The following is a 59,429-nucleotide window of genomic DNA, read 5'->3' as shown; positions in this document are numbered from 1 at the left end:
CGAAGAATTGGCTCTTACTAAGGTACTGAGCGAAAACCCAGCCTACCGAGCGCTTTAAGAGGGTAAACAGACCAGAACTCACTTCCGGGATTCTTCCGGCTTTCGCCGCCGGTGGTTAATCCCGGGCTCTCAATCTCGCCCTCAAGGCATCTTGGGAAATGTAGTCCCAGTTTCCTCCAGACGTCAGGTGGCGGCCGTCTTGGAACTGCATTTCCCAGCAAGCAGTGCTCGCCGGCTCGGTAACCGGGCTACGGGCGGGTGGGGCGAACGCCTCCGGCCAGGGCTTTGGAAATTCTCAGGGAGGATGAGCGTCGGTGGCCAGAGGCCTTGGGCGGCGCTGTCCACAGGCCGCCTGGCCTGGCAAAGGTTGGAGCAGAGGCCGTGGAGCCGGCCCTACAGCTCTGCTTCCGGTAGGGGAGCAAATAGCCGAGGCGCCGCGTCTCCTTTAACCGCGGTGGGCGGGGCGAAGGGACGCGACCGGCGTTGCTATTGGCGGCGGTTGGGGGCGCGGAAACTGAACGCGCCGCAACGGCTGCGGCTGCCTCCTCGGGCTCCTGCGGCGCCTCGGGCGCCCTGGGCCCCGCCATGGCCGCGCCCTGTGCGGTAAGTGCTTGCTGGCGGCAGCCGCCGGGCCTTCGTCTCCGCGCACGGACCATGGGTACCTGGCCGGGGCACTGGCTGCGGGGGACGGGGGTCTCCAGGCTCCGAGCCCGTCTCCACGGCCCCGGTTTCCCGCCTGCAGGGCGCGCTGGGTCGGGGCGCCTCCTGCGCGCCAGGCCCTGTGCGGGCGGTCGGGCGAACGTTCCCGCGGAGGCCAGAGGGGTTGTTTCGAACTTGCTGGCCCCCCCGGCTGGGTCGAGAGTCCGGGAGGCTGGGTGGTGGCCTGTTGGTCCCCGTAGGCACCTGGGGACTTACTTGAGCCGAGGGCCCAGGCATTTTGATCCCTAATCTAGTGCTCTCCCCGCAAGACCCCGCCCCGTTCCCAGTGTATACAAACAACCTTCGGGGGGATGGACCACAGAGTCATGGGGGTGGGGAGAGGGTGTTGGAGATGCCAGGGGCCCCGGGTCAGGGTGAGCCTGAACTTGTCTCTGCCCGCGGAGCCTAGAGGTGGGCACTGCCTTACTCTGGTTCTTCCTAGAGTCGGGTAGGGCAGTTGCGCTGTTGGGGGCCCTCCCCCAGCTGCCACTCCCTCTGTTGTTGAAAGGGGGACGCGGGCAGGTGTGTTGGGGGCGGAGCTGGGCCCCGGGCCGTGGGGACCTTCGTTCTGGTTACAGCTCTGTCGGGTGTCGGGTGGCGGTGGCCTTGCTGGGCTCCCGGGTGGTACTTGGGGGCGGGGAGGTGTTTACCTGCTGGGAGCGACCTCAGTGCCGAGATGGGAGCTGCCCGGGAGGGAGAGGCTCCCACGTGGGCCTGCTCCACGCTCCTGGTCGGATGATGCTCTGGGAGCATTATCGTCCCGGGGTCCTGAGCAGGTCCTGACCGGGGGCCTGGCGCTGGGTGGGGTGGGGATGGTGGCGATGCCACCAGGGGCCTCCCCGGGGCTGACCTTTGGGTTCACAGGCCGCTGCGCAGTGGGATTGAGCGCAAGGGGTGCGATTCCTGGGATGCGGGGCTGCTGAAAGGCACCCGTTTTCTCTCTTTCGGTCTCAAAAAAGATAACCATGAGACATTATTCACATACCATGAAATTCACCCTTCTAAAGTATAAAACTCAGGGGTTTTTAGTGACTTCACAGCGTTTATTATGCAACCATCATCACTGTCTCATTCCAGAACTTTTTTGTCAGCTCAGAAACCCCCATACCCAGTAAGCCGTCACCCCCTTCCTGTTTCGCGCTCTCCCCCAGCGCCTGGTAAACGCTAACCTATTTTCTGTCTCTATTCTGCACATTGTGTATAAATGGAATCAGACAAAACGTGGCCTGTGTGTCTGGCTCTTTTACTAGGAATATGTTTTCTGGGTTCACCCGTGTTGTAGCGTGTAGCGTGTGTCAGTGCTTCGTGCCTCCCATGGCTGAGTGACCTCCCGTCATGTGGGCAGACCCCATGTTGTTGACCCATTCATCCAGCGAGGCATCCTGCCAGCGGTTCTCAACCTGTGGGTCGCGATCCCTTTGGCGGTCGAACGACCCTTTCACAGGGGTCGCCTAAGACCATCCTGCATCTCAGATATTTACATGACGATTCATAACAGTAGCAACATTACAGTTATGAAGTAGCAACGAAAATAATTTTATGGTTGGGGGTCACCACAACATGAGGAACTGTATTTAAAGGGCCAGAAGGTTGAGAACCACGGTGTTAGGCTAAAATGCTCAGAGCATTTGTGTGCCGGTTTTTGTGTGGGCAGGTTCTCAATTCTTTCAGGTGTTTACCTTGAATTGCTGGGTGATTTGATAAATAACTCTTTAATTTTTTGAGGAACTGCCAAACTGCTGCTTACAGGGGCTCATTTTCCTTGTTCTTTTTTTAAAGACTTAAAAAAAGATTTTGTCTATTCTGGCTGTCTCACATTTTCATATGAATTTTAGGTCAACTTGCCAAATTCTGTAAAAAAAAAAAAGCCACCTGGGATTTTCATCGGAATTATGTCCAATCCGTAGAACAATTTGGGGGATATTACACCTTAAAAATATCAGGTTTCCCAAACTGTGGACATGGGATATCTTTCTATTTACCTAATTGGTTTTTTCCTAAATTTCTTTCAATAGTATTTTATACTTTTCACTGGATACGTCTTATACTTCTTTTGTTAAATTATTCCCATTTTACATTTTTAAAGTGTATCATAAATAGAATTGTTAGCTGACTTTTTCAGATTGTCCACTGTTGGCATACAAAAATACAATTGATTTTTATATGTTGATTTTGTATCCTACAACCTTACTGAACTTATTTATTAGTTCTAATGGCCTTTTAGTGGGTTCCTTAGGGTTTTCTTTATACAGGGTCCTGCTGTGAGTATTGTAACACCCCCGCCCCCGCCCGCCCAGAAAGCCTCTTCCTCCTCCAGCTGTCCCATGTTTGACCCTGGTCTCCCCCAGGAGGACCCCTCGCTGGAGAGGCATTTTAAGGGCCACCGAGATGCAGTTACCTGTGTGGACTTCAGTCTCAACACGAAGCATCTGGGTAAGAGGAGGCATCTTGTCCTGGGCACGAGCTCAGAAGGCCAGGCGTCCCCCGGGAGGTGTGGCCTGGGGAGCAGGGCACTGTGAGGACCCACATGCTCCCTCTGGACCTGCATCGCCTTCGGGCAGCCCGCTCTCTGGGTGCTCGGCTTCGAGGGGTGAGGCTCAGAGAGGCTGGGCGCCTTCCAAAGAGTGAACACGGCCTTTGAGGGTGGACTGGGATCTGTAGTCCCCCCCTTGGATCTGGCCTGTGGAGTAGGCCCTGCACAGCCGCTCCTTTTCCTCAGGCCTCCATTGAGTGTTGTCCACAGTGATGTGGGCGCGCCTAGGAGAGGCCACCAGAGGGAAGGATGTGGAGCAGGCCCAGCACCCCCCCCCCCCCCCCGCCCCGCCCCGCCCTGTGCTGCAGCGGTGCCCACGCGGGGCTTCATGCACAGCTGGCGTGGCTGTGTCTTGCTTGTTTCTTTGGGCGAGATTCGCTCTTCATCTCAGGGGCAAGGTCCCCGCCAGAGGCTGCTGGTCTTGGAAACTAAAATCGTTTTTGGTCCATTTTGGGGACCTCCCCTGGCTTCTGAGTGGTCAAGGCCATTGGGTTGGACCTGCTCTCTAGTGCCCTCAGGGGGTGTCTGGGAGACCTGCAGCCAGGGCTGGTGCAGGAAGGCGTCTCTGGTCCGGTTCCCATGCGGGCCTGCTTCACTGGCCTGGTCCCGTGGGGCCAGGGGAGCTGCTGCTCTCCTGTCCCTGTCACCCAAAGCCCTGCCGGAGACTCGAGGCCCAGCAGAGCCGAGGGTCAGGTGTCCCGCTCTCCTCAGCCAGCGGCTCCATGGACTCCTGCCTCATGGTCTGGCACATGAAGCCCCAGTCACGTGCCTACCGCTTCGCGGGCCACAAGGACGCCGTCACCTCTGTGAACTTCTCCCCTTCCGGACACCTGCTGGCCTCGGGCTCCCGAGACAAGACTGTGCGCCTCTGGGTACCCAATGTGTGAGTTCCGGACTTTGTGGTCCTTGTCTGAGCCTGGGGCCCTGGGGCCAGCACTTTCCCCACCCAGGTCCCCATCCTGGTCTGGACGGTCACCGTGGGACATCTCCCCAATCCCGAGGAGGTGCCATCAGAAGCTGAGGCTTCATGGGGGCCCTCCCATCAGGGTCGGGAGAGGAATTGGGGGCTGAGCCTGGCCATTGGGGAAACGGCATGCCTGCTGCTGCTGCTGCACGTGGGTGACGTGGGGGCTCTGGACACTCAGGCCTGGGTGGACTTAGGGAAGGGCTCCCAAGGGTAGGGCCAGCTTTGATGCCAGAGGCCCTCACGTCGCTGATTTTGGATGCCTGTCCTCGCAGCAAAGGTGAGTCAACGGTGTTTCGTGCCCACACGGCCACAGTGAGGAGCGTCCATTTCTGCAGCGATGGCCAGTCCCTCGTGACAGCCTCCGACGACAAGACAGTCAAGGTGTGGTCGACCCATCGCCAGAAGTTCCTGTTCTCCCTGAGCCAGCACATCAACTGGGTCCGCTGTGCCAAGTGAGCGTCCTGCCCGAGACTCGGAGGCACCGGGGGTGGGGGCACAGAGGGCCTGCCAGGTGCCAGCATCATGACCTTGGGCACATTAGCCACTCCATAATCTTCCTGAACCTCAGCTTCCTTATCTAGGAGATGGAAACTATAGTACCTCTTCCATTGTAAGTTGTTGAACAGCTTCTCTGAGCTGATGGGTGACAAGTGAGTTATCCGGTTGTCATGGTGACCGACATCAGGGCTTAAACAGCCCAGGGCAAGATAACAGCGATAAGATGTCAGCACTGCCACTCTCCGCTTCCTCTGACTCCTCCTGGCAGCCCTGTGGGGGGTGGGGTCTGTGGGGTGTCACTCCGGTTGTGGATGAGGAAACTGAGGCTCAGAACAGGGCAGTGTCTTGCCCCAGGGCACAGGGTGGGTGCGTGCAGAGCTGGGTCCAGCCCGTCCCTGGCACTGAGGTTGCCTCCTTTCCCAGGGGGGTCTGTCCAGATCTGTGGGACGGGGCCAGGCTTCTTACTGGCCTTCTCTTTGGTGTGGGGAGCGGTGCTGAGGGGGTGGGGTGACCCTAAGGGCCTTTCAGAGGCCAAGGATTGCCAACACAAATGTGTCTGCTTCCAGCTTTTTCTTTCATCAGAGGTCTCCCTGTCAGGTCTCTGATCCAGAGGAGGAGGCTGGGGGTGTCTGGGGACACTGGGAACCATGGGAGTCAGAGGTCAGGGACTGGCTGTGTTCTGGGGACCCCATGCAAGTTACATGTTCTCCAGGGCACCCGTTCCCTGTGCTGGGAGGTCCCTGAGGCTCTGAGGCCTCACCATCAGGCTCCTGAGAGAGGAGGGGCCAGGCTAGCAGACAAGTGGCGGCGCCCCAGAACCCCCACATTGTTGCTGGCAGCTGTGTGTTGCTGACCCACTCAGAGTCACAGAGACTCGGGACCTGGAACACTGCAGGCTTTAGGCCACCTTAACACTAATAGCACCAGCAGTCAGTGTGCACATCGCCCCCTCCCCGCCATGCGCGGGTCTGCCCTCCCGTGCCTGCCCCATCTCACAGAGGGGCAGCCACGGCCCAGGGGCACTCGGGTCAGCGAGGCATGTAGCCTGCTGGTTCCTGGGGTCAGGTAGTGGGCAGGGCAGGAGGGTGGCTGTGGGAGGTTGCGTGTGGCGCCCGTGACGTCTGTCAACCTGTGGTGTGCCTTGCCTTGCCTGATTCAGGTTCTCCCCCGACGGGCGGCTCATCGTGTCCGCCAGTGATGACAAGACTGTCAAGCTGTGGGACAAGACCAGCCGGGAGTGTGTGCACTCGTACTGCGAGCACGGCGGGTGAGTCCCCGCCGCCTCCGCCCGCGGTGCTTCAGAAAAGCAGGGGCCCCGGGCAGCCATCTCTGCCACCCCCTGGCTCCAGCTTTCCTAGTGGCTGGCAGGTTCAGACCCATTCCTACGAATAAGGGGGAAGCTTAACCCCTTGGGTGGGCTCTACCCCAAGGCACGTCATTTTTGGGGCCCCTCTTCACTCTCTGCTTCTCAGAATCGTGACGTCTCTCTGAAAGCAGCTGAACCCACCCCCACCCCCCAAAAGCACGTAGGTGTGATGCCTGTGCGGTGGTGGCTTTATAAGTGAACGGATCTCGACCTTGTGGTGGGCGGTGGCTCTTCACACTGCATGTCATCGGGAGCGGGAGGGGCCTGCAGCTCAGCAGGACTCCCCTGTTCTGGGTTCCTAAATGCACCCGAGCTTCGGCCCCCTCAGTGAGAGCCCCGCTGAGAGCTGGCCATGCCACCCACCTGGGGTCCCGCCCGGGCACATTGAGGGCCCCAGGCCCTGCTGGCCTTCGCAGGCTGCCTCCAGCCCCGGCGAGGGCGCCCTCTCTGCCTCGGAGCCCCGAGCAGTCGGCTGACCTCCGGTCTGAAGGCTGCTTTCTTCCTCGTATTTAGAAGTTGGTGCTGGGCCTTGTTCAGGTCGTTTCTGTCACCGCTCCTCCTCGCTCTCCTTGGCCACCTGCTACAGAGACGGTGGGGGGAGGGTTCTGGGACAGCATGAGCAGATGAGGGGTGGGACGGTGCCAGCACAGGCCTCTGACGTGACAGCTCTGTCTCTCCAGCTTCGTCACCTACGTGGACTTCCACCCCAGTGGCACGTGCATTGCGGCCGCCGGCATGGACAACACGGTGAAGCTGTGGGACGTGCGGACCCACCGGCTCCTGCAGCACTATCAGCGTGAGTGTCCTGCGCCTGGGGGCCTGCGGACAGCCCTGTCGGTGGGAGGAGCCCGGTCCATCAGGATCTCCAGGGGCGGCAGCCTTGGCCAGGAGATGGAGCATGGCGCGGCCTGGTGTCCACCAAGCCCTTTGTCCCACTTATGAGTGTCAGAGGCGCATGCTCACTGCAGGGCCGGATGGGGAACCCTTGCTGGGTCAGGGCTCCCCTCCAGGGGCACCTCAGGCGCTGCCGGTACCACTGCCTCCCCCTGTAGTAGAGGCTCTGCCCCCCAGGGCCACACTGGCAGCCCTGGACCTGCGCAGGGGACTAAGTTTAAAGTTCATGGGTTCACTTCCCAAATTCACACCTGAACACGGGAAGGACACATCTGGACAAGGTGTGGGCCTGGGGTTCAGAGCAACACCCCACAAGCCTTCCTAGCTTATTCTCAGATGCTTGAGGACAGCACTTTCTTGGGGTCATCAAAGTGACAGGCCTCCAAGAAGGGGGAGCAGGTGGTCTTGAGAAGCACGTGGTGGAGGGGGCTCTGCACCCATGTCAGTGTCTTAGCTGCGTGACTTGGGTGGGTTGTGTTCCCCCTGGGCTTCCTGGGCAACAATGGGGCCTCTCGCAGGTGGTGCTGGGAGGATAGAGTGGGTCCATGGAAGAGCTTGGAAAGTGCCAGGCCTGAAGCGGGAGCCAGGGAAGTCCGAGTGACCATGACAGTGATGCTGCTGATGCTGGGTCTCAGTCTGGAGTTAGGAGGTCTGGTGTCCTTGCAGGCCAGCCTCCGTGGTCAAGACCTGCAGTACCCTGCACGACCACCAGGTGGCAGGGCCAGCCACAGGAATCGATTATTTCTCCACAGAGCCCTGGGGTTTGTCACCGATGATGCCCATTTCAGAGGCTTCTAGAGTGGAGCTGCAGTGGGGGTCTGCCCTCTACTTGGAGGCCACGCCTCTCCCCCCTCCAGGCTTAGAGGCCTTTCTTCTGCTCCAGGCCACGTTGGGGAAGGTGGGCAGGCACAGAGGAGCCCTGGGCGTCAGCGGAAGGGCTTGGACAGGGAGAGAGGGGAGGTGTGGGTTGCGCAGGCTGCCCCCTGTCTGTGAAGGGGTGGCCACAGTGCCCTCGGTACGGGGTCCTGAGATGGTCATGCAGTGCTGGCAGCATGGCTGGGGAGGCCGGGCCCACCTCTGATGGGTCGGGAGCCTGGTGGTAGGGGCAGCAGTGGGCATCCATTGGGGAAGGCCTTGAATGCCATCCACTGGCCCAGTTCCAAAGGTGCAGGCTGGCTGCAGCGCTGGGACCCCCGTCCCTGGAGTGAGGGATGAGAGGCACGTGAGGACCAGTGCCGAGAGCTGCGTGGCAGGAAGCAGTGAGCCTGGGTGGCAGGCGGGTGGGCTGCCCGTGCCCGATGTCCGAGTGGGGGCCGAGCATCAGCAGAGCAGTGTCAGGCCGGGATGGGTTTGGAGCAGAGGTAGGAGCCAGTCCTGTGGGTGGAGGGGCCAGCGGGGCCCGGGGATCTAGCGTGAAGAGGGCTGAGGCCCCATTCTGGGCCCCTGCGATTGCGGGGCCACGGAAGAAAAAGGCCCACAAAGCACCCAGAGGAAGGGGTGCGAGCCCCTCTCCCAGCAGGAGGACTGAGGAGGCAGAGCCAGGGGGTCAGGAGGGGTGGCGCAGAGCAGTCGGGGAAAGTGCTGTGGAGAGGTTCCTGGGTCCTAGGGAGCGGGCTGGGTGGTGGGGGTGGGGGGAGGTCGACTGGCAGGGCTGGGGACTCGGGTGGCCTCAGGGGCCCAGGCCCGAGGGACCCTGTGGGGAGGTTTCAGCCGGGCTCTGCTGCTGCCCTTCCCTCTTGTACCAGCGCCACTCGGGGAGCCCAGCATCGTGTTCCCTGCCGCCTACTGTAGGTCAGAGGCTCCGGGGAGCTTGGGGTACCCCGCAAACAACTGAATTCCCTCGGAGCTTTGGGCAGGGTACGTGGTGGTGTTCATGGGGCAGCAAGCCCATCCCCCCACCCTAAGCTCCAGGAGAGCCTGGTGGTTGGGGGGCCACCCTCTTTGTTGCTGGAGGGACCTGGCCAGGTCTGCTCTGGACAAGCGGCTCCCAGACAGCTCCGTGGCAGCACCTTCTCCCGAGAGGCTCTCCCCTGCCCAGAGGGAGGCTGATTCCCCAAGAGGGACTCCGGCGCCTGGCAGCAGCCATCTGCGCGGTGCTGTCCCTGATGCCTAGGAAACCCTGGGGGAGGTTTTAAGGACACAGTGACAGCCAGGGCACCCCGGTGATGGGGGAACACCAGGCACTCCTGAGTGGGCTTTGGGCACGTGAGGATGTTGGCTCTATTGGGAGAATTCCGTTCACAACACTGTGTGGCCAGCTGCCCCATGGTCCTGCTCCCCGCAGGGTGGCCTGGCCGCCGGGTGGATGGCCCTTGGGCTGGAGGAGGGAGCTGGTATGTTTGTCTCGGGCGAGGGGCTGTTGGCTGCGGCCGCTCTGGTTCCCCAGCTCAGCAGGGAGTCGGCAGGTGCCGGGCCTGGGAGCGCCCGTCCCTCGGAGGTGGGCGAGGCCCATATGTGCAGCCCACACTAGCTGTTCAGACACGTGGCCAGCAGTCCCCGCCCCAGAGCCACAGTGTGCTTTGTGGCTTCCAGGCCCGTGCAGGTCCGTCACCCCGTGACAGGCTTGGGGGTCAGCAGAGCAGGGCTGCTCCCCGTCTCACAGAGAGGCAGTTTGAGGCTTGCCCACGGTCAAGCAGCGCAAAGCTGTGAATCTGGGTCTGCGACTCAGGGCCCCGAATCTGGCTTCTGTCCACCATCCCACGCTGGGCTCGTGGCACCAAGTTGATTCTAGTCATTGGCTTGCCCAGGCCCCTGAGGGCTTGGCCTGCCCTCATTGGAAGCGTGAGCTAGAGCTCTGAGTCCCCGTTCTCTGTCCCCTAGGCCTCAGCCCCGCCCCCCCCCCAGGTGTGGTCACGGGGTTTTACCGCAGCTGTGCAGCCAGCTGTGCCCCTTGGCTTGGCCTCTGAGACCGAAAGGGCTGGTCAGAGGCAGTGCGGTCTCCTCGCTCTGGCCAGCTCGTGGGCCCTTCCCCACCAGTCCTGCGAGGCGTCCACGGGACATTCACGGGTCAAGCAGCTGTCCTGGAAGGCCGATGGGGCTCCCCAGAGCTCCTCTGAGTGGGGCCACCCCGGCCCAGCCTCCGGTGGCCCTGATGGCCCGTCCTCAAGCCTCAGCAGGGCCCCGGGGCCTCCCAGCCACGCCTAACGAGTGGCCCTTCCCCAGTGCACAGCGCTGCTGTGAACGCCCTCTCCTTCCACCCGTCGGGAAACTACCTGATCACAGCCTCCAGCGACTCGACCCTGAAGATCCTGGACCTCATGGAGGGCCGGCTGCTCTACACGCTCCATGGGCACCAGGTGAGGGTCAGCCTGCGCAGCGTGGAGTGGGGCCGATTGAGGCGGCAGTTTCTGTGGTCCCCTGGCTGCCTGGGCAGTGGGGTGAGACGCAGGAACGGGTTTGCCCCCATCAGACCTATGACCCCCATCAGAGTGCTGGGCCTGGCCTGCAGCTGAGTAGGGACTCGACTCGGGAGTCAGTGGGGTGGGAGGGACAGGTGGCATCTGGACGTGGTTGTCAGACTCCCCCTGGGCTGGCTGAGTGCCACTGTCCCCTCGGGACCTCAGGCATCTCTGTCCTGCTGGAGTGGAGCCTGGAGCCACTGCCCTGCTGGCCTCGGGGTCTCCAGGCTCTGCAGGCACGGCTGCCCTGGGAGACTCAAACAATGAGCAGGAGGGAGACCTGCACATCCGTGCGGGAGCGCCTGGGCTCGGGGGCGGCTGTGCGGGAACTTCTGGGCTCCAGGGTGGCTATGTGGGGCGACTGTGTGGGGTGGCTGTGCAGGAACTCCTGAGCTCCAGGGTGGCTATGTGGGGCGACTGTGTGGGGTGGCTGTGTGGGCGGCTGTGCAGGAACTCCTGGGCTCCAGGGTGGCTGTGCGGGTGACTGTGTGGGAACTCCTGGGCTCCTGGGTGGCTGTGCGGGGCGGCTCCACACCTGAGTGGGGCTTTGCCCAGGGTCTGCAGGTCTGCTTGTAGGGCCCCTAGTGGCCCCGCCCATCAGGCCTCCTTCCCCAGGGCCTGAGTCTCGGAGGCCAGGCCTGGTATTCGAGGGCCCTGGGCTGGCTGCGGGTGCAGTGCCCTCTCTGAGCTCTGCAATCTTCTTGTGCCACCTGCCGGGCCCTGCCAGAGAACAGGAGGAAAGGGAGTCCCTGCTACTTGCTTTGTGCAGGACAGATGTGGGGTCAGGACTGCCCAGGAGCCTCCTCCCCCAGCTCTCCTCGCTGTAGCAGGAAAAGCCCGAAAGGGAGGGCTCCCACCAACCGCGCTGCCCTCCGAAGCTGTGTGCCCGAGCCAGGCCCCGTAGCCGTGTGGCACGCGGGGAGGCAGTGCCCTCGAAATCGAGGCTTATTTTTCTGTATTTTCTGAAGCATCTCAGGCCCTGCTCATTTGGTTTAGGTCCCAGAGCTATTTGGGAGAGGGTGGTGGGCGGGGTGTGGGTGGAGTTAAATCTGGTGTTTGTGGCTGTGCAGTTGGTGTTCGCGTCGCTGTGGAGTGACTGAGTGGCACAGGGACCAGTGGCATATGGTTCCACGCGCCCCAGTTGGCCCACGGTGTGGGCAGGCAGCCATCGCTGAGCCTGGACCCCACCCAGGGCTGCTGTCTGTGCTCGGAAGCTTGGTCATGGTGCAATCACAGGCTCAGATACAGACCCACCGATGTTCCTGCAGCTTGTGCACACGGGGCCTCGCTGGGCTGGGACAGTGGCCACCAGGGGCCTGGCCTGTGGGAGGTGAGGCAGCAGTGTGACTGGCCTGGGGCATGCGGGCCACCTGGGCTGCTCCAGTGGGAGGGGAGGCCATACCTCCTGGCTTGGATAATCGAGGGGGAACAGCCCTGGCTGGTTTGCCTACAGACCCAAGGGTTGCAGGTTCAGTCCCTGGCCCCGGTCGGGGCAAGTGTGGGAGACAACCAGTCAATATGGGTCTCTCACCTCTCTCTGTCTCCCTCTCTCCCTCCCTCCCTCCCTTCCCTCCCTCCTTCTCTTCTCCCCCCATCCCCCGCCCCCCGTCTCTCCCTTCTACTCTCTTTAAAAATCAATGGAAAAAATATGCTCTTGGTGAGGATTAAAAAGGGGGGGGGGGACGGGGACAGCTCATTAGTTTCAACGTAACCCAGCCGTCGGCCTGGCCTCTGTCCCTGGCCTGCAGCCCACGGTTGAGGCTGGGAGCGGATGTCTTGCCATGGCCAGGAGAGAGCCTCGGCGTTCCAGGGCCGCTGCTCCGCCCGGAGGTCCTCCTTGCTGACGGGGCCACCCCGGGACACACAGCCGCTAAGCAGACGCTGGCGAGCGAGTGCCGGAGCCTCCCGGGGGGTTGGGAGGAGATGGTCTGAGTGCGGGTCAGAGGCCAGAGCACCCGCCGCCCAGGCCAGGATCGCTCGCTGCCTCTCGGGCTGCTGGCCTCTCCGCGGGAAGTGGGGACAGTGGTGCCAGCCCAGCGTGGCTGCCAGGGTGGGCTATCCTGCTCCTTCCACAGCCCGTGACCTGCCTTTGTCCTGGCAGAGGTCTTAGGGTGGCGCTCATGCCCGGGGTGGGGACCGAGGCCGAATGAGGCCCTCAGCCCTTGGTTCCGCCGCTGCGGTCGCTAAGCTCCGGGTTTCTTGCGGTGCTTCTGGAATCTAGGGTGACAGTTGTGTGTGTGCTTTCTCGCTTGTTCGCAGGGTCCGGCCACCACTGTCGCCTTCTCCAGGACGGGGGAGTACTTCGCTTCTGGCGGCTCCGACGAGCAGGTGCGTAAGGAGTGGCCTGGATCTCGCCGGTGCTGACCCACAGCGGCTGAGGCGGCTCGGGGAGGCGGGGCCAGCGTTCCTGGTGGCTTTCAGTGGCCACCAAGGCCGGAGCTGGGGGCGGGTGCTCAGACCCAGGGCCCTCACCTCCCCAGAGCAGTGCCGGCCCCTTGGCAGGGTCTCGGAACGCTCACCGCTCACCGCTCATACCAGCCTGGGGGCCTGGCTGCTGCCACGGAAGAGCTAAAACAAAGCTTTAAACCACTTCTTTTTCCTGATCGTGTGTGAATACTGAGGTCATGAGTGGGTGCTCACTGCGAGCCGGGAGCGGAGGCCATGTGGCCGGAGCTCGGCCTCACTTAGTCCACACGGCAGCCTCTGGGCGGCCCTCTCATCCCCCATCCTGTGTGTGGCGAGGAAACAGTTTCAGCAGAGCTGGGGTGCCCTGGGGCCCCCACTCCGTGGTCAGCGCCCTTGCCTCCTGGCCCTCCTGCGTGCTGTTGGCAGGGGTAGGGGAGGTGTCAGCATTTTCAGACTCCAAGGCTGCAGAGGGCACGTGTGAGGAGGGCCTGGCCTGCTTGTCACCCTGTGAGCTGAGGCCCTGGGGTCCGGCCCAGGCCTGGCACCTGGGAGCCTCGGGGGCATTGATAACTCCGCCCGTGGGAAACCCCTCCAGGTTCCCGAGTGGCTGGCTGTCCAGGGAGGAAGGCGGCCATTCTGAGCCACTCCTCACCTGGTGGGTTGCCCAGGAGGCCTCTCTGATGCCGGGCCTCAGCTCTGACCGTCCAGCCACCCTCCCAGGGAGCCCAGCTCCAGTCCCGTGGTCCGGTGTTGGTTGTGTCTCTGCCAGGAAATCGGGGTTGGGGGCAGGGGGACTTCCAGCACAGCTCAGGTAAGGGGCGGCAGGCGTCTTCCCAGACCTGCACTGGCGCCTGTGCGAACCACGAGGGAGGAGGAAAGCAGAGGGGACCCCGAACCTTCCCTGGGCGGGGAGGCCTGGCTCGTTGCATGGGAGGCAGGAAACCAGGCTAGTAAATTCACGGCACACGGCAAGTCCTGGTGCGGACGGCACCCGGTCCAGGAGGCAGCCGGTAGCACGCAGGGCTTCTGTCCTCACTGGCCCATTCCCGGGCAGCTGCTGCCTCCCTGGTCGGTTCTGAGAGCCTCAGGGTGACCTCTGCCAGCATCCCTTCCTGTCCTGGTGGCCCTTCTGCTGCTGGAATTGGCTCAGCAGTGGGTTGCCCAGGGCACGTTGAGTTTGCATCTTATGTGGATACCATGGCCGCTGTCCTGGAAGTGGGCCTACCCGAGGGCAGCCACACGAGGCTGACACCCTCCAGCAGGGGGCGCTCTTGCTGCCCAGGAGCCTCTAGTCATGAAGGTCCTCGCAGTGGGAGGTGAGCTAGAGCGGGTGTTACCGGCTTCTCCCTGGTGCCAGTGTCTGTGCCGAGCTGGGAGCCTCCCTGCAGCCCTTGAGGTGGGAACTAGGATCGTGCCCTTTTCACAGATGAGGAAACGGAGGCACAGAGGGTTGAGTCCCTTGCCTAGAGTTGGGTGGAACCGGGTTCTTCACTCCCTGTGGTCTGGGCTGGAGTCCACATGCCCACCACTTCTCATGGCCGCAGGCCAGGCCACCGCCCTTGGAACCCCTGTTTTAGTGGGGAGACATGATGAGGAAAAAGGGCAGTTTAAGCAGCGACCCTGGTGCTCTGAAGGAAGTCGGGGCCCTGGTGAGAATTAGCAGCGGCCAGGATGCCCAGCAAGTGCAGAGGCCTGGTGGTGGCCTGTCCAGGTCCCCTCCAGGCCTGTCCAAAAGGCCTGCTCTCTGCGGAGGTGGGGCAGGTCCCAGAGTTGAGTTGGGGTGTCAGGTGGGGATCACTGTCCTGCCTCTGGCCCAGAGCTATGGGGGTGGCCTGTGGGCCCATCTTCTCCAGGAAGGAGTGGCGAGGGTGTCTCCCCTAATTCTGTGCTTGTCTCGGCAGGTGATGGTCTGGAAGAGCAACTTTGATGTTGTTGATTATGGAGACGTCACGAAAGGGCAGAGGCCTCCGGCCGCGCTGGCCAGCTCCTCCAGGAATCTGGTAAGTGGCCTGCAGGCGGGTTTGAGCCTGGCGGCCTGGGTCACGGTGAACTGCATTGGGCTCAGAGACGGTGGGGGTCAGAGGCTGGTCACGGACAGGACTAGTAAGACCTTGTCATTTAGCGAATACACTTCGGTCTCGTGGTGTTGCTTTGTTTCAGATCTGGGGTGAGCAGCCAAGGCGGGAGGGCCGCAGAGCAGGCAGGCTGCCGGGGCCTGGGCCCGGGCAGCCCACTTGGCAGGGTGTTGCCACGGCACCCACTCCTGCGGGGGTGAGGCCCGAGGCACGAGGCCACGGCACCCCCGGTTCCTGGAGGGTGCGGGCTGAAGCCACAGCTGGGCCCTGTGGCTCTCACTTCCTTTTGTTTAAACCACGGAAAGGAAGTTCCTCAGCTACAAGCCATTTCAGCACCGTGGTTGGTAAGAGGGCATTCCGTGTTCCTGAGTTAAAGTAGGCAATGCTATTTGGGGGGAAACTGATAGCTGATAGGCCTCACTGAGTAAGGGCGCATTCAGCTTTAGCTGAAACCCACACTGAAGCCGAGGTTGCGAGCCGGAGGGTCTCGGGCCCCAGTGGCCGCAGGCCGGGAGCTCCTCCTGGCCCTGGAGGCAGCGTGGCCTCTCCCACCCCCGGAAACTGGCCTGGACAACAGGAAGCGGCTTGTCCAAGGCCCCAGCGAGCCAAGGCTGCCCAGAATAGAACCGGGAGGCCTGGTCCCTCCAGCCTTGGGCTCTGCTAGGGACCCCTCTTCCCCACACTCCTGCCCTTCCCCTCCCCAGCAAGGGGAGAACCCCACACCCCTCTCGGACAAGCTGCGGGGCCTCTCGTCCTTCAGCCCTAGCTCAGAGATGAGGTGGGCTCCCTTGCTTCCCAGAATGGTGGGGCCTGGTCATCTGGGAAGAGGCCTGTGGGCACGGAGCCAGCAGGACACGGCAGGGTGGGCATCCCCACGGGGGGCTCAAGTGGAGGGAAGCACGTGGGCTCTGGGGTCTGAACCCTGCAGTGTGGTTCCAGGCAAAGCCCCCCCTTCCCTGGCCTGGGTTTGCAGTGACTAGCAAACAGGACCTCTAGGAACTGTTTGTTTTCAGTGAAGATCTCGCTCCAGCCCACAGACCAGATTGTCCTTGCCCTTCCCGACTGTGGGCTCGGCTGCACGGGGTCAGGCCTAGTGAGTGGTGTGGTGGCTGCCGGGGGCTTGGCTTCTCGGGAGCCCATGAGCACCATCGCTGTGCCCCCCTCCCCCTCCCTGCCCCCCAGCTCTCGAATCTGTGACCCCGCCCCCAGCTCTGCGTACTCCAGGCCTTGGCCCTGAAGCCGCATGAGTCACGCCCGGGCATTTGAGGACTGTAGGAAGCCCATCGGGCCAGGTGCTGGGTCTTGGCTTCCTGACGGTGGGCTTGTTAGCGTGTGGCAGTTAGAAGCCAGGGAGGCAGACAGGGCGGGCAGCCCCCCGGCCTGGACCCCCGCCCAGGACCTGGCTCTGAGGTGCTCAGCTCCTGTTGGAACGAAGGCCGTCCCTGAGCCTGCTCTGAACGGGGCCCTGTTCACTGTGGAGCTATTTTCAACCTCGGGGGAAATTCACAGCTTATTTTTAGGCGCTTTCCATGTTGAAAAGCAAAAGCCATTTCCCAGCCCTTCAGAATGTGAATAATGGGTCCCACTTTCTCCCTTTTCTTGGTCGAGTTGTGGTGAGGGTTTCTTTGCTGTGGTTGGGGAGCTCTCTCTGCTTGGGGGGCTGCAGAGGAAGGGCTGAGGGTGGGCAGGAAGCTGTGAGGCTGGAGCGAGGTTGGAGGGTTCCGAGCAGGAGGCCTCCGGAGGGGCTGTGGGGCCCGCGAGCATCCGTGCAGCCGGTCCTCGCCGCTCACTCCCTCCTGCTGTCTGCTTTGGGGCCTGTCCCTGAGGCCTAAGGACCACGTGTCTTGGCTGACCGTGGCTTTGGCACCTGCCCCTAAAGTCCCAGCTGCCACAGGACTGATTCTGCCTCAACCACGGAAGCATTTAAAAATCACTTCGAGTAGCAAAGACTCGTCTATTCCGATTTGTTCTCGCCCTCCCTCCACACATCTCTGAGCCCATTATGCAACTGGGAAGGAAGGCTGTGGGCGGGGGGAGTACGGGATTCTGGGTAATTCAGGAAAACTGAACACCCACTCGGAAAGTTCTTGGGGCTGGCTGTCCTCCAGTGCAGACAGCAACCTCAACTTCTAGGGCAAGGCCCTGTCTCCTCACCTCACGTGGGGGAGGCCAGGCCTCCCTGCTGACCTCCCACCCGGTGGCACATGCCAGCAGCCTTGGCCCTGTGCCTGGCACCTGGCGAGTGCTCAGCATTAGCTTTTTTTAAAACGTTCCTTTTCCTTCCTCCATCCGATCAAGAGCTGGGTGACTCCTACCCCAGTCAGGGTGATAGTGTGTTCAAACCCAGGGGAGACCCACAGGCCACCGTAGCCAGCCCTCAAGGGGGTGGAAACAGACCACTGCTCCTGCCCAGGACGTCCCGGGCAGGGTGCTGAGGACCCGGGCCTCAGGGCGGAGCCAGCCCTGGAGGAGGAGGCCTCCGCCTCCCTGAGGATGGTCTGTTTCTGCTTTGGGCTCCTCTGGTTCTGAGGGTGGAGGCTCAGCCACGCCTGCACCCTCACTTCAGCTCCCACGCTTTATTTTGGGGTGCTGCACAGGGCCGGGCCTGACATAGGGGTTCTTGGGCCCGGACCTGCCTGTGCCGAGGCTCTGGGGTCCGAGGAGTTGGCGTCGAGGTGAGGGAAAGGCCCGCTTCCTGCTGCCGCGTAGAACTGCTCCCTCCGGGAACGTGGCGGACGTGGGTCCCTTACTGACAACGGAGGTTTCTGGCTGGGTTTGCTGTCCATGGAGAGAAGTGGGTTTGAGGGAGCGCTTGGCAGGGAGGGGCGGTGGGTGTTGGAGCAGGAATGAACCCCCGGTTTACATGTCTTAGAGGAGCCTCTCCTTCCTCCCCGAACTCCTGTTCTCCGCGTTTCTCAGACTGTTCAAGGGGCTCTTGGCAGCAGGTGCGTCAGAGGAAGCCACGCGCGGGCATCTTGGAAAAGTGTTGGTGTCACGGGCCCAGGCTCCAGCACAGCGCCTGCCTCTGCGCCTGGGCTCGGCCTCTGGGGCTGAGATGGGCTTCTTACGTGCTGAGCGGCCCGCCAGTGCCCTGGTCCCTGGGAACGCGAGCCTGGTGAGAAGCAGTGGCCCCGCGCTTCAGCGCAGGTCTCCCTGGCGGCTTGTTAGAGCCCAGTCAGCTCAGTGAGGAGTCTGCGTCTCTAACAGGCGTCCACTGCCAGCCACGGCTGCTAGAAGGCAGCCTGCCCACAGTGACGCCGGCATCCAGGGCTGCGGTGGGGAGGAGAATCTGTCCATCGTAAGAAGTTTCCAGGCTCCAGGGCCACAGCAAGGAGAGGCGCCTGGGAGCTGTAGGCGGCCTCTCCCCAGAGGAGGGATGTGCTGGGTCTACTCTCCACACCGTGCCCAGTGCCCAGTGCCTGCAGTGCCCGTGCCTGCAGTGCCCAGTGCCTGCAGTGCCCAGTGCCTGCAGTGCCCGTGCCTGCAGTGCCAGTGCCTGCAGTGCCAGTGCCTGCAGTGCTAGTGCTGCTGCGGGCTCTAAGCCCAGAGGCCCATGGGCTCTGTACAGCCGGCGGGAGAGTGCAGCTTTACTTCCCGCCAAGGATGTCAGAGGGAGGGTGGGTCAGCGCAGCCCTCCTGGGCCTGCGGGCCTCTTCCGTCCTATCCCTTAGTGCTGCTGCATCTGTCCAGCCACCTGTTCTTCTTTCATTAAAAAATGTTTTTATTGATTTCAGAGAGGAAGGGAGAGGGAGAGAGAAAAACATCAGTGATGAGAGAGAATCATTGCTCGGCTGCCTCCTACACACCCCCTACTGGGGATCGAGCCCACAACCCAGGCATGTGCCCTGACAAGGAATTGAACCATGACCTCCTGGTTCATAGGTCGTTGCATAGCCACCTGTTCTTGAATCCACAGGCCACCTTCCTCCTGCCCTTTGCCCTCTGCCCAGCAGATGTGGTGCCTGGGTCGGCTCCCCTCCTCCAGAGCCTGTGGGCCTTTAGGGGAGCAGGCAGGTGACAGTGTCTGATACCTGAGCTTGAGGCGACCTGAGTGCCGACAGTGATGACAGCCTGATCGGGCCACGCTGACAAGTCCCCTCCAGGGAGAGCCAGCAGAGGTCATAGGTGTGATGCAGGGACAGAGGGTGGGCAAGACCTGAGGCCACTGGCACCTGAGTCTCCTTCCTTCCGCCCTCCCTCCCTGCCCCCTCCCTCCTTCCTTCCATCCTCCTCCATGCTACTTTTTCAAACCCAGAAACCTGAAAATGGAAGAACGGATCCACAAGTGGAAGAGCCCCGGTTGCTTAAGTCTCACTGATTCTTTGGGCCATCTTCCTGTTCCCCAGCCGAGCTACACTCATCCTTTCCAGGTGGCACCTCCTCCGTGCAGTCTTCCCAGAACGGCCAGCAGCTGGGAATCCACCCCACCCCACCCCCAGGCACTCTGCTCGCTGGGGCGGCCTCTCTCTGGAGGCAGTTACTCACAAGCCTCCCTCGTGTCCTAGGGGCCGGGGGCTTGCTCTCCCGTGGTGCCCAGCACGTGTCTGGAACAGGATGCTCAGGACGTCAGTTCAGTGGGCACGTGCCTGTGGGCAGCGTGGGGGAGTGTGAGGCTAGAGGCAGCTCTGGCTCTATCCTTTGGCATTTTGAGGGTCCCCTGACTGAAGGAACTTTCTTGCCCGGTTTGTTGGGGAGGGGGTGGCATGGGGTGGTCTGGGCAGTGACTGGGCAGTGGAGGGTGGTGGAATCTGCGTTTCTGGACGAGAAGTTTCCGTCCTTTTCGTTGTCAGTGGGGATAAGCCCTTTGCAGCTTCTGTCTTCCAGATTGGATGGCAGCCTGGCCCATGTGGTGTAGGGTGCTGGGTAATTCTCGTGTTTATGTTCTCATTGGTTACCATGGAAAAATCAGAATAGACAGTTTCCATGGAGATTATCGTTAACTTAGTTTCTTTGAAGGTGCAGACATTGCTGCGGGTTCACAGGATGCTCAGGTGCCCTCGGGGCTTTCTCTGTGGCAGTGCCTGGGCTGCTCTGAACACACGTGGATTCGGGCAGATCTGCCTCCTGTGCTTGAAGAGGCCAGGACGAGCGGGGGTGACCCTGTGCCTCAGCTTCCTCTTGGGGTCCCACTGCGCCAGCTCAGCTCTGCAACCATTCAGATTGCCCGGGAGCCTTTTTAATTTTTATCAAAACAAAGCAAAAAACCACATTGTGGAGATTCCTGAGCGAGCACAGTGGAGAGAGCAGTATTAGGAACCCCATGCACCCATCTCTAGCTGCAGCACTTCACCATGCATTTCGTCACCTCCCGTGTTTTAGGAGAGTTGGAGTATTTTCATTTGGTCCCAGATATATTATTTTACCCCAAATAAAGGCATTTCTTGGTTATATAACTGCAGTGCTCTTATCACCTCCAACAAAATTACTAATTCCTTAGGACCAGTGCCTAGTCCATATTCACATTTTCACATTGTGTCACATAGGAGGTGGGAGACCTCGAGAACACCCGCTCCCTCCCCACCGAGGTCCTGGTGGTCAGAGATGTGCTGTCCTGGCTTAGGGCGTGGTTGGGCTGGGGGCTGGGGGAGCTTCAGGCCTCCCCCGCCACGCCCCCCCCCCCCCCCCGCCCCCCGCATCCTCCAGGACAGTTGTGACTGAGCCCCAGGAGCCCTTGTTCTAGCGAAGATGTGCCCGCAGGTGGCCAGCTCCTGCCAGCTGTCCACGGGGGCGGCATCCGCTGGGGGCGCTGTTTCTCTTCGCTGCCTGTGGGGGAGGATGGAGAGGTGATGTAACCTGAGTTCACCCAGCTTCATGCTGCTTTATTTTCTAGGACAGGGAAGCTGTGAGACCGGGGGATGCCCTCGGGCAGCGGGGACGAGGCTCTGGCTCCTCTACGGCCCACGTCTCTGCAGGGGAGGCAGGGCCAGTGGGTTATCTGTCTTGGCAGGCTTTGCTCGAGTCCTGAGATGCTGCACAAAATAGGAATTGCCAAGCTTGGGAGCAATGCCCGGTGCGGTCAGTGCCTCTATCGCTCTCCATTGAACTAAGTGCAAGGAGAGTTTAAAATAGCCAGCCTTTGTTCCCGAGGTTTTAACAGTTCAACTCCAGCAGTTCCACTGAGCTGCCTTCAAGTGGGTCTATAAATAAACGCCACCGCTCCTCTCTGTCCCCGAGCTCCCTTCGGCGTCTCCCAGAGAGGCCGCTCTGCCGCTCATCTTCGCGAGACGCCTCCTCTGCGGGGCAGCCGCACACTCCCGTCCAGAGCCACAGTCCCTGAATGAACCACACGGGGCGTGTGACCCAGCAGGGGACACCGCAGAGGTCGGCCCACTGTCAGGTCAGCGCCGCGCAGAGCCAGTCCTGTTGGCACGAGCCGCTCTGTGGTGTCCCTGGCAACCACGCGTGACCTCACCCCACTTGTGAGAAAACACCAGGCAGACCCAAATGAAGGGACATCGGCCATACAACTGATCAGTACTCTCCCAAAGCGCCAAGGTCACAGAGGACAAGGTCACGGAGGAACTGACAGATTGCAGCAGGCGGAGGAGGGCCTGGTCGGGTTCTGGGCCAGCGGGATCCAAGGGCGTTTGTAGGAAAGCTGGGGGAGTCCGGTGGGGCCCTCGGTTTGGCTGATGCCATTGACCCGGTGTTGATTTCCTAGGTGACCATTGTCCTGATGGTTATATGAGATGTTAATCCTGGGGACACCTGCCCAGCCAGCGTGGCTCAGTGGCTGAGCGTCAGCCTATGAACCAGGAGGTCACGGTTCTATTCCTGGTCAGAACACATGCCGGAGTTGTGGGCTCGATCCCCAGTAGGGTGCGTGCAGGAGGCAACCGATCAATGATTCTCTCTCATTGTTGACTTCTATCTCTTTCTCCTTCTCCCTCCCTCTGAAATTGATAAAAATATATTTTTTTTAAAAACTGGGGGAACCTGCAAGAAGAATAGATGACAATTCTTTACCACTTTTTGCAGCTTTTTTCTAAGCCTAACATTAGTTAAAAGTGGTTTAATTTTTTAGAAAACCTAGTCAACACATGGGCCTGATCAGAAGCCTTGAGCTCCTAGTGTGGCAGCCTCAGCCTCGATGGGGAACCGAGGTGTGTCTGTCTCAGGCAGGAGTGGGGGACCGAGGTGCTTAGCGCCAGTGGCAGTGCCCTCGGGCATGTGTGTAACTGAGCCGGGCAAGGGCCGCCCTCACGGAACAGGTGGTGGTCCGCGGGAAGCACCCTGCACATCTGTGCACTCACTCAGCCAGCAGGCTGGCTCCGGAGGACACAGGCAAGGTCGCCAAACAAGTTGAAGGTTTAAAGAAACCAGAATCCGTCTTGGGTTCAGGGCTATGTTTAGAACCAGAAGTTTCCTCTTGTTGGACTCCAGGCCGGAACCCTAAATTATAGGGCAAACAAGGCTGCCGTGAATCTAGTCCACAAGTCTGTGGGGCTACAGCACCAGTGTTCCTTGGAGCTCGGAGTTGAGGAAAGAGCCGTGTGTTTTCCCGTGAGACGCTGGAGGTGAGGGGGAGCCCAAGTGAGTGCTCTGCACCCTGCTCCCTCGCCAGGGCCCGAGGAGCGAGCAGGGAGGTGGCCAGACGGGCGCCGTTAACTTTCCGTGAGGGCGATTGCCAAGGGTGCGGGCCCGGGGTGCCAACTGGGAAAGGCCTGGCCTCGAGCCTCTGCGCCCTCACTTAGACTGACGGGTCGAAAGACTCCGTGGAAAAGGTCTCATCATGGGAGGGGTGTGTGTGTGTGTGTGTGTGTGTGTGTGTGTGTGTGTCCACGTCTTCCTGTTCTGCTTTGGAAAGAATGACCTGCTTTGGTGTTCTAAGTGGGCAGTGGCCAGGCTCTCCCCGCCTGGTCTCTGAAGGAGGTGGCACCAGTGAGACGGCCCAGATCTCGGGCCTGGGCCCCTCCCTGTCCTCTCCGTGTCCCACACTCAAGCCGTGGACCCGTGCCTGGTACAGAGCTTATTTCTGGAGCGGCGGGCAGGGCAAGGTCCAGGGTGAGGGATTAAGAGAAGAGCCGTTCCTGCCTGGGGCGGGTGTTAATCACCACCCACCCACCAGAGGGGTTCTGTCGGGTCAGCTCATGGCATCTCCGTGGGAAGCTCCGGCCGCTCCTGGCTGCTGGCCAGGTGTGTGTGGCCCCTAAGTGGCTGAGGCCTGACGTCCACAGACCGGACAGCCCCTGCTGGGACATCCTGCCCGGGACACCTCCCCTGACGACTGGGGAGGCGAGGCTTTGGGAACCAAAAGCTCTGAAGTGTGACGCTGGCTCTGCTTTGGGATCCTGTGCCCCAGGCCCGTGTGGACCTCACGGCTCCCCTCGGCTCTTCAGCGTGGGCCTTGCCCACTGGTGCTGGCGTGTGAAGAGGTCATGGGCACTCGGTACAGAGTGGCAGCGGGTGGTGTCGTGTACTGTCATGTGGCCGGCAGATCCGGCTCCCAGGGGCATTTCAGTTGTAACTGCATTTTTTAAAAAGCCAGGCTTAATAACATGTGAAGAGTCACATCCACCATGTTAAAAAGTGAGCACATAGGCATGTGATCACCACATGTTGGGCGTAGAGTGACTCCATCCCCAAAGTTCCCTCGTGCCTCCCGTGGCCCATCCGCTGCCCCCCTGCAGCTGCGGCAGCTCCTGCTGTCACAGGCCAGCGTGCGTTCCCAGCGTGGCGTGCACAGGCCACACGGTAGGCCTCTGGGTCTGCTCCTCTCCCTTCTGAGACTCACCTGTGTTGTTACAGTATCGGCCACTCCTCTCTCTGGCGGAGTAGCACGCCCTCGCCTCCTCTGCCTGTCGCTGCAGCTCCACAGGTGTGTACACCTGGGTTCGTGTGATTTCAGTCGCGACAGGCGCCACCGGGCAAGGCCCCTCCTACCCCGTGACGTTCAGCAGGGCGCTGATGCAGTTTCCCCGATAGGGGTGTCTTCCCGCTCTTGCCCGCCCTCTCATCTCTGCTTTATCGCCTGTTTGCTAAGCTCTTGGGGAAATGCCACTCTCGGTGCTGGAGTGCAGGTGCGAGGCCACGCGCCGGGCGGGGCTGCGGGCCCTTGGCCTGGGAGGTGTCCCTGCACAGGCGTGCCGCTGGGGGGCTTGGCTGTCTGAAGTGTGAGTGTTTGTGGGGGGCCTGTGCTGTGCTCAGCCCTGTGCCGGGCTGGCATTCTAGGGGGCAGGGGGGGGAGTGACCCAGAGTGTTAGACCCAGGGGCTGGGTGTGAGAGCAGCTGGGCCCATGGAAGCAAAACTGCCTGGTGTTCAGGAACTGCCTGTATTTGGGGTTCGGACCCCAGCTCTGTCATTTCCTGGGTGACTTAGAGCAAGTTATTCACCCTCCCTGAGCGTGCTTCCCCACCTGAAAAATACGGTCCCGATGCCTGCTGTGAGGGGCCCTCGTACAGGTGGAATGAAGTGACGTGTGTGCAAGTTCACAGCAGCGAGTGCCTTTTCCCGTGCAGGCGGCCTGCGCTCAGGCTGTGATGTCTGCTGAGCGTGGACGGGAAGCAGAGACAGGCCGAGTCCCGCTTAAGGGGAGACGGGGACGGGGTAGCGTGGTCAGAGGAGAAGCCAGCTGCAGGACCTGGGACTTGGGAGTGAGGCTTGAGGCTGGTGCCTCCCCACAGCCATGTCCTGTCTGAGCCTCACTTTCCTTTGTTGTGAAAGCTCGGAGTAGATGGGAACATGGTTCCCGCAAGCTGTCCCCCCACCCCACCCGCTCCCATCGTCCCCCCACTGTGCCTCCAGCAGCCAGTGCGGAGGGTTCTGGGCCATTCTGCAGAAACACTCAGAGCTTCACTCCCTCCTCCCCATGCAGCGGAGTGCCGCCTGAGCACTCCTCGAAGACACCAGCTGTCGGTACAGGGGGACGGCTCCCACTCTTCCTCTCCTGGCCCTTCCTGAGGGAGCCACGGGCCTCGTGACGGGACTTGGGCCCCGGGCATGGTGCCCCAGGCCTGTTGTGCCTGAAGATGAGCACTGCTCACAACCCAGCCCTGGAGGCAGGGTCCCCCCCATTTCACAGACAGAAGGTGGGGGCCCCGAGGCCTGTCAGTATGAGCTCGCGTGTCGCCAGGCTCTTCCTGGAAAACCGCCTGGGTCTGAGGGCCGTGGCTGAGGTGAAGGCCCGTCGAGGCTTCTGGGATGACGCCTGGCGTTCAGGTCTGAGTGCACCGACCCCTGGAGACGGGAACGGCCCAGCCCCGTGGGCTGAGGTCTCACTGCGTGGCACGGCACCCTAGTGAACGTGCAGGTCGCGGGTGTTGGACACGGTGCCCCTCTGTTTTCAAGAATCCCTCTGGCTTGTGTCTCACATTAAGTTCTCTTGAACCACCAGGGCCTGCATTTTCCAAGTTCAAATCCATATGCTCTCAAGAGTTTGTTATCTATGAGGTTAGGAGGTGTTCCTAATAAAGGAAAACACGCAGGTCGCCGGGGCTCCATGGTGCGTGGGCAGTTGGCCAGCTTGGAGCCCAGGGCTGTGCTGGGTTAGCGGGCAGAGGAGTGACGAGAGCTGGCAGGAGACGGAGAGGACACAGACATGGTGGGTGACAGGCCGTGGGCAGGCTGGCATCGCTGTGTACTGCTCCATGTCCTGGCCCTGAGAGGTAGTGGGAGGGGGAGGGCGCTGGGGGGCGGCCCAGGTGTGCGGGAGCTCAGAGGGCTTCTGATCCGGAGTGCGGGGCTGCAAAGGGATGGAGGGGGGCTGCTCAGAGCAGGGGAGTGGGAGGGGGAGTGGGCCCTCCCCACGCAGAGGCCCTCAGAGCTGGGTGTGAGGGTGCAGAGGCAGAGGGGAGCTGAGGGAGGAGGCAGGCCCGCGCAGGGCGCCTTGTCAGGGGCTGGAGTTTGCTTCCTAAGGTGGCGGAGCCCTGGAGGACTGGCGAAGCGGCCTGACATGGTAGCATGTGGATGCCCCGCGCCCAGCATGGCTGCCTTAGTGGGTTGCTGGGGCAGCCGAGAGGGTGAGCCTCATCGAGCACGCCCCTCCCACAGGGGGCAAGTCCACAGAGGGATTGTGGGTTCCCAGACCAAACGGGACCTACTGCAGTGTCCGCGGGACAGTGGCTCGGGGGCCACCCCGTGGACCGGCACGAGTCTCCTGAAGCCACTTGCCCGAGTGTGTGGGGTTGGGGAATGACGTCTTCTGCATTTGGGGTCTGAAGGTTCTTCGGCAGAAAACCCAGCCCCGTCAGGAGCAGCCCAGGGCCTCCAGCGCCTGAGGACGCCGTCTCCGGCCCACCTGCTCCCCTCCTGCCCCTCAAGCCTCCTCACTCGTGGTCGCTGCTCAGAAGGGGAGGCGACAGAGGGTGCGCCCGCGGTGGGGCCCCGCCTGTGGCTGTTCCTCCTGAACATTGGGATTCGTTCCTCCATTTGCTGGTGGTGTTCCCAGCCCTTCCCTTCGGACGGGCGACCCCTCGCTCAGTGTTCCCTCCACACTCAGCAGGACTGAGGGCTCCCCTCCTTTCGTTGTCTTTAGCCAGAAGTGGACTTCCACATCCCGGGCAGAGCCAGGAGCCAGGAGTCGGTGCAGAGCGCGCCGAGGGAGCCCGCCAGCACGCCGCAGGCGCTGACCAGTACGCTGGAGCACATCGTGGGCCAGCTGGACGTCCTCACGCAGGTAGGCCACGCCACCACCACGTCCGCACTCGGCCGCAGTCAAGGTGGGGAGCCCCGGCTCTGGTTCTAACTGGCACTGCCCTTATCCTCGGAGCCACCTGGTGTGTGTCTGTGAGGGGCGTGGTCGTGGGCTCTGCCTCCCGTGTTCTCGGTGAGCGTTGAAGGAGGTGTTGGCCTGTGCCTGGCCCTGGTGCGCTGTGGCACTGACCACCCTCATCACAGGACAGACGTGGGCCGGCCCTGTGGAGCGTGCGTGGGTCCAGCAGCTCCTAACAGCCTGTAGGGCAGTAGCTTCAGTGCAGGGCCCTGACGAGGTGGCGGCCAGCAGTGCGGAGGCCAGCGGGGCAGCTCATCCTGGGGAGCAGCGTCCTGGCCGAGGGAGCAGCCCGCCTGCACGTCCAGGCCACGAGCCAAGCCCCGCGTGGCAGGTGTGGGGCAGATGGGGGTGGGGGTGGACAAGGCAAGGCTTAAATGTCCTTGGGCCCCTTCCCCCCTTGGCTTCGGGTGCAGACCCCTCTCTCTTGGTTCAGCTTGGATAGAGTGAGGGTGGGAGGGATGCAAAGGACCCTTGAGTCTGTGACGAAATGGACACAGGGCCACGGCCTCATTCCTGCCTCTGGGCCTGGGACTGCACACCTGGGCCCATGGAAGGAAGGGCAGGAGGGCAAGGGTGGTGTCGGTGGCGTCGGTGGGTGGGCCTGCGGCTCATCGTCAGACATCTGGAGTCTGTAAGCCTGAGAAGGCACGTGCCCGGAGGGGAGCAGGCACTGAGATTGAACAGGCCCCCCGACCTGTCCTGTCAGAGCTGCACTGCCACGTGCTCTCTGCAGCCTTGTTGAGGGAGCGGCCGGAGGTAGACTCCATTAGAACCTTGGAGGACAGACTTCGAAGTCTGAGAAGATGGTTAAAAATAGCGTCCCTGGATCCAGAGGAGTAAAACGCTAAAAATGCTCCCGTCGCTATTTTTGGGCTCGTTACGTGTTAGCAGTAAGGGGGTGCACCCTGGAAGCACCTTTTTACGCGTGGAAGGCTCGTTACGTGTTAGCAGTTGGAATGGTCGTAACTGAGAAGCTGGCTCCGGGAGTTGGCGAGGGTGGCCCGTTTGCTTCGAGACACCATGACCCCCCTCCCCACCCCCATGGTCCTGGCAGGTCCCTATTGGATGGGCTATTCAGGCGAGGCGTCTCCTTCCACGCTGGTGGGAAGGTGGCCGAGCTCAGTCCTCCAGGTGTGCCCAGACCAGCTTGTTGGGAAGGGATAGCATGAGTCATCCACCCCCTGCCCCCCATGGTCCCCGTGTGTGTGTGTGTGTGTGTGTGTGTGTGTGTGTGTGTGTGTGCAGACTCTGCCTCACTTGCAGGCGGCAGTGTCACAGGCAGGGGTGGTGGGTGCTGTTTGCACAGGAGCGTGCCTCCACATGAGCACATGTGGCCACCTGGCCGGCCTGGGTCTGCCGTCCTCCCTCCCAGATAGGGCTGCCCTCGGGCCAGAGTCTCAGTCAGGAGAGACTCCTCTGTTAGAAGTGCTCCCGGGAGCAGGGAGAGCAGGGACTCGGCGTCTGACTCCAGCGGTTCCCAGCCCCGTCTCTTTGTGGCAGTTTACCCGCAGGCTCCCCTGGCTTTGCACAGGCAGAAGCGCTGGGGGCTGGGTGGCAGCTCTGTCTTCCATCGTCTGCGCGGTGACAGAAAGCTCCCCTCCCTGATGAGCTGCAGCGCAACGGCCCCGCCCGCCTGATGGGCTGGATGGCTGCCGTTACCTCTGGGGCCTGGGAATGGTCAGGCGTCTCAGGTTCTCCTGTGTGGCCCCAGCAGGCCTGGGGCTGGGGAAGGCGGCAGGGAGGAGGGGAGCGGGGACTCCAGGAGATTTGTTCTCACTCTCCTAGGGACCCCCATGCCCTCCAAGGAAGCGTCAAGCCCAGGCATGGGAAGGGGCTATGTGAGTACTGTGGGGAGACAGGCAGCCCCAAGCGGGCCTGCATGGTCTGAGCTGGTCCGGGGGACAGCTACTGGCAGGCCTGCCGCCTCCCCGCTCTGCAGAGGGCTGTCCAGGCTGGCCTGACCCACAGTAGCCACAGCTGGATGGAGAAGCAGCAGAAGGGAGCATTGAAGGTGGGAGGACATGGCATTTGGGAGAGCTGCCTGGGCCCAGCTGGTGTGTCCAGAAAACTGGCCACGGAAGGCCGTTTCCCGCCAGTGGTTCACGGGGTCACAGCCTGGCCTGTCTGCTGCGCCACGTCTCCCAGGTCCACGGAGCCACCACGCGTGTCTCTGACTCAGGACAGTTGTGTTTTACGAGGTCCTGGAAAATGAATCCTTGATACGGATGGTTGGACAGGTCAGCCTCTGAAGAAACAGGTGCAGAGGTGGCCAAGGCCAAGGTTCCCGCGTGCACAGCCCTGTTGGGACTCGCCTTGGCGTCAGAGCACAGCAGAGCATGTGGCTGAGCAGTGACCAGCGCCCCACACCCTGGGGCCTGCCCATCAGGCACTTGGCTCCTTGGGGGCCTGCGTGCGGTTGACACAGAGAGGAGGAGCTTGAATGCACCCAGTGTTGGTGGCATGGGGCTCAGGTCCTCCTGGTGCACAGCGCCCCACGGGTCCCGGAGCATCCAGTTTTCTAGGGTGCGGGGAGTGAACCCACTTTTTATAGCTTCTCCTGTGGGGATGATGTGGAAAAGCCTGTGTTTATTTAAAAGGAGTTGCTGTAAGGAAGTGATGGCGAACCTATGACACTCGTGTCAGAGGTGACACGCGAACTCATTTTTTTGGTTGATTTTTCTTTGTTAAATGGCATTTAAATATACCAAATAAATATCAAAAATATAAGTCTTTGTTTTACTATGGTTGCAAATATCAAAAAATTTCTATATGTGACACGGCACCAGAGTTAAGTTAGGGTTTTACAAAATGCTGGCACGCCGAGCTCAAAAGGTTCGCCATCACTGCTGTAAGGCCACGAGGAAGGTAAATTAGTCAAGGTTCCCTAATCCCATGGCTAATCCGCAATAGAAGATGGCGTCTCGCTGCTTCCCGCAGAGCTGACCTCCGCAGAGGTGGGGCCGGGATGCAGGCCCGCAGAGAAGCCCTGTGCCCTGCGATCACGTGGGGCTCCAGGGACAAGCTCGTTGTGTGTTGTTAGCAGCAGACTGTGGGGCAAAGGGGCCCGTTAAAAAGACAGTTGTTGAGCCCAGAGAGATGAGGAGGAATTGCTTTAGAGGAGGAATCGGTTTTCTGTGCAGCAGCTGTGGGATCCTGGGCAAGGGAGCGTGTCAGGCGTCAGCACGAGGGGAGTCTCCACTCCTTCCCTGGGAAGTGGAGGCCTCGGAGCATTTAGTCCTCAAGTCAGTCCTGAGGTGGGAGGGGAGGAACAGCACTTCCTGGACTCCTGCCCCCCAGGGCGCACCCCCTTCCTGTGGAGGCCAGGAGTTTCCTCCCTCCCAGACCAGCTGGCGGGGCCCCTCCAGCCCGCCCGCCGGTGTCTCCTCTCCAGCCCGCCAGGTCCCAGACCCCAGCTGGGGACATATTCTTCCCCAGCCAGGCGGGCTCGACAAGGGCTGCCTTTGGGCCTGGGCAGCTGGTTCAGGGCCTGCCCTCCGTCCCCAGGGCTCAGGCACTCAGCACTCAGCGTGCACCTATCGTGGAGGAGCTGGGCTGGGAGCAGGAGGCCAGTGGGGAGCAAGGAAACCGCCCTGTGCTGCTGCCATCAGGCAGCGGCTGGAGGCTGGAGGGCTGGCCTTTGCCCCTGGGCTGGAGACCATGTCGCCCCGCTGAGGGTGAGAGGCAGTGGGCCAGCCCTGCTTGTGCGCGCGCACAAGCACAGACGTGCAGTGAGTGACAGAGCTGGAGCAGCCGGAGCCGGGCAGGCGCTGGGCCCAGCAGCCCCTTTGTTTTGATAGCTCACTAGGCCCCCCAGCAGAGAGAGCCCCTTTTATTGCATCTGTTTTAGATCTTTAGAATCCTAGTGAAGTCAAGCCTTGCTGCAGGGGAGATTAATTCCACATTTTCCCATTTTTGCAATGAAACCAGAGGAAAGTTCGGCATTCTGTGTGGCACAGTTGAGACGGGCGTTGAGCCAGTGGCTGGCCCCAGGGTGTTTCTCTGGCCTCGCACCAGTGCCTGGTGATGCGGATGAGTGACTGCCCTCTCCTGGAGACCCAGGACACCTGGGACCCTCTGTCCCCCTGGGTGCACCCCCTTCTGGCTCCTGTGTTGGGGGGCTAGGAGGAGCACAAATCAACTGCAAGCCTGGAAATGATTAAAGGGAACTTTCCGTCACAGAAGCAGCCAGACCACACGTGCCCCAATGGTTCCAACCCTCCCAGGCCTGACCACAAGCTGGCGTGTTCCGGGCCTCATCACGACCCATCGGGGCCCAGAGCTCCCCCAAGAGCCCAGCTCAGCCATGGCCCTCGTGAGGTTAAGAGGTGGGGGAGCCATGTTGCAGCCCTGTGCCCAGCCTGGCACAGACAAGTGCCACGTAAATATTGGCTGTTAGTACAGGATCACAGTGCCCTACGAGTGGACAGATGAGGGATCTGAAGCCGAGTCCACTGAGCAAGTTAGTGGTCAGGTTCAGATTCGAACCCTGGCTCTACAGTTCTGGAACCCGTGACTCGCCAGACATGACTAGATGGGGACTAGGAGACACCCTGACAGCACTTCCCAAGGACCCACCGCCGCGCTGGGAGGCGCAGCAAGCTCCTGAGGCTGGGGCTGCGACCTGCAGGACTTCTCGGGCAGTGGACTGGAGTAGGGTCCAGGTGGGCGGGATTTGGGCAGGAAGAACACAGCCACAGGCAGCACAGGCCTTGAGTGCCAGGTGAATGCCACCATCCGAATGCCAGAGCTGTCAGAAGGGCAAGGACATGGCAGAGCAATGTGGAGGCCCCAGGAATCAACAGGAAGGCGAGGTGTCAGGATGGGGACTGGGGGCCGCCTGGGGCAGGAGGAGCCAGCTGGGGGAGAGGTGTCCTGCCAGACACGGCGGCCGGAGGGTCTTGGATGGGGTCTGACCGTGGCATTGTTTTCACCCCCGTCAGCCCCTGCTGAGCTCCCCATCTCCCTGGCCTCTGCCCAGCGACTGCCTCTGCCCAACACACTTCTCTCAATCTGAGCTTCTGCCCACACGTGGCCCTGGCACCTTCCAGGGCAGTCTCGGTTCCCCTCACACTGTGCCCCCGGCCCAGCAGGTGCTTGAGGTGATGGCATGTGGACAGAGGGCGGCCCTGTGCCTCTATCGTCATCTGGCCCAGCCGCCCTGTCCACTTCTGTGTCGCCTGTGCCCATGCTCCAGGAGGGAACTTGGTCCATAGAACCAGTGCTAATCTAAGGGACCCGGCGGTTCCCACGCAGGGCCCTGCTTGGAGCAGGGTGTGGGCGCGGAGAAGTCCCGAGATGGCGGGATTAGGGGTCAGTGGGAGCTGAGAGCCAGGCTGCACCCGCAGAAGCATTTTGTCAGGCCCTGGCCAGAGATCTGAGAGACGCAGACAGAGTGGCTGGCTGATCATCATTCTTTCCTCCTTCCTCAAAATGTGTCAGTCCTGGGGGAGCAGCTCTGCCCACAGCCAGCCCAGACAGGACCGATCCTGTGGCCGCGCCAGTGCCTGGGAGCCATGGGAGCCAGTCTCGTTTGCTGCACGTGGCAGGCACCTGAGGCGGGTGGGAGTGGGTGACGTCGGGGCCGGTGGGTGGCCCTTGGCCTCTCAGGCTTTGTAGAAGCGACGGCTCCAGTTCTCCCACTACATCAGCTCGTGGGGCACACGAAGGAGGTGGTGGCAGTGGCTGTGGGAGGAGGAGCAGCTGCTGGAAGGACCTGGCTTGGAGGGCACGCCCTTGGTCAGCGTGGAAGTGCCTGTTCGCTCACTGCCGATGGTGGGGCTGGGCAGCCCGGTCAGTCCCAGGCCAAGCCCCTTCCCCAGAGCTCACTCCGGAGCCAGCGCTCCAAAAACTGGCCACCGGCCTGCAGGACACTATCCTCCCTGGCTCCACCTGCTCAGACCTGAGTCGGGGGCAGGCCAGGGAGTAGACGCTTCCCTTTCCTGTCCCTTTGGGCTGAGAGCCCTGGAGCCCTCTCCACCTTCCTGTGGCCACCACATTCCCTCCCTCTTCAACCCCTCTGGTCTCCGGGCACTTCTAAGACGGTCATGTTCTTCTCTGCCCCAGGGCCTTTGCACCTGCTGTATTTTATTTGGAATGCATTTCCCTCTACTCACCTCGGAGTGTCTTTTTTAACTCACCATTTGAATTTCATTTTAAAAGCATTTTTAAAAGTTTAATGTCTCAGGAAACTTAATGAGATCTTGTGACTAGTGGCCTCCAAACCCCCATCACGGTCGGAGCTCTCCTTCCAGGGCTGCCAGCCAGGCATCAGCCCCAGAGCAGGAGGTCATGCCAGGGGCCCAGGCTCTTCTCGGAGCCCAGTCCCCGTGGCCAGACTGACACCTGCACCCCAAACAGCCATTCATGAAAAGGGGGTGAGAAAGAGGCCTGAACAGGAAGTGGAAGTGAGAACTGAGCAAGAGCTGCCAGAGGATGAGGACAGACCCACCTCCAGAGGAAGCCGGGCGAGAGGCAGTGGGGGCTGGGAAACAGGCCCAGAGGAGGCGGGGCACAGAGGGAAGGCGGCCCAGCCCAGGGAGAGCGCCACGGCGCGGCTGGACAGGGACAGGGTGGCATAAAGGGCCTTGGCCGCTCCCTTTCCCGACTGGGGTCCTCCTCAGGGCACACCTGACTCCCTCCCTGCACCCCGGGAGCCCAGGGAGAATCCTGGCCACAGCCACGCCCCCGAGCCCCTCACAACTCGGCCCTGCACCCCACGGGGCCTCCCAGCACCTGAGTCCCTGTCACACACGCCAGGAGTGGCGGCTCGCCCTCAGTCACTTGGAGGCCAGCAGACCCACACCCAGGCTCTGGCCCGCACAGGGCATCCGGACTGGCCAGTTTGGGCCATGGGTGGGTGTGGGGGACTGTGGGAGCGGGCTCCCCTGTTCTGAGTCCCAGAGCCCCGAGGACCCTGAGCCCGTCATGGGCAGACTCCTGGAAGCTCCATGCCCAGAGAGAAGAGGCCGAGAGGCCCGGAGCAGGGTCTGCCGGGCCCCTGCCTTGTGCTCCCCACTCGGAGTCGGGGCCTGATGCGGACAGCCGCTGACGACTGGCGTTGCGGCAGCTTCTTTGGGCCTCGTTATGGCTCTTTGGGGACTAAAAATAAACAGTTATTTTTGTGCTGCACTCAGAGGCCCTTCAGGTGTCAGAGGAAGCGTCTGACGCACCTTGAGCCATGAGGGAGGAGCCCGGGCCCTGGTAATGCCGCCCCAAAGAGGACAGCGCTCCCCTCAGGCGCCCTGGCAGCCTCTCCCAGGAGGACACCCCTGGCTCATGATCTTGGTTTTGGTCCCCACCGTCTCCCTCAGTACCCCCCCCCCCCCTTTGTGGCCCGGCATCCACTGCCTCCACGTGTGGAAAGTGGGTCCGTGGAGGGAGGGCCAGGGAAGGAGAGGCAGGCTGGCTCCCCGCTGTGGCCTGGAGTCGGGGCTGTCGGAAAAAGTCTGGATGAAGAATGATTCTGAAGCTTGGCTCCCTGAGTGTCTCAGCAGCCAGTGGAAACTTGAGGAATGCGGGTTGGTCTGGACCAGCCGGGGGCTGTTCCCACCACATGTACGAGATGCAGACCCTCCCCCGCCGCCCCTGGCCGCTCGGAGGGAGTGACGCCTCAGTTCAGCTCTGCCTCTCGGGGTCACCTCACAGTCCACTGCAGCACTTCCCAGGCCTGCCCTGCGGCCCAGGGTGCGGGCCCCTGCAGCTGGGGGGGTGCGGGCCCCTGCGGCCGGGGGTATGGGCCCCGGGAAGATTCACAGCAGCCTGAGTGGGACGCTCCCTCCCAGAGGTCTCGGCACTTCATTAAGCGAAGGGACTGGACCGAGGCCCAGTGCCTCTCGGAGCCCTCGAGGAAGGTGGTGAAACCTCTTGGGAAAGCCACAAACAGGGAAAATTCATAGAAAGTCCTGTTTCTTATCTGGCCCATTTCGATGCCTGCCCGCAGTAGACTGGCCAGTGCTGGGTGTGGGCCTGGCACGCACAGGCTCCCTCAGTGGGGGCGCAGACGTGGCCGGCCGGGGTCGGGCTGAGCAGGGCTGGGTGCGGTCTCAGGTGGGGCAGGCCCCCTGGGGAGCACTCAGACCCACTGTCCCTCTGCCGACACTCCTGAGCCAGAGTGGGTCCATGGGTCTTATTTTTTTATTTCTAGAGAGAGAGGAAGGGAGATACATATAAACATCCATCGGCTGCCTCCTGCACGGCCCCCCTGGGGATCTAGCCTGCAACCTGGGCATGTGCCCTGACCAGGAATTGAATGGGCGACCTCCTGGTTCATGCGTTGATGCTCAACCACTGAGCCACGCCAGCCGGGCCACGTCTGCAAGACTGGCCCTGGCCCACAAAGGACGCGAAGCCCCAGCAGCTGCGGGCGCTGGAGGCCAGCCATCGTGCCGGGCGTGCTGGGAGCAAGGGCTCAGCCTCCGGAAGCCGTCGTGGTGACAGGCCTTGTGGGCCAAGCCAACAGCTGGCCCCGTGCTGTCACCTCGGGCTCCAGGACCGCTGTGAGCTCAGCGCCACCCTCCCATCACCGTCACCGCGGAGCAAACGGCTCAGAGATGAGTTAGATCCTCCCCAAGGCGGCCCCTTCCTGCACTGGTCCCGGGCCTGAGGGGTGGGTGGCCCCGGTGGGGGGAGCCTTCGTTTGTGGGCACCCTGCCCTCACCTTTGGAATGAAGGTGGTGGCTGGTGCCTGGTTGTTCGTGGACAGCTGGTCCCAGTGAGGAGGTGGCTCTGCCCCCAGACTCCAGTCTAAACGCCAGACCACCAGGGCCAGGGATTCCTGACCGTGGTTGTCTGGGGAGTGACAAGGGCTGTGGGGCCCACCCCCTCCTTTCCCTCGCGTGTCTTGCCCGGCCCACAACATCAGAGAACAGCCATCCAGAGCCGGGAGGGGTGGGCAGGACCCTGGGTGGGCAGAGCCGACAGCTGGCCTTGGGACAGTGGCAGGGTTGGCTGCGGGGTCCCGGGCAGCCGGTGGCCGCACCCCCTGAGCCTGCTCCCTGTTCTGTTGCAGACAGTCTGCATCCTGGAGCAGCGGCTGACGCTGACGGAGGACAAGCTGAAGCAGTGCCTGGAGAACCAGCAGCTAATCATGCAGAGAGTGACACCATGATTGGGGGTGGAATCAGGAGCCAGTTGATTCGGGGGATGGTGGGCCGGGATTTGTACTGTGGGACTCGGGTAAATAAACGGGGTTCAACTCTGAAGGAATCAGGTCCGCCCAAGCCCAGGGTCGTGCCTCTGCCCACCCTGCTGCCCGCCCCTGGAGGCCCCACCTGGCCATGGACGCCCGTCGACACGGCGCAGTGCCCAGGCATGAGGGACACGTCCGGTTCCGTGGAGAAGCCACTTGGAAATGTTTGCTGCTTCGGAGCTGTCCTGAGAGCCCAGCTCCCTGAGGAGTGGCCCCAAGCCCCCCGGCTCCCTCGGCTTACGGGGCCTGTCCTCTCTGCCATGTGTCCACTGTTCCCGCCATCGGCCTAGACGTGGATCCTGGGTGGGTGAGCCTGAGTCTTCTCTGACTCGGACGGACGCCTGTGCGGGCCCATCTGATGCAGCGGGTCCAGGGACAAGCACGCTGGCCTGTGGTGGCTTTGGTTTCTCCCTCTGTGTGCACCAGGCAAATGAATCTGAAAATTAAAGCAGACTTTACTGAGGTTGTTGAAGAAATGGCTCATTCTAAGTAAGGCCTCAGCAACCCCATCCCAGGGCCCAGACGGCAAAAATGGCCCTGGGGTGTCCCTGCAAGAGCCCCTCTGAGGCCAGGACACCCTTGTTTGCCGCCGTTCCGGGTGTTGGGGAGCAAGAACAGTGGGAGACCCTGCACACCACCCCTCCCTGGCTGCCCCCCCAGCTTCCCTCCCCCCCTCAGGCACCTGATTCCCATTGGCTCCTGGGGTTTCCAGAGGCCCCGTCCCCTGCCTCCGTGGGGAAAGCCCGGCCGGTGTTTCCTGTGCCTGATGTCCATGCCTTCAGCACTGGGCTTGGGGCCCAGCCAGCCCGGGAGGGTTTCATCCTCCCACACCCCTGCCCTTGGTGGGGTGGGGGCTGTCAGAGCCACTGAGCTAGTGAGGTCCAGGTGGGAGCTGAGCGACAAGATGAGGCAGCTGCCGCCTCCAGCTGAGTGGGGAGCTGAGGCTGGCTCTGGCTTCAGCTCTGCCCCTGCCTTTGGCCCGCTGTGTGACCTCCACCTGACAGCATGACCTCTCTGAGCCTCAGGTTCTTGTGGTAAGTGGTGGTGATGAGCCCCCTGCAGGTGGCTATAAGCTGGGTGCTGCACTAACCGGCCTGGCAGGTGCTGTAGGAGGCCCCCACCCCCACCCCCACCAGCCCCACTAGGATGGGCTGCTGTTATGACGTGCTTCTGCGAGCAGTGGGCGGGGAGGAGGCTGGGGTCCTGGGGGGGTGGGGTGACCTGCCAGTGGGCAGGTCAGATCCTTCAGCCGTGCGGCGGTCATGGCCTCCCCATCCCTGGAGGCTTTCACAGGGAGTCTGGGCAACCCCAAGTCTGCTCAGAGGGCACGCAGCTGTGGGGCCAGCCTTGTCATCCCCTCCATGTGGCTGTCCTGACCCTGATAGCAGCCTGAGTCTGTGAGATTAAAACACACACTAAAAAGAAAGCTTGTGGGACAGCTCATGACATCCCTGCTCGACGCCTTCCAGCAGCCACAGCAGGCTTTGTCCCTGCTGGGCTCCGGACCACGACCTGGGAGGCGGCTGAGGTGGGGCTGAAGGCCAGGGGCCCAGCATCAGAGTCCTGCCAGCTACAAGGCCCACTCCAAGCTGACAGGTCATGTCGCCAGAAACCCGGGGCTCCTGTGAGGGCGACCCATTGTCCCCCGTGAGGCCCTCAGGCTCCACTTCCTAACCGCCCCTGAGCACCCCACCCCACACGCCAGCCTGCGCCCACACAGCCTTTCCCTAAGGAGGCTTCAGATGCCAGGCAATCTGGGTGCCTGTGCACGGCCCCACTGGACAGGGAGGGAGGATGGGGCCGCCAGCCCACAAGCCTGACCTCCCTGCCCACCAGGTAGCGGGGCGGGCAGAGTCAGTGGCCTCGGTGACCCTGAGCTCTGGTAATGGGGGGGCAGCCGGTGATTATGAACGAGCCATGGCTGCTGGCTGACAGGCGGTGCCAGGGCCTCCTCATGCCATGGGCCCTCCCACCCGCCTCCTACAGTCCTGCCCCTAACGGCCCAGAACCCAGCCAAGCGCAGCCAGGGATGGGGGGGCTCTTCTGCCTGAAGGAGAGGCCTGGGCCTTCTAAGGGGTCTCCCCACACCAAGCAGACCACCGGGGCCTTCTGCAGGGACCTGGGGGGCTGGGGTCAGCCTTGGGTGGGGGGGCGGACTTCCAGGGATAAAGTCTTCAGGCTCTTGCCTCCTCTGCCCTTTCCTCTCCCTTCGTCCTCCGTCTTCCTCCTCCAATCCCGGCCCCTCCCCCTCCGCCTCCCAGCCCCTTCCCATTTCCTCCGGAGGCATCCGCTGCATGTGGAACTCATTAGGAGGCTCTCAGGCTCATAACCCAACTCGCCTGGACATGGGGAGGGCCCTGTCCACAGCCCCCAAGTGGAGAGCGGGGGTGGGCACGGCCACGAGCTGGCTGGGGACGCCCCTCTGCAGCCTGCTCTGCAGCACCCGGTTAATCGTGGCCTTCCCCGGGGCCGGGCAGGACAGCCGAGCCCACTGGGCAGCGGGGCCTCTACAGCCAGAGAAGGCTGTGGGGTTCTGAGCGGCTTCTCATCTGAAAATGCAGAGGGGAGTCCAGAGAAGAGAAATTGGGCGGAACAGCTACCGGGCAACGTGAGGCCACTTTCCCCGAAGAACACGCTGAGGGCACGGGCCATGAGCTGAGCTGGGAGTAGAGGTTGTGGGAAAACCGCTGCTGTGGTCAGCAGAGTCAGGGAAACGCCAGGTGAACAAAATAAAGGCAGCGATGTGCCTGCAGCACTTGTCAGAGCCTTTCCCACACTCCTGCGCTGTGGCCGGGGCCACAGAGTTCATGGTGGTTCCCAGACATCTGACCGCATGAGCCTTTTCATCGAGGCGTACCTGGCAGGCAGGGGTTCCACGGATCCCACTTTGGACAACGCCGTAGGAAGAGCCCTGAGGAGGCAGGAAGCCTGGGTCAGAGCCTGGAGGGAAGGGTTCCCTGAGGCCAGAGAAGGGGGTTTTCTGCTGCGTCCGAGCAAAGGGTGGGGATGGAGTGGGGTGACAGCGAAGGGAGGGAGGCAGGGCTGGTGAGGCCACGGTTGGAGGTAGAACCACACTTAACCACGCAGGGCCCGGTGACTGAGGTCCTCCCTCCCCTCCCTCATGAGCGGGCAGGCGTGGGCACAGGCAGAGGCACGAGGCTGTGAGCAGAGCCTTGCCCCACGGGGGGACCTGCACGGGCAGGCCCAGGTGTTGGGAGTGTCCCTGCGCTGCCCCCACGACAGCCGCAGATGGGCAGCTGCTGCCGCGTCTGCATGTCCGTCCCCGTCGGGCCAGCCTCTCCTCAGAGCCCACCTGCCCACGCTCCCTGGCCTGCCCGTGGGGTGGGGGAGGGGGGTCGTTGCTGGCCCTCAGGGCCCTCTCTCCACTGTCCAGGCACAAGAGGGCTGAGCCAGGGGACATGTGCTCGGCCAGGGCTGGGCCCCTCACCTGGTGTGTTTCCTCCTGCCTCACTCGTCTTTTTTTTTTTTTTTTTTTTTTTTTAATATATTTGTATTGATTTCAGAGAGGAAGGGAGAGGGAGAGAGAGAGAGAAACATCAATGATGAGAGAGAATCATGGATCAGCTGCCTCTTGCACGCCCCTCACGGGATTGAGCCCACAACCCGGGTATGTGCCCTGACCGGGAATCGAACCGTGACCTCCTGGTTCATAGGTCAATGCTCAACCACTGAGCCATGGACGCTGGACATCACGGAATTCTTGAATGATATAGAGGAGGAAACTGAGGCCCGAAGGGGGCGGCGATGATCAAGTCAGTATTAGCACCAAGTCTCTAGGTCAAGCTCCCCAATCTCCACCCAGCCCCCCACATCTCACCCAGCCCTGTTCCAGCACACACGGCACTCACGTGGTCATCTGAGGGCCACGTAGGACTGTCCCGTTATGTCCAGTGCAGGCCTGGCAAGTGGCAGCACTTGTCCTCATCTGGTGCAGGTGACCAGGCCAAGGCCACCTGCCACCTGCAGTGCAGGGGGGTGGGACTCTGAGCCCAGTACCTTAAGCCAAGGAGCCCGTCCCCCTGACAATCCCATGTAGAACCTGCCTGCGACCCTGCACCCTGGGAGTTAGGTAGGTGAGGTATTGCCCTGCTCTGGGGATGGAGAGGCCAAGGCACCTCCAGGGGCCACCTGATTCCACAGCAGCCGTCAGCTTGGGGGGATCCAGCCCGCTCCCCAGCCTGAGCTTCTGGGCTGGGCCTGGGCCTGGTGGTCCTGAGGTTCCTAGGAAGATTTCTAGGGAGGACTCTACCTCGGGCCAAACTGCCCTCTCCTCTCCGCACCCCTCTAGCCCTGGGGCTCTGCGCTGCCCTGAGGGCTCAGGCCAGGGGCCGCCCCATTTGGAGACAGGGGTGGGGAGTGGGGGGGCAGGGCAGTGCTATCCTCTGATGGGAGACAGTGTAAGCCAGGGCTAGGGTCTCAGGCAGAGCTGGCCCCGGCCCCTGGCCCAGGAGCCCTGAGTCAGAGTTCATTGGTCCCCACCCCCCCCCCCCGCCGCTCCCAGGAGACCCTTGTCCTTGAAGGAAGGGGGTCTCCCAGGTCGTGGGGCCCCTGTGGCAAGAATAGGGCTTGGTGGGGCCCAGGAAGGAGGGTCCCCAGACTTCCCTGGTGCTGCGGGCCACCCGCCTGGGAACGGGAAAGCCGCACACCAGGCAGGTGCTAGGCCGCTGGCACTGATCGGGAAACCTGGGCAGGGCGGGGCGCTGAGGCCTCAACCCAGCGACCTCACCCCTGGACCAGGCACCCGCTCCCAGGACGTTTCCCAGCCTCATCACAGCCACATGGTTACCATCACTGTCACCATCGATGCCTCAGCGCCTCTGAGGAGGGATTCCTGAAAAACAGGGCTGTGTGGGCCGTGGGTGAGGATCAGACAGGCCTGGGCAGCAGGCAGACGCTAATGAGGCAATTAGGCCTGGCAGCGACAGAGAGACCGACCTGCACCCGCCTCTCGCCTCTCGGCCCGCCCTAGGCAGGCCCAGCCCAGGCCCTGGCACATCCGCCCGCCAGGTGCCCGGGAATTCCCAGCCTCACAAGTTGGACGGGCTTTACTGTGGGAGCCGCTGGCCCTCCTGGTCCAAAACCATAGGCTGGTTGGGCAAAGACAGAACCACAGAACCAGGCCCTCCCCCAGCCACCCAGCCCCTTGCCATTTTCCTGGCTGGCGTGTCTGCCTGCCATGCCCTCAGGCCTCCCCACCCCCACCCCTGCTTCAGCCACCGGGGACCCAGGCCCTTTCTGGCAAAGGGGGCCGTGGGGCGGGGGTGGGGGGGGGGCGTCAGGAGGATCAGAAGCTTGGAACAGGAGGCCTGAATGACCTGGTGGCCAGATGGGCAGGCAGCTGAGGACCCCTGCTCCCCAAAGCCCAGGCCTCCATCCTCAGAGTCTATGTGGGCTCATGGGGTGCTGCCCAGAGGCCTGCAGCGGGGAGGGGATGTAAGGTCACAGGGCTCTGGCCTTCACCTGGGGTCTGGGGGCGGGAAGCTGCCCACCTGGCTTACCTGGTCCTTTTCCCTCTCTCTGCCTTCCTCTGAGTCCCCAGGAAACTGGACCCAGCTCAGCGGCTCCGGGGGCTTCTCTGACCCTCCACGGCCTCAGTGCCAGTAAGTGGGGCTCCTGGCAGAGTCAGAGCCCCCACCCAGCCCAGCCCCTCCTCCGGGTGGCGTGTGCAGGACTGGAACCCAGGCCTGGGACTCCAGGGCCCCTAGGTCCACCTGGGGGTGGGAGTTTGGGCTCAGTCTGAGCGGGAGGAGGAGGCTCCGGGATGGAGAGGAGAGCCCTCACTGGTGGGGCCTTCTGGCAACAGGGCGTCTGTCTCATTGCTGAGTCCAGGCAGGTCATGCAGGCCAGGCTGAGGCCCGAGGGGGAGCGCAAGTGAGAGGCTGCAGAACCTACCCGCGTGGCAGGGAGAGCCAACGGCACCTTAAATCTCAGGACCCTCTGGGGACGAGAGCCTAGGAGGCTGCAGTCCTGGGGGACGGGTGGGTGAGGGAAGGACTGAAAGGCAGTCAGAGGAACAAGCTAGGAGGGTTCAAGAGAGGGACCACTGCGTGCAAAGGCCTGAAGAGAGCAGGCAGGGCCATGGAGGGGCTGGGCTGGGCAGCGATCCATCAGAGGAGCCCCAGGTGGGGAGAGGGGCAGGGCCAGACCAAGGGCTGTGCTGGCCGCAGAGGGGACTCCGCGGGGACCCACGTGAGGCTTTGGAGCCGGGGAGGGCCAGGTCCGATTCCCATTCTCCCGATCCCTCCCTCCGGCTGCCGTGGAGCCGTGAGCGGAGATGAGGCTGGGAGAGGGTCCGGGAGAGGTAAGGGGCCTGGGCTGCGTAGAGACCAGGGAGAGGACGGCTTGCACCTGGGCCCGGGGACTCGGAAGGGCTTTGACAGACAGCACCTAAGCTGTGCACGCCCAGCCCCTCATTATGCGTGCGTGGCTGCCCTACCCCCAGTGTGCGCCCCCCCCCCCCCCATGGTGGCCCAGACATGGGAACAGCTGGTAGAGCCAGGGGCTCCCTGCGGCTGTGCCAAGGCCTCCTCCTGCAGGGGCCACAGTGAGAGCCAGCGCCGGGTTCTCGGCCTGGGGCCCGGCCCCCTGCCACAGTTTGATTTATAACCATGGGGCCTCAGTTTCCCCGTCTGTCAAAGGTGGTGACAGCCCTCCCAGTGGCTGATGGGAGCATGACGTGAGACAGTCAGGTGTGTGCCTGCCCAGCACGCCCAGAGCCTGTGGTGGGAAGTTCAGAGCTGGGAACCCCGGGCGGGCGGCGCATCCACCCTCCCCCCCGCTCCTCCCACTCACTGTGTTTATGTTTCCTTCCCATCACCTGGGCCACCACCATGACTCAGCCCAGGCCCAGTGGGTAAGTGAGTAACCGGCTTGGGCTGGAGCCAGGCCCTGGGGCTAGACAATTTCCCTTCCCGGGCCTCAGCGTTCCCATCTGTAGAGCAGACGAGCCCCGCTCTGCCACCTCCCTGGGGAAACTGGGGTGAAGGCAGGGCGGAGGAGGTGGACACTGCGACGCAGGGTGTGGCCTTGGCGCCAGGACAGAAACCAGGCCGCTTGACATCAGTCCCAAGTCAGCCCGTGCACAGCTCGCAAGACTCACCTGCCAGGAGCCCAACCCAGTGGGGCCCCGGCCCCCTTAGGGGAACCTGTACCGACAGGAGCTTGAAGTGGAGGGAGGGTGGGGCACGAGGCAGCCTGGGTGCCCCACCCCAGCCCCCTGCAGGCCGAACTGCCCTGAAGTGGGTAGAGAGGGTGGCACAGGGGCCCCACGGGGAGGATGAGGTCAGGCGGGGCAGTGTGCGTGGTGCCCCTGAGCTGACGCTGATTTCGGAGGTGGGGGCAGGGAGTGAGGAAGTGGTGGAGGCGGGTGCTGAGTCTGGGGTGCAGCAGGCAGCAGGTCGGGGTGAAGTGAGCTGGGGGTGGGGACAGAGAGGCCTTGGCTGGTCTGGCTATGAATTGAGGCCTTAGCACCTGGGTCTGAAATCCCTTGTCTGCCACAGTCAATCAACTGGTCATGCCTACTTAGAAGGGTTTTGAAGCCGGCAGATGGCTCAGCAAGAGAGAAAGTGCTGGGATTGACTAGTGATGTCTGCAGGGACAAAGCTTTGCAGAGTGGTGGCTGGGGATGTGGCTGGGAGAGTGGCCTGGGGGAACCCACGTGGGGAGGTAGACCAAGGGCCTGGGGTCCCTGCTGGTGAGGAGCTGGGAGAGGGAGCAGTGAGGTTGGTCTGTCCCGCTCTGAGGCCCACGCCCTGTCCTACACACTCCCTGGCCCAGGGCAGGTGCTTGGGGAAGGTCTGCACACAGGGAGGCGGCTGTCTTCATTCTTCCCCCTTTGCCTCCTCCAGGCAGCCGGGGGAGCCCTCAATCTCCTGGCCCTGGCGGCCCTCCTGCCAGGTCCTGTTCTTTGATTTTTTTGGCGAGATCCTCTCTCCCACCTGCTCCCCAGGTCCCCAGTCTGGGTCTCAGGCAGGGCTCCCATGGCACCCCCACCATGGAGCTGCCCTGGGCAGAGGCTGGCATCACAGGCTGGAGAGCCCAGCCTCAGCCCCAGCCCCTGCTCTACACTCACCCTGGGAGGGGAAAGAGTGCCTCTCGGAAAGCTGCCCCCCGGGGAGCAAGCAGGAGCTCACCCTCAATGAGTGCTGGCCTCTTAGGGTAGGAGGGCAAGGACGGATCGACCCTTCTCCCCTCCTCTCCTCTTCCTCCTCCTCCTCCCCTTCCTCTTCCTCCTGCTCCTCCTCCAGTATATGCCATTCAAAACATGGTGCCCGTCTCTGAGAGATCCGTGGACACCAGTGGGAAAAGGAGTGTCCGCTTCTAAGATGCTTAAACTGTTGGTGACACAGCTCCGGGTCATTAAAGCAGGCAGACGTGTATGGGCTGCACATCTCAGCTCACATCAAGCATCCCACCATGACAGCCAAGCCTCGCCCACCGGCACGGTCCTTCACCGTGTGGTTTGGGGCGGCTCCTCACATGCCTCGGGTTCGGGCCTGGCACCTGGGTGAACAGGGATGCGACAGAGACGGCAGGGGGAGGGATGGGCCTGGAGAGCAGGCACCGCTCCTAGGGGCTGCAGGTGAGAGAGGCCTGCCCCTGAGGGCAGGAAAGGCCACATTCCTGAGAAGGAGGCCTGTCTTGGATCCCCTGGCACCAGGCTCCCTCTCCCAGCATCCGGAGGGAGGCTCGCAGGTGCAGGGCAAGTCCCTGGGCAGGGACAACGCTAGCCTCTTGCTGTCCGACCCTGGGCAGGCTCCTGCTGGGCTCTGGGCCTTGTACATCAGAGGGTTCTGGGTCCCCCCAGCCCTGCCTCACACACCCAGGGGCAGCTCCCTGACCCATCCTATGCACTTGTCCCGCTGTTCGAGGCTGGAGGCTGGGCTTCCGCTCAGGAACCCCGTAGTGGGAGCCAAGGGCCCCGCACGTGGCCATGTTCATCCTCCTCCATGCCTGTGCTCCCACTGTCACCGCTCCCACATGCTCTCACTCCTGCACGTAGCCAAACCCTGCCCCTCTTTTCATCCTGCCCCGGGAGCTCTTCCGGCTCCACACAGGTCTCCTGCAGGGTGCCTGCCCCACTGGAGGAGCGCAGAGGGGGAGACAGGAGCCGTGGCAGCCAGTGTGAGGGCGGTAGGAATTCCTTTCCTCTCTCCAGGCGGTTCTCCCTCATGCACGGGGCCAGGGACTGTGGGGTGCAGGGGAGGTCATTTCAGTTGTGCCCCCACTAGTGAGAGCACTGGCCAGTCCCTCCTCCGGTACTGCTGCAGGGAAGTCCCTCAACCCTGAGCGACTCTCTGGCCAGCAGGTCCCTCCCGCTCCGTGGGTCCTCAGAACTCCTTTTTGAGTGCTGCCTCCATCCCTGACCACCAGCGAGCGCCTGCCCTGGCCTGGGAGACGCACCCTCCCTAACAGATAGGGTTGTGCCGGATTGGCTGGGTGCTGTCCTGGCCAGCGCCCTGCTACATCTGGAAAACCCAGGCCCAGAGAGGTGACACCCACACAACCCGGCAGCAAAGGGCAGGGCAGAATCTGGGTCCGGGCCTCTCAGACCCTGGAAGCTCTTCCCACAGGTCCTAGGACCCCAGGGAGGTGGTCCGCCCAGCAGCCCAGCACAGCCCTGGGTGATAGAGCGTCTCTGACTGCAATGCTGTGGGTTCCTGAGGCTGTGGCTGTGGAAGAGCCCCCTACTTGTGCGATACAGCCCAGAAGGATGGTGAAGCTCTCCCGGGAGACCCGGGACTACTCCAGGGCCACTCTCTTCGTGCCTTCGGGTCAGCAGGTCAGCGGAAAGCTCAACCCTCCGGGCTACAGAGGGAAATCTCAGCGCCTCGGCCCCCACCCCTGACAGCCCCGACTCCCTCCAGCTCCAGGTGGAGGCCGGGTGGCTGGGAGCCCACTGGCCTGGGAGCGGGAGGGGTGAGCCCGAAGGAGGTGGGGGCGCTGTGCCAGGCAGGGGACGGTCTACCAGTGGTTCGCAACCTTCCTAATGCCGGGACCCTTTAATACAGTTCCTCATGTTGTAGTGACCCCCAATTTCATTGTTACAAGTTAAACATAATTAAAGCATAGTGATTAATCACAAAAACAATCTGTAATTATATATGTGTTTTCCGATGGTCTTAGGCGACCCCTGTGAAATAGTCGTTGGACCCCCAAAGGGGTCGCGACCCACAGGTTGAGAACGGCTGGCACGGGTCGGGCCGCAAGCTCCCTACGCGGGCAGACAGGCCGGACTCCGCAGGAAAAGCGCCGCAGTCCCTGCGCACGCGCGCCGCTCAGGTCGAGCCGCTTTGTTCCAGCGCTACCTGCGGTTCCATTCACCGCCTCCGCCCCGCCCCGCCCGCCAACGAACGGCCCGGCCCGCTCCCGGAGGCCCCGCCCACTTCCCCGCGCTGGGTGGAACCCGGGCGGGCCCCGCCTCCCTCCCACCACGCTCTCCCTTGGCCGCGATTGGCCATCTGCGCGACGCGCTCCCGCCCACCACGAAAGCTGATTGGTGCGTTGGGTTAGGAGAGGAGCCGGTTATAAAGGACGCTCACCCGCCCAGAGCAAAAGTCACGTGGCGCTTCGCTCGGCGCCTGTCACCACTCTGCTTGGAAAGCTTTCTTAAAGGGCTCGCTGACTCCTCCGAGGGCTGGTCCTTTCAGGATTTCTCCACCCTCGCCCGCCCAGGGTGGCGCGGCCCTGGGCCGTCCTGCTCCGCCAGCTGTCGAGGTGCAGATTCCCGGTCAGGCCTGGTGGGGTGACACCTCTCTCAGGTCTCGAAGCCTGTGGCCATCACAGGAACCGTGCAGTCACCTGGAACGGTGACCGTAAGCACATTGCCTGGCACGTAGTAGGCGGTCAGTTTCCTCTTATAGAACGAACTCATTGCGAGAATGAATGAGTGGGATTGACAGGAAGAGGGGAGGTGGGCTCAGCGTGACCGCCCCCTCCCCGGGGGACTCTGCTTCTGTTCCTGTGGAGAGAGGGTGCCAGGCGCAGGACGCCCCCAAGGCAGCCCTTCACCGTGGGGCCCTGTAGGGTGGGGAGCGCGGGTATAGAGGACCCAGGAGGGCGTCTTGGCCGGGCCCTCTAGGCGGGTCAGAGCCGGTTCTGGGCCAGGCGAGACAGCGGCGGCGGCGCCGAGTCAGGGGGAGGAGGGCCAGGGCGCACCGGACGCTTGCGCGCCCGAGTACCCCGTGGGGAGGGGCGGCGGAGGCGCGGCGCCTTTAAGTCCAGGCGCCGGCCCCGCGGCCCCGCCCCCCGGAGGACGCCTCGGCGCGCGACCGCCGGAGCCGCGGTTTAATTGGGGCTGTCAGGCCGCGGCGCGCGCGGAGGGCCGGGCGGGACGGAGGCCGGGAGGCCGGGGCGGAGGGCGCGCAGCGAGGCGGGAGGCGGGCACGGGGAGACGCGGCTGGGGCCCGCGCGGCCGGGGCGCCGTCCCTGGGCAGGGCTGCCCGGCCCCGGCCCCGGGCCACCCGCGCTCCCCATGAAAAACCAAGTCCGCGGCCCCCCAGCGCGGGCGCACATGTCGGCCTCGGGGACGGCGGCGGCTGGGGGCACCGGGGCGGGGTCGGAGCCCGGCGCGGGATCCGGCGCGGGCACCGGGACGGGCGCGGCGACGGGCGCGGGGACCATGCCGTGCAAGAGCGCCGAGTGGCTCCAGGAGGAGCTGGAGGCGCGCGGCGGCGCGTCCCTGCTGCTGCTCGACTGCCGGCCGCACGAGCTCTTCGAGTCGTCGCACATCGAGACGGCCATCAACCTGGCCATCCCCGGCCTCATGCTGCGCCGCCTGCGCAAGGGCAACCTGCCCATCCGCTCCATCATCCCGAACCACGCGGACAAGGAGCGCTTCGCCACGCGCTGCAAGGCGGCCACCGTGCTGCTCTACGACGAGGCCACGGCCGAGTGGCAGCCGGAGCCCGGCGCGCCCGCCTCGGTGCTCGGCCTGCTCCTGCAGAAGCTGCGCGACGACGGCTGCCAGGCCTACTACCTCCAAGGTGAGGGCGGCCCCGGGACCCCCGGCCGGGGGGAGGGGTCCCCCGCGGCTCCCTGACGCCCCCGCCGGAGGCGGCTTTCTCTCCTCGCGCTCAGCCTGCCCCGCAGGCGCCACGTCGTCCCCGGCCCGCATCCGCCCCTCTCCGGAGCCCGGCCCCTAAGGTTTAGCCTGGTGTGTGTGTGCGCGGAGGGGCGGGGTGGGGGGTCTCTGCACCCCTTTCTGGGTCCGATTCGGACTGAATAAACTTTCCCCCACCTGGGCTTTCCTTTTAACTCTTGGCGCCATGGCAGCGCCCAACTCCCAGCCGAGCCCCTCGGAGGAGGGAGGGACCCATCCTGATCCTCAAAGGCGAGAGGGCACCCACCTTCCGCTCCTCCAGCCTGGAATGCGTGTCCCTGGAAGGCCAGGGTCAACACAGGAGCCTGGGCACCATCGCGCCCGCGGGGCACAGGGACATTGGGTTGGAGGACTGAGCCTTCCCGCACAGCTCGCTGCTTGGGGATCACCGCCTCTTGGAGGCCTCTGGCGGGGGGGCTGTGAGTTAGTGTTCCCTGCCCTGGCCCTAGTTTTCCAGGGCCCTCAGACCCAGACTGCTGCCCCAGAGCTTGCAGAAGAGCCCCCCCCCCCGCCCCCCCCCCGCCCCCCCCCCCCCCCCCCCCCCCCCCGCTAGTGGCTGCAGCCGGTGTTTCCAATTAACATTCCAAAATGGCCTCTCGCTGGCAGCGGGCGGGCAGGCGGGAGGGAGGGGAGGCCGGCGCAGGGCCCGAGCCTTGCTGCAGACGCTCCCCATCTCTCCTCCCTGTAAAGCCCTGGTGGCTCTCCCCCTCCCTGGATCCAAGGCGAGGGGGGTCTTGTGTTCTGAGGGAGGGTTTTGGAGCAGTGGAGCTGGGGCCTCATGAATCTGCCCCTTGGGGGAAAATGACCGGCCAATACAGACTCTGGTTGGGGGTGGGGGCAAGCTCTGGACTCCCAATCCGAGGCGCAGGCCTCTGCTTCTAACCCCGACACAGCTCTGGCCTCTGCAGTCCTGTCTACAAGCGGTTTGCAGACCAGACCCGCCGGTGCTGGCCTGAGATGGGGCTGTCTGCTTTCGCTGACACTTAGCCATTAGTGGGCAAACCCCGGGCGGGCCAGGTGCGCAGAGGAGCTGCAGAGGAGGGAGGAGCTGGGGCCTGTGCTCAGGGCCCTAACGATGGTGGTATGGCTGGGGCCCTGAAGCCTAATGAGTAAGGGTTTGGAGCTCAGGCCTGTTACTTCCCCTCCTGGGGCCTCAGTTTCCTCATCTGTGAAGTGGGTCATAGGACAGATGTGGGGAAAACAGGAGAAGGTACATGTGTGACTGACCGGCACAGCCCATGTTGGCTGTTGTGATGGTGCTTGACACGGGGACCCCTGATTATCGTTGGTCTTGTGCGGCCCCCATTGGGGCCGGGGCACTGGCCAGGGGCATGGCCAGCCTCTCACCCAGGCCCTGCCTTGCCCTGGCCACAGGTGGTTTCAACAAGTTCCAGACGGAGTACTCGGAGCACTGCGAGACCAACGTGGACAGCTCGTCCTCGCCCAGCAGCTCGCCGCCCACCTCCGTGCTGGGCCTGGGGGGCCTGCGCATCAGCTCTGACTGCTCGGATGGGGAGTCGGACCGGGAGCTGCCCAGCAGCGCCACCGAGTCGGATGGCAGTCCTGTGCCGTCCAGCCAGCCGGCCTTCCCCGTCCAGATCCTGCCCTACCTCTACCTCGGCTGCGCCAAGGACTCCACCAACCTGGACGTGCTCGGCAAGTACGGCATCAAGTACATCCTCAACGTGACGCCCAACCTGCCCAACGCCTTCGAGCACGGCGGCGAGTTCACCTACAAGCAGATCCCCATCTCCGACCACTGGAGCCAGAACCTGTCCCAGTTCTTCCCTGAGGCCATCAGCTTCATCGGTAGGTGCTGCTGTGCTGTGGGTGGGGGGGTGGGCAGGCGCGGCAAGATGTGTACAGGACTCTGGGTGTAGCCACGCCTGACTGGGTACCTCTGGGCCTGCCGAGGCCTGTGCGTGCCCTGCATGTGCCAGCGTGTGCCCATGGGTGTACCCGTGCCTGCTGTGAGTCACCGAGGCCCCTGAATCTGAGCAGTCCCTGGGTCTCGGGCACCTCAGGCCCCTCCTGCCCAGCCTGGCCTTTCTGGCTGCTGTTTCGGGCTGAACGAGCTGGAACATCACAGCTCTCAGACCTCCCACGGGTCTCGCTGGCTCTGCCTCACACCCCAGCACACGTGTCTGCAGGCTGGGGCTGTCAGGGTGCCTCCATGGGCTCTACTGTACACCTGAGGGAGTTCATGGGGGAGTCTGGAGCCAGAGGCCTACCCCCCACAGGCAGCTGTTGGAATGTGGGGACCCAGAGCGCCTTGGTGGGGCCCCAGATGCTCCCGGGTAAAGGGGTGTAGAGAGAATGTGGGGGAGGCTGCCCCTAGAGCAGCGTGTTCTGCTGTGTGGCTTAGAGCCTCCTACAGCCCAGCCTCAGCTGACTTGGTCTCCATGAGCTGCCTTATCTCTGACCCCCCCCACCATCCTGCTTCCTCAGCCAGCTGGAGGCTGCTGGACTCGGGTCGTCTTCCCGGGCCCCCTCTCCCAGGGAGTGGGGAAGGGGCCAGTGAATGGAGACCCAGGCTTCTGCCCGCCTCCGGTGGCAGGGAGGGTGGCCAGGGCAGTCTTCCCTGCTGGCGGCCGTGTCCCGTGAGGGCGTTTGGGTGTCAGCTGGGCTGGGCTGGGCTGGGCTGGCTTTAATAACAGGAAGTGGGAGGCTTCCCCGCCTCATCCGCTTACTGGGAACCAAAACTAGGTGCTTGGCTGGGAGGAAGGAAGGAAGCGGAGGCCTAGGGGAGGGGCTGGGGCTGCCCGGGGAGGGGGACCCGCTCCCCCGCTGTGGTGCTGCCTCAGCGTCTGTGCTGACCCCAGTGAGGGAGGGGAGTGGAGGGACCCCGGATCCCCAGGGGCTGAGTCTGGCTTGTGGATGCCTTTCTCCTTGAAAGCCCCTCTGCATCTGGGGAGGGGACGGAGCAGGATGTAAGGAGGGACCGTTATTTCCCACTTGACGAGGAGGGAGTGGAGGCCCAAGCATCAGAGGACGCAGTGGGACAGGACCCAGCGCCAGCCCCCCACTGCTCAGCCACACCCCGGAGGCTAAAAATGAAGCACGGAAGTGGTTTCACTTTGGATCACACAGGAATGGGTTGGGGGCCAGGCGTTGCCCGTATCCTGATGTGTCACCACTAGAGGCCCATCTCTCCCCGCCTTCTGCCCCCAATCTCAAGGTCAGACCACACGGCTCCCCGTGAAGCCACAGCATCCGTCTTCCCCTGTCAGTCCCTGAGTCTCAATTAAGTACCTACTGAATGCTTAGCCCTGGGTAGCCCTGGAGGTGGGGAAGGGAAGCTCGGCCAGGCCACAGGCTGTGGGCACCAGGTGAGGGGCGATCTGTGACCCCCCGGGGCATCGTTAGAAGTGCACTGATTGAGCACCGACTGGATGCCGTGTCCAGTGAGCTCACAGGCAGGGAAGTGGGAGCCTTGAGGGCCCTGGGCTGCCTCTTGTTAATCTGTGAACCTGGCACGGCTGTGGCACTGAGAGGGGCAGCTGCCCTGGGTCCAGGGGAGGGGAGATCACAGGGCGAGTGGTTCAGTGGCTCCACCTGTATTTGTTGAGCTCCTATCCGAGGCAGAGGAGCCTGAGAGCTGAGGAGGGGGATGGGAGTAGGGGGGAGGGGTGTGGGCAGGGGTGGCAGAACCTGGTTGGTTGGTGGAAGATGTCACTGGCCTGTAGGCCCGCGGGGGGAGTGGTAAGTGGGCCCATTTCAGCAAACCCCACTTGTGAGCCCTCCTCCCTGGCTAGCCAGAGCCAATTGCGGGGCCGGGGCCCCTAGTCCCTTTCTGAGGGGGCACCCACAGGGTGCACGTAATAGGCTGGCCATAGTGGGTGCTACGACTTGAGAGGAGCCCCTGTGGCCTGGGGCTTGTCACGCTGCCCCTGTGTCTGTTTCCTCATCTGTGAATCGGCTCACTAGCCGTGGGTGCAGGTGACGCCCGCAGCTCACTCGTGGCAGCAGAGGGACCGGCAGTGATTACGGGGCCACAGCCGGTGTCTGGGGGCCCTCACTTGGCTCAGGTCCTTATAAGAGCCCTGCTCACGGGCCTGCTCTGTAGACGAGTAGCTGAGGCCCGGCGTCCGGTGGCCTGGTGCTGACGCCTGGCAGAGCCCTCCCCACGTCCTGCTCTTGACCTGCCTCAGGCTGCTGTCCCGCAAGAGAGAGGCAGCACCAGCCAGTCCCCACGCCCCCCTGGGGGCCGCCCTCCCGCGGCTCCTGGAGGAGGCGCCCTGACCCCGGCCCGTGTGTTTCAGACGAGGCGCGCTCCAAGAAGTGCGGCGTCCTGGTGCACTGCCTGGCGGGCATCAGCCGCTCGGTGACGGTCACTGTGGCCTACCTGATGCAGAAGATGAACCTGTCACTCAACGACGCCTACGACTTCGTCAAGAGGAAAAAGTCCAACATCTCACCCAACTTCAACTTCATGGGGCAGCTGCTGGACTTCGAGCGGACGCTGGGGCTGAGCAGCCCGTGCGACAACCACACGCCCAGCGAGCAGCTCTACTTCTCCACGCCCACCAACCACAACCTGTTCCCCCTCAACACCCTGGAGTCCACGTGAGGCCGGGCCCCGTGGGCAGGGTCTCGGCCTCCCCAGGGAGCCCGAGGAACCCGGACATCGCCTGTGCCCGGAGGCCAGGCTGACGGGTGCTGAGCGCTCACCATCCGGGGGACGGAGCCCAGCAGCGCTCCCCGCGCAGGACTCGGAGGGGCCCTGCCTCAGACTCGGCTGAGCAGCCGGGGCCAGGACACTTCCTGCGAATGGCCCAGCCAGGTGGGCAGTTTTTAAAGACACCACGGACCGAGTTCACTTTTTATTTGGCAGGTAAACCCAAGCCCCGGGGCACCGTGAGGCCACGTCTTCTTGACTTTCCTTTTTTAACGAAAAGTGTTATTTTCAGGCCACATGCAGCAGTGGATTGTATAAACCAGTATTTCATCCCTTTCTTGATCCTGCGAGAGAGAGAAGTGTTCTCAGTTTTGTTTTCCTTTCTATTTACAAATGCCGTTACTGGTTTTTTGTTTGCTTTTTTTTTTTAACGGAAAAGACGAACCCCCGTGTTGATCTTGACCAAATGCATTTTGCACATGTGTGAAGCCTGTTTCCGCAGCGGGCCCTTCTCGAAGGGGGGACCCCGCCGCACCCATGTCCCCGCCCCCGTGGCCCTGCGCTGGTCTGGTGAAGCTGCCGGGTGCGATGGGGCTGGGCCAGTGGTCTCTGCATTCTCTGCCCTCCCTCTCGACCCTCAGGTGGGCCCGCAGACTAACCACGACAGGAGCCGGAGGCCCTGCGGCTGTCCTGCTGGCGGGGAGGGGGAGGAGGGGAGGGAGGCCACGGGACACAAGCAGTAGCATTAGCACTCTGGGCTCGGCCCCCGGGAGGGCCTGGGCCCGGGCCTTTTCTCTACAAACCCACTACTTCTGTCTCTTTCTCTCTGTTTGTTGGTAACAGTGGAGGCCCAGTGGCTGGGGGAACCTCAGGTGGTAGGGGCCCCGCCATGCCTCCCAGGTGTCTGTCCGTCACCCTGGCTGTTGCTTTGGGTCCGCTGCCACTCCCAGCCCCTTGGTCCAGTGAGGCCTGCCCAGCGCTCGTCTTGCCCATGCCTTCTGTGACCAGGAACCTCGTACCCATCCCATTTCCGTCCCGGGCAGGCGCAGAGGGGCGAGGGTGGGTGGGCAGTGAAAGGGGTGCAAGGCTCTGTCCTCCAGCCCCACCCCCAGTATCCACAGAACAAAGCCACGGATTCCGTTAGCCTCTCCAGTTTTGTTCCTTCTCCAGCCTCAGTTCTACCGGGTGTCAGGACCGCGTGGGGCCAGGGTGGGGAGTGGGTGGCCGGGTCCCTGAGCGGGGCCGTGGCCCCTCTGCCCCACTGCATCTTACCTCTCGGGGGTTGTTTTCAGGGATTCTTCAAGGCAGCAGATTCAAATCTTGCCACAGTCGAGAAATTGACAAAAAGCTTCCATGCTGTACATGGTTCTCTTTCTCTCTCTTTTTTACATTTAAAGAGAAAAACCCAGAAAGATGCATCAGATTTGTGTAAATGAGAGTATGCCAAGAGGGGCCAGTTTTGCTTTATGACCTTATGAAGGAAAATTTGTGACCCTACATATATGTACACACACACACACACACACATCCCGAGCCAGCGACGGGACTTTGTTTATATTGCAAATAAATATTATTTTTTCTTTAAAATGAATCGCGGTGTCTGAAGGGCCGGGGACCAGGGGACACTGTGGCCAGCATCCAGCGCCTGTTCTGTGTGAAGTGGTGGCTGGGGTCTGCCGGCACTTGCTCCGCTCGGTGGGAGGTCCGGGAGGAGCGCCCCGCCTCGGGAGAAGCGGGGTGTGGGCATTCCACGGCCCCGGGCACTGGCAGGCCAGGCACCGGCTTTCTCTGGGCTTTTGCTGATTGGCTGACAGGAGAAGGAGGCTTGGGCCGGTTTCGTGGACCAAGGTCCCAAAGCTGAGCCCCGCTCTGCATCTCCCGAGTCTGTCTGCTGGGACATTGTCCAGGTTGCCCAGGGCTCTGTGCCCTGCAGCCCCAGGCCCTGTGGGTGGGACAGGGGCTGCCCACTGATCACCCTCCCCTACCCCTGCAGCAACGGGGTGCCAGTGGGGCATGAAACCTGTCAGGGACGGGTCAGCCTGCTGCTCCTTTGGAACTAGGTGACCTGCAGGTCCCTCAGCCTCCCTGAGCCTGTTCCCATCTCTGTTGAGGGGGGCCAGTCGCCCAGACACCCAGTATCCATTTCCTGGTCAGCCTGGGCCTAGGGGGGAGTTGGCCATCCACGCAGGCCCTCTGGGGCTCAAGGCTGGGCCCTGCCGGGAAGGGCCCGCAGAAGATGGTGCCACGCCCGGGCAGTGAGGCCCCAGTGGTGACAGCCCCATGTTACAGACGGGGAGACGGGCTTCAGAGGGGCTTACGTCTCCTTCATCTCTAACTGGATTGAGTGACCCCAGTCAGGGACAAGGAGGCTTGGGCGCTGACTCGGTTTCCCCATCTCTGCCTCTCACGTGACTTTGATCCCTTCCTTCCATGTGACCTTTCCCAGGGGTAGCTCTGGGCTCTTTCTCTCCCTGCCCCGGCTCTGCCTGGAGGGAACCTGACCAGAATGACCAGAACCATGGCACCGGCAAGCCTGTGTGGGGTAGAGGGCCGGCTCTGAGCGAAGGGACCTGGGCCGCGTCCCGGCTGTGTGGCCGCCAGCTCCTACCCCTCTCGGAATGTGGGCACTGCTGTGTGGCCAGCAGGCCCGTGCGGGGGGGCGGGGGGGGGGCGGCGGGCGACTTGCATCCTTGACAAAGGGGTGGGTGCTGCTTTAGCTCTTGCACTTCCTCGGGGGCCTGGTCCTTCTGTGCCAGGGGCGGGCGAGGGGGTGGGAGCCTGGGCAGGCAGAGACTGGGCCTTTGTTCGCTCTCACTGCCCTCGGCCAGGGCTGGGGAAGCCCGCGGGTGCCCGGCTGGGGGCTGGGCCCTCGACAGGCTGAGTAAGTGCCTGGCAGTGTCAGCGTGCCCAAGCACAGGACGGAGGGAGGCGGCCGCAGGAGAGAGGCCTCCCCCACAGGGCCCTCCCCAGACCAAGTGGCCTCTCTGACCCTCAGTATCCTCATGGGCACTGTGCCTGCTGGGGACAGAGGGCCAGGTCCTGCTGGGTGGCTCACTGTGACCTTGGGGCCTCACTGGGTGGCCTTGAGCAAGGCCGTGCTTCCTCTGTGTTCACCGAGCCCCAGGTTCTCGCTTCCTGGTCCCTCTGTTCTGGCTCAGGGTCCCCTCGGAGCTCTTATCCAACCTGCTCCTTCCGCTCCCCCCACCCCCCACCTCCCATGGGCCCTGTGCAGCCCAGGCCGCCTGTGGCTGAGGCCCTGGGTGCCTGTGTCCCCTGAGCTCCTGGACACCAGCTCTCTGGGGTGGAACCGGCTTTGTCTCTGTGTCCTCAGTCCCATCTCTTTCCTCCTGACCTTCCTCTCCCTTTGGGCCCCCTTTTCCTTCTCCATCTCAGCCCAGTTCCCAGCGACGCCTCATCCATCGCTCAGACACCTCTCAGCGTTCTCACGGGAGGAGAACCTGAGCCACCCACCCGCTCACACATTCATCCCACAGCCATTTCCGGTGCCGGCTGGGCCATCCCGGGAGTGGGGGAGTGGGAACATGCCCAGGGGGTTCAGTGATGTCAGGCTGGGCGGCAGGATAATGGGGCCCTCACTTGTCCTCCGACAAATGAATCAGGTGCAACAGCAGCAGTGACTAAGGCCAGACACAAGAACGGACTTGTAGCATGGGGCACAGTCACCTGCGGGAGGTCTGACAAGACCACAACAGACATGAGCACTTCCTTAGGGTGGGTCTGCTGAGCAGGGGGCGGGGCGGGGCAGCCTCAGGAGAGCCGCCACCCCACAACACAGCCCCTTCCCAGCGAGCAAACAGCCGTTCATCCTCACGGATGGGGCGGGCAGCAAGCCCATGTGGCCCCTGCCCCTTCCCTGCTGCCGCCACTGCCTGGCACCCTCAGGCCTGCCCCCACCCTGTCTGCACCGGGCTGCCCTCCGGTCAGTGTGGATGTGGCCGCAACATCAGCCCCACACCCAACCTTTTCAGACACCAGAGGCCTGGCGGGAAGCACGTGCGCCCGGAGGGAGGCGCTCACACGAACCTCGGGCACCCAGGAGCCTGGGTTGCGGTGTGGTCTGATCTTTGACACGTTTCCCCACTGGTTCTGGGCCTCCTCTGGGCACAGCTCTCTCACCTCTTCCCAGAGGCCCCTGGGCTCGCTCCCCTCTGACTGCCGGTACCCGGAGGACCCGAGAGCCTGGGAGAGTTCCGGATCCTCCTGCCCCCCAGCCCTGTGCAGACGGGGAAGCGAGGCTCAGCCGGTCAGAGGGAGACAAGGCAGAAGCTAGGCTTCCCCGCCTGCTGCCGGCGTCACTCCTTCCAGATCCTGCCTCCTCCATCCGGCTGGGAGCTTCTCCCTCCGACCCGTGAGGGACCAGATACTCACACACAGACACACACACACACACACACACACACACACACACACGGCCCCCTCATTTCTCAGATGGAACAGACCCAGCAGGTCTCAGTGATGGAGGAACCTCCTGCTGCTCCGGCCTGCAGGCCTTTGCACAGCCTTTCCTCCCCTGGAGTTCTCTGCATCACCCGCACCTGCTGCCAGCAGCTTCCTCGCTCTAGCTCACCTGCTGCTTCCTCCAGGAAGCCTTCCCAGACTCCTCCCCTAACTCGGGGGCTGGTGCCTGCTCTGGCTCCCTTGGCCCTTTGTGCAGCCCCATCCCCTAGAGGCCTGGCTGGCCAAGGTTCTGGGTCCGGCTGGGATCAGCAGTTCTCTGGCCACTGTCTGGGTCACCTCTGGGCACTTGCCCCGCTCTGGATGTCAGGCCTGTGACCTGTGCGCATGGCGTGTGTCACAGAGAGCATGCCGCACTGTGTATGCCGCATGCCCAGGTGCTGTCGATTCTGCACCTGCTCAGAGCTGCGGGGGGGACGGGCACCTCTCTGCCACTGACTGGGCTCCTGCCTCTGTGCCCACCGGGATCGCTGCCTTCCCCTTTGGTTGCAGAGAAGTGCTGGCAGCTCCTGTTTATAAATGCCTGCCGCTGCCTCAGCTAAGTGGAGGGGTCTGGAGGCCACGCTAATTGATTAATTAAGCCCTCTCAGTTAATTAGCTTCATCCCTCCAGGGGAAAAAAGCCTCACTCTGGAGCCAGATCTCCCCTGGGCTGGGGGAGGGTTAATTGGCCTGGGTCAGCTGAGCCCGATGCCAGGTGCGGGGGGCAGTGGCGAGGTGGGGCGGGGAGAGCAGTTGTGGGCACTGAAGCCATCCAGGCCGCCAGGTGGGCAGAAGGGGCCCCCAGCTCCTGGTGACCCTGCCCAGCCTCTGGCTCTTCCCCTGAGCCCGGAGGGGGCAGGAGCCAGGAAGATAAAACCGTCCACAGTGTGGTCAGCGGCCCACACAGGGCTAGGAAGACTCCAGACCTGAGGCCTTGAAGGGCAGCACGAGAGCTTGCTGGACACGGAGGCCAGGGCAGCTTGGAGCCGAGGAGGGACCCAGGCAGGTTTGGGTTTGGTAAAGGTGGGGGGGGGGGTTGCTCGGGGGAGAATGTGGGGGGCTGGGAGCTGGCAGAACAGAGGCGTCAGGTGTCCAGAGAGAATGAGGCCCACAGGGGTGGGTACTTGGGGGAGGCTAGTGCTGTGCAGCCTGGGCCCCCTAGTCCCTTCTCTGGGCCTCTCTCCCCTCGTCTGCGAGGTGGGGGACATTTCCTGGGGCCACGGCCTCAGGCTCAGATGTCCCCCCGCGTGTGTCCTCGTCCCAGGACCAAGCGCCTTCTTCACCCCCCATGCTCTCTGCAGGCTCCCAGGCACCCCTCCTCCCTGGCTCACATGTGTGCACAGAGCAGAGCCCAGCCCCCAACACGGGGTCCCCCCTGCACGCTCTGCAGTATCGAGGGGCCTCCATGGGGTGCACACTGCACTCAGGCTGGCCTGGGAACGGAGGGGACCGGCCAGGGGTAGGAGGCCGAGAACGCGGGCATCTGACCACCGCAGGCAGCGGGCAGGGCTGCGCTTTGGCACGAAGCCTGCCCCGGGCTGGTCCTCAGCTCCCCGAGGGGCTGCCCAAGTGGGAACAATGACCCTTTCACGTCACGCCTCCTCCAGTCACAGCAACTTCGGTGCCGAAGGACAAAGGCGCCGTTTCATCCTTGTTGGGCTGGATCAACAGCCGCTGCCCCCACCCGGGAGCAGAGGCCGCCCGCCCAGCTCGCCCGGCCCGCCCGGCCCGGCACTCCTCCCCATCTGGCCTGGCCACGGGCATCCCAGCGACCCTCCTCCGTCCTTCCGTTTCCCTCTGGGCTCCATCAGGCTGGGTCAGAGCGGTTTGCCATGAGGATGCCAGGCTCTGCCCTGGCCGCTCTGCCCTGGCCCCCCTGCCCCAGCCTCCGGCTTCCTCCTGCGGGCAGGGCTGGCTGAGGCGGCCTCCCAGGCTCCACTCCCATCTGCAGCCCCAAGGAGTACGACTTTCCACTTGGGCTCTGTCCCAGCAGGACTGGCCCCCAGGAGAGAGGGGTGGGGAGGGGCCCTGGCCCAAGGGGAGGGAGAGCCGAGGAGGCCTCTTAGTCCTCTCCAGGTCGACCTTCCGGTGACTTCCGTGGCGTGGGCTACCTTAAGGCTCCCTCTGCTCGCCCCTAGGCTCGCCCCGCCCTCCAGGAGCACCTGGCTGTAGAGGCAGGAGGGCCAGGACCTTCCCAGGTGCTCTTCCTTCACAGCCGCCTCCTGCCTCCTCCCCTTGGGGCTGCGGGCCCTGAGCCCCGTGCTTCCTCCCTCTCCATTCAGCCTGGGAGAGGGGGGCCAACACAGACACTGCACCTTGACCCCCTTGGTCAGAGCTGGGTCAGGGAGAAGGCTGGGAATGAGGGTGTCAGGGCCCAGAGCAGGGGCTGTGGGCATGGGGGAGGGTTTGGGGGGGCGGGGAGCTGGCGGAGGTGCCCACAGCCTGGGCCTACAGGCAGCCATGGGGTGAATACGTCACACGCGATGGGGGGAAGGAGGC

The 59,429-nt window shown here is 62.9% G+C and overlaps 2 protein-coding genes across 3 annotated transcripts; both read left to right on the top strand.

The window, feature by feature from the left end:
• Positions 1 to 540: 540 nt before the first annotated feature.
• On the top strand, positions 541 to 36,197 carry POC1A (POC1 centriolar protein A). Of its 2 annotated transcripts, none has more exons than XM_070391034.1 (11): positions 541 to 603; positions 3,048 to 3,132; positions 3,944 to 4,115; positions 4,472 to 4,651; positions 5,857 to 5,964; positions 6,744 to 6,859; positions 10,120 to 10,253; positions 12,615 to 12,683; positions 14,663 to 14,761; positions 26,311 to 26,451; positions 35,555 to 36,197. In XM_070391034.1, exons 1-11 carry the CDS (start codon positions 586 to 588, stop codon positions 35,651 to 35,653), a joined length of 1,221 nt encoding a protein of 406 aa, XP_070247135.1. In that variant the 5' UTR covers positions 541 to 585; the 3' UTR covers positions 35,654 to 36,197. The 2 variants fall into 2 exon arrangements, with proteins under 2 accessions (XP_070247135.1, XP_070247136.1); XM_070391035.1 differs by having other exon boundaries at positions 26,315 to 26,451; positions 35,555 to 35,641.
• A 10,931-nt stretch (positions 36,198 to 47,128) lies between these two features.
• On the top strand, positions 47,129 to 54,060 carry DUSP7 (dual specificity phosphatase 7). Its single transcript, XM_070391379.1, has 3 exons — positions 47,129 to 47,739; positions 49,230 to 49,664; positions 52,118 to 54,060. Exons 1-3 carry the CDS (start codon positions 47,229 to 47,231, stop codon positions 52,423 to 52,425), a joined length of 1,254 nt encoding a protein of 417 aa, XP_070247480.1. The 5' UTR covers positions 47,129 to 47,228; the 3' UTR covers positions 52,426 to 54,060.
• The last annotated feature ends 5,369 nt before the right edge of the window (positions 54,061 to 59,429 follow it).

Source organism: Myotis yumanensis, unplaced genomic scaffold (assembly GCF_028538775.1).
Source record: "Myotis yumanensis isolate MYYU_CA2020_CCGP unplaced genomic scaffold, mMyoYum1.0.hap1 SCAF_14, whole genome shotgun sequence".
Classification (NCBI taxonomy): domain Eukaryota; kingdom Metazoa; phylum Chordata; class Mammalia; order Chiroptera; family Vespertilionidae; genus Myotis; species Myotis yumanensis.
This window is presented reverse-complemented; position numbering and strand designations above follow the sequence as displayed.

What these genes read in the sequence shown, in the direction of transcription:
- POC1A (XM_070391034.1), top strand. An exon ending in GCTCCTGCAGCACTATCAGC is followed by an intron (nt 6,860 to 10,119) that starts GTGAGTGTCCTG and finishes GCCCTTCCCCAG; the next exon opens with TGCACAGCGCTGCTGTGAAC. An exon ending in CCAGCTCCTCCAGGAATCTG is followed by an intron (nt 14,762 to 26,310) that starts GTAAGTGGCCTG and finishes CGTTGTCTTTAG; the next exon opens with CCAGAAGTGGACTTCCACAT.
- DUSP7 (XM_070391379.1), top strand. Translation starts at nt 47,229, where the DNA reads ATGAAAAACCAAGTCCGCGGCCCCCCAGCGCGGGCGCACATGTCGGCC. An exon ending in CCAGGCCTACTACCTCCAAG is followed by an intron (nt 47,740 to 49,229) that starts GTGAGGGCGGCC and finishes CCCTGGCCACAG; the next exon opens with GTGGTTTCAACAAGTTCCAG. An exon ending in TGAGGCCATCAGCTTCATCG is followed by an intron (nt 49,665 to 52,117) that starts GTAGGTGCTGCT and finishes CGTGTGTTTCAG; the next exon opens with ACGAGGCGCGCTCCAAGAAG.